The 72,089-nt window shown below is 38.8% G+C and overlaps 1 protein-coding gene and 1 non-coding gene across 2 annotated transcripts; both read right to left on the reverse strand.

Moving 5' to 3' along the window:
• Positions 1 to 11,646: 11,646 nt before the first annotated feature.
• Positions 11,647 to 11,753, reverse strand: LOC136165691 (U6 spliceosomal RNA). The gene has a single exon (XR_010662693.1). It is a non-coding gene; the product is annotated as a U6 spliceosomal RNA (small nuclear RNA).
• Positions 11,754 to 17,684: 5,931 nt separating this feature from the next.
• On the reverse strand, positions 17,685 to 50,864 carry FRZB (frizzled related protein). Its single transcript, XM_065931889.1, has 6 exons — positions 49,729 to 50,864; positions 42,167 to 42,214; positions 26,290 to 26,355; positions 22,388 to 22,592; positions 21,913 to 21,976; positions 17,685 to 18,933 (listed from the first exon to the last, which is right to left on the reverse strand). The coding sequence occupies exons 1-6, from the start codon at positions 50,204 to 50,206 to the stop codon at positions 18,817 to 18,819; spliced, it is 978 nt and encodes a 325-aa protein (XP_065787961.1). The 5' UTR covers positions 50,207 to 50,864; the 3' UTR covers positions 17,685 to 18,816.
• Between the last annotated feature and the right edge of the window lie 21,225 nt (positions 50,865 to 72,089).

The raw sequence follows: 72,089 nt of genomic DNA on the forward strand, positions 1-72,089 counted from the left end.
TAGTATTTTCATTTTGGTTGCATGAATTACCCTGATTAGAACATCAAATACAACACATCCCAAAATCCTGTGTGTTATCTGGTAACCCCACAAAAAAATGATCAAGCTGCAGTTCAGGGAGAATCACTGAAAGCACATGTTATTTATAGGGAACTTGAGTGCCAACCTGTCTCCATGCCCAATGACAATAAAACGTTTACAATATCTATTCTGTGCTTGCAGGAGGCTCAATGAGCATAAAGGAAACATAAGAGGAGCACTGTGGTTATCCTCCGAGGGAAAGCACATCTGTTATTTTGCTCACGATATTCTAAACAGTTCTGGGAATGGATACTCACTGCAAAAACTACCTGCTGAGAATTCCATAAAGTCTTGGACCTTGTCTTTGAAATCATTTGCAAAACTCAGGGAAAACAAAAGTTGGAAGAAATGCTGTAGGGAGATAGAACTTGAACTCTGAGCTCACCCTCCTGACCATGACGCGATTATACTGCCTTATCGTTATGACCTCCTCCAGAGATAACCAGTGTATTAAGATCCCCAAGGATGTTTATCACCAAAACACATGTAGTACGAGAATGAATTTCTTGGTACAAGTTGTAAAAGTGAAAGGTGAGAGGTGCTGGGCTTTCAGATCCCTCTTTTTTTCACTATTTTCTGGGTACTTTACAATTTTTGATGCTTTAAATGTATTTTTTCCCCCTCTGCATCTTTCTCAAATCATATGCAGACTGCCAACTATACTTTCTAAATCAGTTGTCATTCACTTGCTAAGTCGTATCTGACTCTTAAAGACCCCAGGGACTGCAGCATGCCAGGCCTCCCTGTCCTTCACTACCTCCTGGAATTTACTCAAACTCATGTTTTGAATCATTACATTTGGCTTAATACAAATGGGAACAGAAAAAAAGATATTTTGATGTTCTAACATTTTTTTAACCTCAGGTTTTTTTTAGGCAATTATAATCATCTATGGCAACTCTGAGTCCTGCTTTACTCATTTAAATTATATCATAAGAATTTATTGCATTATTAAACACTCTTCCAAAAATGTTTGAATAATTGGTAGTATTCTCTCAGGCAAGTAAATCTTTTAACCAATCCCCTGTCATGTGACAGACATAAAGCTAAATTAAAGTTACCATAACTCTTACCTTAGCTCTAGACATCTAGAAACTAATCAGCAGGTACTGGTCTCAGAGTTGGTACCTAAAAGGCTATTGCAATCAGTAAATTACATAGCCTGTCACACTTGATCAATTTTTACCATATTAACAGTGATTACACGTTTCTCGTCTTTCACTGGGAAATCAAATAATTGACCACAGCTGGCAGTATTTTATTTTACATGGAACACGCGGCTGGAGGAATGCCAGGCTGGCCTTGAACAGGACTTTAATTGATGCAAACATTTAGGGGCAATGTCTTGTGTTGGCTGAATTTTTTTTTCTTTGGTAACCTTCTACACTGGTGTCTGAATATTTTCAAAAGTGCACATTGGAGTTACATAGCCTTCACCGAGGCCTAAGGAGAACCCAGGAGCCCAAAAAGCTTTACCCCCAAAATGCAAAACAGCCCTCTGACCATTCAAGATATGTCATAGGTACTTCTAAATAGTAGTGTTTGGAAACTCATGTGATCCCCTCAGGTTTTACAGCTGCTTCATGTTGGTAAGTAAGAGTAGTAACTTCAGAGGCTATATTTTGGATACCAGTGATTCTTGCCACAGAATTTTTATATGCAAGAATGAAATAAAAGTGAGAAGGGCAAAAGAAAAATAAAAACTTTCCCTACAATTTAGGTTTATAAACTCTTCCTGATATACACCACGTTTTACCCGAAACGATTCATTAAACAAAGAAAGGTTCTATGAGTGAGAAGGGGAGAGAGATGCAGATTATCAGTATCATATTTATTCATTCAGCAGAATATTAGCATGTAGTTGCAGTCATTTTGTTATTAGAAAGAAATACCAAATCTATTCTGCCCGCATAATCCACAGAATTTGGATTAACATGTTATACAATTTAGACTTTAATTTTCCTAAAGTTGATTCACTGGACACCGTAAGAAAAAAAAGATCATAGGGAACATTCTCTAGGACATATCCTTGATTTACTAAAAATAGAGACAGAAGCAAAGAACCCAATCTTATTACAGCTGTTTTTTACTTCACAGAACAAAGAATGCTGGTGTCTACAGTAAAGGCACAGTTGAAGAAACAAAAATAACCCTTAAAAAATTAAATTACTATAATATGTCATCCTCGAATCTTTAAAACATAATTAAGGATAAGTTTGAATGAGTCGATGAAACTATTTTTACGTCTAATAAATAGCTATACACACACACACACACATCTACACTCCCACAGACTCTAGCCTTCTACATTAATTTTAAAACTTTGATAAGTCAGCGTTTTAAAGCTTGTATATACTTTCATTATGTGCACATTAACATAAGAATGATTGTTAATTATTTACTTTTAATTTTAAATGCAGGGTTAAAATGTTTTTTTTGTGGGGTAACACTTTTTAAGCTTGCCTACTTTTAGCAGCTTTCAAGTTTTTACTTCAGTAGTTTCAAAATCTTACATTTAAGAAAATTGTTGACTGGTATCTTTAAATATTTCTCCAGGTCCTGTGGGCCAGTTTTCATGGCCTCTCCTGGGTTAACATGGTTATGTGGTTATCCCTCACTGTAACACACACTATACCACCTGGGAACAGCTTTAGAGGCAAAATATTAGTCTTATAGGTGTTCTGTTCCAGGGATTATATCAATAACACCTCAAACCGAGATGCCTTAGGAGTTTAGAACAGTTTATAAATACCTTTCAGTGATAAAACACATGTCACAATTGTAACCGGTTAGTAACAAGAGAATGACTTCACAAGATTTTAGAAACTGGTAACTTAAATTTACATTACCATGGCACATCTACTTGCCAACAAATGTAAACTTTATTTTATTTTATGTTTATCTCGGCCTAGGCCTCTGCAGTCGCTGCTTCCACGGGTGTCAGATGGAGCTGTTGTGTTCAGACAGTGTCTTTTGTATCATCACATGTGGGAACTTAGTAACCTTTTCACCACCACAGTTAGAAATAACAAAGAAGCTTCTTTCAGTATCAATTCTGAGCAGTAATCCTTGGCCCAGGACTGGTAGAGTTATTAGACTGGTTCATGTCCGTTCACTGTGTTTCCATCTTGGTAAAATAAGCATTCAGCGAGGGTTCCCCTGCTTGAGGCTAGACACCAGTTTATGGGGCAAAAGGCAAGGGGATAATTTAACTTTTAGTTCAGTGTTTTCCCATTAATTGGGCCACACATTCTTACAAGCACCGTTGCACACAGTTTGGTTCTGAGAAGATTTGCAGGCGTTTTGTGTGTCTTTTGTTAGTTCCAGCATACAGTTTATCCTTGATTTAGCAGACTACAGTTACACAAGACTTTTCTTAATTGCCTTTCATGCACAGTTGGGAGAAACAGCAGGCAGCCTCTAAGTGAAGGTTTTGTGGCCCCGAAATGGCAGCTTGAAGGGCCTCCTTTCCTGTGTTTATTATTGACAATTCAATTAGCATGCCAAAGCAGCTGCAGGCTGCAGAAGGCAGGGTCAACTGAACTGCACAACAACTAATTTTATTAATACACGAAGTGGAGGGGCAAACGTGGCTGCCATATATTTTTGTCATGTACCTACTGAAGAACACAACAGACAGGGGCAAATCTAGCTAGTTTTCCCAAATTTTAATCTTATGGAAAGTCACATATTTAAGCTTATTTTTCCCCATTAGTGGCTGATTAAAGTCATCCATTTTCTTACTCTTCAAGCTTTAACAAAAACCATACCATACTGGGCAACAATGAGATAAAGACCTCATATTCACTCAGGGTTTTCTTTTAATAAAAACTGATTTTTTTTTTTTCTTTAACCAAAGGCAAACAAAATAAGTATCATATAAGGGCTTCCCAGGTGGCTCAGTGGTAAGGAATCTGCCTGCAATGCAGAAGTGGGAGACACGGGTTCAGTTCCTGGGTAGGGAAGATCTTCTGGAGAAGGAAATGGCAACCCACTCCAGTTTTCTTCCCTGCAAAACCCCATGGACAGAGGAGCCTGGGGGACTACAGTCCTTGGGGTCGCAAAAGAGTCGGACATGACATAGCGACAAAACAAGGTTATTTTATGAGCGACACATCCAGCGATGATATTTTGGGGTAGCCAGTGAAAGTGAAAGTTGCTCAGTTGTATCCTACTCTTTGCAACCCCGTGGACTGTAGCCTGCCAGGCTCCTCTGTCCATGGAATTCTCCAGGCCAGAATACTGGACTGGGTAGCCATCCCCTTCTCCAAGGGATCTTCCCAACCCAGGGACCAAACCAGGTCTCCCACATTGCAGGTGGGTTCTTTATCATCTGAGCCACCAGGGAAGCCCAAGAATACTGGAGTGCGTAGCCTATCCCTTCTCCAGCAGATCTTCACAACCCAGGGGGAGCCATAAGCATACTGAATTGTTTAGTTGTAGCAATAGTCCAGTGTAACTGGTGAAACAACCCAAACAGTGCCAACAACTACATGTAGGTAGGTCAGCTGAGGGGACTCCAGGGGCAGAGTGGGAGATGCTCCTGGGTGGAATCTGGCTCTGGGGGTGGATCTGGGGCAGTTTCCAGACAGATGCTTCATGTTCTACTGGTGCAGCCACTCTCCAGAAGCCATGTAACATTGGTTCCCCAGGATGCCTGGTAGGGCTCGGAGGTGACAGCTGCAAATCCAGGAGTCGGCACTGAGATTGGCTCCAGCAGCAGGAATGACTCCCAGGTCCTCGACATGTCACAGCCAGAAGGTGGGAAGGGTTACTTTTCAGAGTTCACACTTGGTGGCTTTAGCTTTCCACATACTAACACTCATGTTTTTTAAGCTAACACCAGTTATTTTTTTATTTTTTGACTGTGGTACACAGCTTGTAGGATCTTAGTTCCCCAACTAGAGACTGAACCTGTGCCCCTGCAATGGAAGTGTGGAATCCTACCCACGGGACTGCCAGGGAATTCCTAACACTTAATTCTGATGCCTTAGTTTGATTTGCACATAACTCTTGGCTGACGGCTAACAGAGACCTCGCAAGGAAACAGCGTAGGGTGGCTGTTCTACTTGCTCTTTAGTTTACATACCAAAGATTCTGCAATGGGCAGAATTTCAGATTGCATTACTTTTCTTTCCAGCACCATCAGCAAGGCCTCCTGAATCATTCCATTCTAATTTGCATCGTTTTGCCTCTTTTCCTACCTTAATCGAAAATGTTTTTATCATACCTACTTTGCACTTCTTCAGGGTTTAACACTCCAGTGTAAGCAATCCCAAAACTATTAATTCCACCCCTCCTGGTCTTACACTGGCTTTCCTGTTGGGCTCATTTGTCTTCTGTTACCTTCTCATGCCTACCTTTTTCCCCCCGCTAGATTAAACGTCTTGTCAAATACACTAGGCTTCAAAATAAGTATTTCAGAAATTGTGTGTGAGGATAGTGAAGGGCAGAAGTTCCATAATGACAAGATATAAAAACTCCTAGATCACCAACTCTCATCAAAAAACAGAGAAGAATCTAAAGAAAAGGGCTCTGAAATAAGATAGAAACTCATTTATACAAAATCCACTCTTGGAAGATTTCATATAGAGTTAAATGCTAAGTTGACTGTCATTCTTCACATTACATAGTTAAAGATGTCAGTCCTTAAGAAACTTATTTTGCAGTCTAATGATCTCCTTCCTGAATTCCAAGTTTATTTCAATACCTCTATTTTGTAAAAACCTAATTAATGAATATAATCATTTAAGAATAATATGACTTTTATTGCATTTGCAACTACCAGTTATGTTTATTGCTTTATATTCCCTAAGGAAAGGGTAAGAATTTTCTTAAGACCAGCATAGCAATTACTCTCTCCTTACAGTTTTTTTTCTTCACAGCTCTTTGGAATTGTCTCTCATGCTGTATATACCACACACAAATATGGATTTTTTAGGATCCTAAACTCTCAGATTGTGTTTAATTATAGTTAACCTTAGAACTTTCAGTTATACTTGGAAGAAAGTAGAGAGTCAGATTAGGCAATACTTCTCTTCACTGCTTTTTTTGCAAAAATGTGTTTCTAACTCTAGGAAAACATCTCCTAATGAAACCTCCTAAAGTCAAGGTCTTAAGCCACAGGCAAACACAATGTTGGCCACATTTCACGTGAGCTTTCAAAGGCTGGTCTGTTCAATGATTGGAATGATTCAGTAGTGGTCATGTAATTGTTTCCCACAGGCCACTAAGAAATGTAAACGAACTCTGATAACAAAGTTAAAGTCTGATTTATGAAGATGGTATACATGTTTCACATACCTAATTCATTCCTAGGCACTCGAGTGGGATTAAGTAACACAGAATAATGTCTAACTATGTAATCCTGCTTTTACATCACCTTCAAAGAGATGTCAGCATTGACATATTCACATATATAAAGCCCTAGCCATGACATTAATAAGTGCCTTCCTAGATTTTCCTAACACAACTTGTGATTATTGCAACCTCCTGGCAATATTTCTGCCCCACCTCCAATATCTATTTATTAGTTTATCTTTTCTCTTTTATTTTCCCAGCTCCCTACAATCCAACCCATCAGCTATGATTTCAAAATCTGATATGTATCCTAAATCTTTCCACCTCCCTCCATAACCACTACAATCACCACTCAAATCTAAACCAACGTCTCTCACCTGGAATATTGCCACAGTCTCCTTTCTTTAATCATGCTCCCAACCTTGTATCAATTCTTATAGCCTGAGAAATCTTTTACAAACATAAATCTGATCGTGTCATTTGCCTGCCCAGAACACTCCAGTGGTTTTCCGTATCACTTTGACATAAACCAGACTCCCTCCTGTGACCCCCATGACCCCCCAAGGTTTGTCCCTGCTACTTTCTCCAAATTTGCCTCCTCCCTCTCTCTCTCCATTCTCCTCCCTCCACACTTCCTCCAAGGGGTTGGGCAATTTCCAGCTTCAGGATTTTCAAATGGCCCTTCAACCCAGCAGGACTACCACCCTCCCATCAAGCATGGCAGTCTCCTTATCTTAGTGGAATCAACCAAAATGTCTGTTCTTCAGAGAAACCTTCCCTGACCACCAGGCATGAATTCAGATATTGCAAACTCTGAAGCTTATGTAATTTGGGAGAAGTTTTTCTAAAGAAAATTTGTAAATCTTAAACTTGTAAATCTTATTAAAAAACACACGATCATGGGGCTCCATGGCTGGAACAAGTGAAGGACTCTAAAGCTTAGGATCATTACCTTCACCATGATTCTTACTCCATGACTACCCTTGTTAAGTAGGTCCTCTCCACCTACCCTCACCTCCAGCCCATGGCCTCTATTAGCAAATCCTCTTTACCCTTTTTACCACTTCTCACAATTTGTCAGCTGTCTTGTCTGTCTCCAACAGCAGACTGTGCATTCCAGCAGGGTGGGTACCTTGCAAAAACTCCTACCACCAAACGTCGCATCAATGTGCCATTGAATGAGTGGGTGACGAAATGTCCTTTAACAATTAACAATGCTAGCTAAATGTAAAGAACTAATTTAAATCTGTACCTGATCAAAGCAGGCTTGTTTTCTGTCCCTCTCTCCCATAATAAGAACCTTACAATATGTCATGATTCCTGGTATGGAGGAAGCAATTTCTATGTCCTCTCTATCTACTTCAAGCCTCAATAATTTTTTTTAAATGGTTTAATATTCTTTTTTTTAAATTTTTTTTTTATTGAAGGATAATTGTTTTACAGAATTTTGTTGTTTTCTGTCAAACCTCAACATGAATCAGCCATAGGTATATATATATCCCCTCTTTTTGAACCTCCTTCCCATCTTCTACCCCATCCCAACCCTCTAGATTGCTACAGAGCCTGTTTGAGTTTCCTGAGCCATACAGCAAATTCCCATTGGCTATCTATTTTACATATAGTAATGTAAGTTTCCATGTTACTCTTTCCATACATCTCACCCTCTCCTCCCCTCTCCCCATGTCCATAAGTCTATTCGCTATGTCTTTTTCTCCCTTGTTGCCCTGTAAATAAATTCTTTGGTACCATTTTTCTAGATTATCCGTATATATGCATTAGAATACGATATTTAGCTTTCTCACTTCACTCTGTATAATAGGTTCTCATCAGAACTGACTCAAATGTGTTCCTTTTTATGGCTGAGTAATATTCCACTGTGTATATGTACCACAACTTTATCCATTCATCTGTTAATGGACATCTAGGTTGCTTCCATGTTCTAGGTGTTATAAATAGTGCTGTAATGAACAATGGGATACATGTGCCTTTTTCAACCCTGGTTTATGCAGATATATGCCTAGGAGTGGTAATGCTGATCATATGGTGGTTTTATTCCTAGCTTTTTAAGGCATTTTCATCTTAAAAAACTGTCTTCCATAATGACTGTGTCAATTTACATTCCTGCCAACAGTGCAAGAGCATTCCCTTTTCTCCACATCCTCTCCAGCATTTATTGTTTGTAGACTTTTTGGTGCTGGCCATTCTGACCGGTGTAAAGTGATATCTCATTGTAGTTTTGACTTGCATTTCTCTAATAATGAGGGATGTTGAGCATCTTTTCACGTGTTTGTTAGCCATCTGTATGTCTTCTTTGGAGAAATGTCTGTTTAGGTCTTTTTTCCACTTTTTAACTGAGTGTTTTTCTGGTGTTGAGTTGTATGAGTTGCTTATATATTTTGGAAAATAATTCTTTGTCAGTTGTTTCATTTGCTATTATTTTCTCCCATACTGAGGGTTTTCTTTTAACCTTGCTTCTAGTTTCCTTTGCTGTGCAAAAACTTTTAAGTTTAATCAGTTCCCACTTGTTTACTTTTGTTTTTATTTCTGTTACCCTAGGAAATGGGTCATAGAGGATCTTGCTTTGATTTATGTCATCGAGTGTTCACCTGTTTTCCTCTAAGAGTTTTATAGTTTCTGGTCTTACGTTTAAGTCTTTAATCCATTTTGAGTTTATTTTTTGTGTACAGTGTTAGAAAGTGTTCTAATTTCATTCTTTTACTGTCCAGTTTTCCCAGAACCATTTATTGAAGAGTTTCTCTTTGCCCCATTGTATATTCTTGCCTCCTTTGTCAAAAATAAGGTACCTATAGGTCCATGCATTTATTTCTGGACTTTCTATCTTGTTTCACTGGTCTATATTTCTGTTTTTGTGCTAGTACCGTACTGTCTTGATGACTGTAGCTTTGTAGTATAATCTGAAGTCAGGAAGGTTGTTTCCTCCAGCTCCATTCTTCTTTCTCTTCTGCTTTGGTTATTCAGGGTATTTTGTATTTCCATATAAATTGTGAAATTTTTTGTTCTAGTTCTATGAAAAATGCAATTGGTAATTTGATAGGGATTGTAGTGAATCTGTAGATTGCATTTGGTAGTATAGTCATTCTCACAATATTGATTCTTCTTACTCAGGAACATGGAATATCTCTCCATCTCTTTATGTTGTCTTTGATTTCTTTCGTTAGTGTCATAACTTTCTGTGTATAGTTCTTTTTGTCTCCTTAGTTAAGTTTATTCCTAGATATTTAGTTCTTTTTCTTGCAATGGTGAGTGGAATTGATTCATTAATTTCTCTGATATTTTATTGTTAGTATATAGAAATGCAAGTGATTGATTCAGTTTTATTGATTTTGTATCCCACAACTTTGCTAAATTCATGGATTAGCTCTAGTAGTTTTCTGATACTACCTTTAGGGTTTTCTATGTACAGGGTCATGTCATCTGCAAACAGTGAGAGCTTTATTTCTTTTCCAATCTGGATTCCTTTTATTTCTTTTTCTTCTCTGATTCCTGTAGCTAGGACTTCCAGAACTATGTTCAATAATAGTGGTGAAAGTGGGCACCCTTGTCTTGTTCCTGATCTTAATCTTTCGGTTTTTCACCATTGAGAATAATGTTTGCTGTAGGCTTATCATATACGGCCTTTACTAGGTTGTGGTAGGTTCCTCCTGTGCCCATTTTTTGAAGAGTTTTAATCATAAATGGCTGCTAAATTTTGCCAAAGACTTTTTCTGCATTTATTGAGATGATCATATGGTTTTTATCTTTCAGTTTGTTAATATGGTGTATCACATTGATTGATTTTCATATACAGAAGAATCCCTGCATTCCTAGAATAAACCCAACTTGATCATGGTGTATGAGGTTTTTGATGTGTTGCTGAATTCTGTTTGCTAAAATTTTGTTGAGGAGTTTTGCATCTATGTTCATCAGTGACACTGGCCTGTAGTTTTCTTTTTTGTGTCATCTTTGGTTTTGGTATCAGGGTGATAGTGGCCTTGTAGAATGAGTTTGGAAGTGGTCCTTTCTCTGCAATTTTTTGAAAGAGTTTTAGAAGGATGGGCATTAGCTCTTCTCTAAATGTTTGATAGAATTCTCCTGCGAAGCCATCTGGTCCTGGGCTTTTGTTTTTTGGGAGATTTTTTAATCACAGCTTCAATTACAATGCTTGTAATTGGGTTGTTCATAATTTCTAATTCTTCCTGGATCAGTCTTGGAAGATTGAATTTTTCTAAGAATCTGTCCATTTCTTCCAGGTTATCAATTTTATTGCCATATAGTTGCTCATAATAGTCTCATAATTCTTTGTATTTCTGCATTGTCTGTTGTAACATGTCCTTTTTCACTTCTAATTTTGTTGACTTGATTCTTCCCTCTTTTTTTCTTGATGAGTCTGGCTAAAGGCTTGTCAATTTTGTTTATCTTCTCAAAGAACCAGCTTTTAGATTTATTAATCTTTACTATTGTTCCTTTCATTTTTCTCCCATTTATTTCTGCTTGGATTTTTATGATTTCTTTCCTTCTCCTAATCTGGGGGTGTTTTGTTCTTCTTTTCCCAGTTGTTTTAGGTATAAAGTTAGGTTGTCTATTCAATATTTCTCTTGTTTCTTGAGGTAGGATTGTATTGCTACAAACTTCACTCTTAGAACTGCTTTTGCTGCATCCCATAGGTTTTGAGTTGTCATTTTCTCATTGTCATTTGTTTCTAGAAATTTTTTTATTTCCCTTTTGATTTCTTTAGTCACCTGTTGGTTATTTAGAAACGGTTGTTTAATCTCCATGTGTTTGTGTTTCTTACAGGTTTTTTTTTTCTTGTAATTGATATCTAGTCTCAGCACTGTGGTCGGAGAAGATGCTTTATATGATTTCAATTTTCTTAAATTTACTGAGGTTTGATTTGTGACCCAAGATGGGGTCTATCCTGGAGAATATACCATGTACACTTGAGAAGAAAGTGTATTCTTCTGCATTTGGATGGAATGTCTTGAAGATATGAATGAAATCCATCTCATCTAATGTATCATTTAACATTTGTGTTTCCTTATGAATTTTCTGTTTTGATGATCTGTCCATTCGTGTGAGTGGGGCGGTAAAGTTTCCTACTACTATTGTGTTACTGTCAATTTCTCCTTTTATGTCTGTTAGTGTTTGTCTTATATATTGAGGTGCTCCTATGTTGGGTGCATAGATATTTACAATTGTTATGTCTTCCTCTTGGATTGATCCCTTGATCATTACGTAGTGTCCTTCCTTATCTTCGTAATATTCTTTAAATATATGGAATGCTTCAGGAATTTGCATGTCATCCTTGCACAGAGGCCATGCTAATCTTCTCTGTATTGTTCAATTTTCAGTATATATGCTGCCAATCCAAGCACAAGCCTGAGGAATTTTTAAGGCCACCTAATTTCTGGAGATAAAAAATCAATTGTCCAAGAGGGTGGGCCTGTTTACATGGATCAGAATCACCATCCTCTGTGCTTTAGGGGGAGGATCTGAATCAACATGGCTGTGGTGATGCTAGTCAGGGGCCAGGGCTGCATCCTCTGTGGAGCCCTCAGCTCTCAGCAGGCTCAGACCTCTCCTCTCTGGACATTTTGTGCACCCATTGCCTCATTATATTCCCATTTTTGTTTGCAAGCTTGTCCATATCACTGGAAGAATCATTAAATGACTTCCAGCATACTCTTTTTGAATAGGAGAAATGATAAACCAGTTTTTTAAAATGGTTTAAGTTTGGTTTTATCTGGACTAGACAAGGATGATTGCTCTCAAGTTCAGAATGATACAAAAATCTTGTCTGCCTTTTATTGAAAATTCTTCAAAAAAGCATAAGTTACACAAATCCAGAAATGAACTTGAGGTTCTTCTGTATTTATATGAACAAACTGTATTTCACTTGTCAAGTGGCTCAGGATCTTTGCTATTCATTTATTTGTGGCAGATTAAACAGTCACCAGAGTATATATTCTATGGTTAAATTAACCTGAACTAGGTTAATTATGGTAGCTATTGAACCTCCATCAGATACCTTGCAGATTGGACCTCAGTGTGACCATATTCCACTGTAAGCTACGGCTTACCAAACAAACTTCTAACTGGGAGCAGTTTCAGAATCAATTTAAATTCAAATAAAAAGGCACTCCAGTGAGAGGCACATTAAGATGTTTAAATTATGGGGCATGTGGGATTCATCAAGCAAGGGAAGCTGTTGTAAATCAAGCTTATGGTGAATGGGTTAAACACACAAGGGGGTTTTAATGCATGAGCAACACTTCCTAGTATCTTTTTCTAGTTTGAGCAACTTAAATGGAAATGTTAAGGAAATAGCAAGGAGTAAGTAAGGTTTTACCAACTACCAACCACCATATTTATAGTTTTTCACTATTATTGTCACGCCAGCTTTAAAAATAAGTAATAATTAGGCCTAGGAACACATTTCAATACATGAAACTAGAATGAACTGGGGGCAGGGGGAGCAGAGAGAAATGAGACCGGCGGTTTGAGGGACTTATAAAAAGAATTACCCTTTGTTCTTGCTTCCTTTGTAGATTCTGCCATTTTGTATTATATGTGGATTTTCCCTGCTGGATTATCCTATTCCACTTCTTACCTTCATTTCCTAGCCCTGAGCCTTGCAACTAAATCTGTGTTTGTGCAGAATGGGTGTGCAGTGAACAAAGTGGCACCCTCGGTCTAGATATCTGAGCACTTATTCATGCAGGACTTTATTCCTAAAGAATGTGCCTTTGCAGGAACAACAACAAAAAAATATTACTGGATGGTCAAATGGATCCTATGGATAATTGTTTAAAGCCAGGAGACAGACACATCTGTTTCATGGCTCTCCCCTTTCAATCCCCTTTTCTTTACGCTAGGTACTGTATATTCTCTGGCAGCTTCTAGGGCCTCTTTCAGACCTAGCTACTTAATTAATACTAAGGATATATTAGTTAGTACTTAATTAACTTTAGTTAGTTAATACTAATTAATATATTAGTTAGTACTTAATTAATACTAAGGATACATTTCCTAAGCCCTTGCATTTTAAGCAGATTCCTAAAGAGAACAATGTTCAACACATAAATTGAACTTCTAATGATAAAATTTTAAGCAAAGTACTCCTTTAAGCACAAATCTAAATTTTCTTAGTAGTTAATTTCTCTATGCTACCAAAACCATCTATTTCATTAAATCCAACAAATGATGAAATAATTCAAACTAGGTGGGGAGCATTTGATTAGATCCATGAAGACAGGCAAACTATAGCCCAAAGGCTAAATCCAGCCTTCCTCCTGTCTTTGTAAATAAAGTTTTATTGGAACAGTGCTCACTCATGTATGTAATGTTAGTGTTTGCTTTTCAACCTCAGTAGCAGAGCTTGCAACAGAGACTATATGACCCACAAAGTCTTAAGAATTTACCATGAAACTCCTGGGTTAAGTTCTTCCCTTTTTAGCTGGCTCTTGGGTTATCTTCTATTTTTCCAGTATGTACTAGTCCAAGTCCTTGTGAGTTATCCTTATTTCCAAGTTTCAGTAAAAGCTGGCTCTGTTTTGAGAACCCTCAGTGTGTAGCCTGGAATGCAGAGCCTGCACTTTTGAAACATAAACACTTTGTCTCGATATAATTTTAGTACTTCTGGAACTAACTCCCCAGGAAACGAAAAACACCAAGAAGCTCCTCTGATAGAATTCAGCTCATATTGAGAACAGGTATCTTTGCCAGAGGTCTCTCCTTGCTCACCTAAACCATGAACAATAACTTTTTTGGAGAGCCAAACTTTTACCAATAATTGCGAGAAAACTGTTTGACCTGCTTTGTCCTTTGATGTGAAGTAATTTCTTACTTCATGCTTATAATGGAAAATAGCAAAGTATAAATCCCAATTCCACTTTAGCATTGAGAGATTAAGTGAATTCATTTAGAAGCTGACATCTCCATTGAGATAACCAGCACAGAGATAGGAAGTTTTCTATAGGTTTACCATCCTCTGTATTTAAAAGTGAATGAAAAAGTATTTTGGTTGGTTTCCAAAATTAATCATGTTTGAAATACCAGTGATACATTTGTAGAATTGAGTACTATGTTATTTATACAAAATCCTATCTTCTAAAAAACTGAGTAAGTATTCATCTTGTCTCCTGATCATGTTACTTTCTAAGCACATCTGCCTGGCTGGAGGAGGAAAAAGAAAAGCATTTCAATCCTCTTCAACTTGAGGATGAGTTGCAGGGGTGGGGGCAAGGTTTGAGTCTGGCACCTTAAAGATGGAGGCGAGAGCAGGGCAGGGGATAGGCGCTCTTGGGAGCCACGTTTCCTCTCCGGTTAAGCACTCGTGAGAGCCCTGTTTGAGAACTGAGTACCTCACAGAAATTATTCATAAGTAAAAGGTGAAACAGTTCTGACACCTCCCATGTTCTAGGCACTGCCCAACGAGCTCCAGCCAGCTCAGCTCCCCTGATGTTAGAACTTCGCACGGGCACTAGACAGCCAGCAAGTCACAGAGGATTTGCCTCCAGGTGCTCTAGCAAACCTCTTTTCAAGGTATGATAAGGGGCCCATTTTGAATGACAAAATGTCTCTACGGAGAAAAAGAAGTGTGGGCAGCTCTAGCTCCAGGCTGATGGCACTGGGTGTTTACAGGAAGCGCATTTCTTTTTATTTTTAGTTGGAGGATAATTGCTTTACAACATTGTATTAGTTTCTTCCATGTGTGCGTGCTAAGCCACTTCAGTCGTGTCCAACTCTTTGTGACCCTATGGACCACCGTCTGCCAGGCTCTTCTGTCCATGGGATTCTCCAGGCTAGAAGACTGTCCTCCTCCAGGGGATCTTTGTGACCTGGGGATCAAACCTGCGTATCTCATGTCTCCTTCATTAGCAGGTGGGTTCTTTACCGGTAGGCCACCTGGGAAGCCCCAGTTTCTACCATACACCAACATAAATCAGCCATAGGTATACACGGGTCCCCTCCCATCCCACCTACCTAGGTTGTCACAGAGCACCGGATTTGAGCTCCCTGTATCACACAGCTAATTCCCACTGGCTATCTGTTTTACACATGGTAATGATATGTTTCAGTGTTACTCTTTATTTTTTTTTATTAGCAATTGCAATAGTGAAAAACATATAACTGGGGAATAAGAATAAGATGGTCTGAGGCCCAACTCTGCTACTTACATAACTCTGAAGTTCTAAACTCTTGATTTCTTTCTCTGTAAAATGGAAATGACAACTCCTCCTTCACAGATTTGCAAGGATTACATGAGCTAATATACACGCCAGTGTTGTATAGCGTGCTTGAGCCACTATCAGACATTATTACCCTTTATAAAGAGAACATTATAAAAGACATTATAAAGAGGAAAATTATCCAACGTAAAACTACACTGTTTTTGGTAATATCAGTATAGCTGGCAACCATATTTTAAAATCCTATTGGTTGGATTTCAACAACAGTATCACAAACCTCTGCTTTACCTCATTTTCACCCAGGTTCTTGAAATTTTGTATGATTAAAATATTAAAATTCTGTCTAAATAAATACCACTCTTGAAATACTTTTCAGTCATTTTACTTGTTGAAAGATAATAGCAAATAATGTCTTGCAGAAGACAGTAAGTAGTGCTATTTACTCACAGTGATTATAATTTTTGTATTTGCTTTCTTAATCTATAGCAGATGTGGAATGACATGGCTTTGTCCCACCCCACCCCCAAAAGCTGAGTGCAACATATGGCACTGAATCAGATTACACTCTGGTTGAGACACAGTGAAATACTCACATATCCGTGAAGAGAATCCAAGTTTGCTGTTATCTTAATTTTTGCTAGTTTATTCAGCCTGCATCTAAAACATGATTTTGATGTTGTTATTTGGCTAGGAAAATTAAAATCCTAAAGGTGAACAAAATTTTCCAAAGAAATATTATATTAAATTTGTAAATCTCAAGGTTACTGACAAGGAAGCATGTGTATTAAAATTTTAGTGGCTTTGAAAGTTAATACCTGTCAGAAAAGCCCATGGAGGGGCATTAATTAAATGTATTTCTGATATGGCGATTACAGAGTAGAAATGATTTTGCAATCTGATTAGAAATGTTAAGATAAAATTTAAAGATTAAATTTAAAATTTAAAAATAAAAAATTAAGATAAAAAATCATGACAGCCTTAAAAGAGGCCTATCCACAATTTATTAATGGAGATATTGCAACTACCAAACTGCAAAAGCAAATGTGTTTTATTCATGGACCTTATACCATTAAAAACTGTAACTGACAAAGCCTAACACTGACGAGCCAAATGGAAAGCGGAAAAAAAAAACACTGCTGAATCTTAAATTCTGGTCCTCTTTTGCTTATAAATATCATAAGTGTATATGTATTGAGCATAAATTGTATCAAATCTCTACACAAATATTATTTCCTTCCCCCCAGAAAAAGAAAACTTGAGGAGCTGGAAACATCTGTGGCTTTCATTGAACATCAAAAGATCTTGCTACTTAAATTCCTCTTACTAAGGTTTGGAAGAGCTGATGGCATTCTGTGGTTCTGAGAAACCAATTCCTTTGAATCTCCTGCAGTGATTTCTTGCCCTTCTCCCCATCGGTAACATGAAAAAGGCAGGAGACCAACAGGAGAATGCAGAAGTATTGTTTCCCAGCCCTCAGTCCTTGACGCTCAAGTTGAAGTCAGGATGAACACTGAGGTGCAGCAGTTCCTCTGCAGGACTTCACTACCACCCCACGACACCCAGACACCCCTTTTTGGGCTGCAACATCAGCATCCGGGAACAGATGACCTGTCTTAGACCCGAGAATAAAGCCCAACAGGCAGGCGGAGACAGTACCTGAAAGCAACCATGTGGCAGCTCAAAGAGTAAGTGGTCCTGACGCAGCAAAGGTGAGAACTTCTTCTGGGATCACAGAGAGCATTGGGGTTTGGGGGTGAGTCAGAAGACAGGGGCGTTCTCTTCCTTCCCAAAGACAGAATTTGGATGCATTGTTATCTACTATTTTAGGAAACTTGTTCAGGAATGAATTGCATTCTTGCAGGTTTGTCTTTACAGAAGGAAACAAAACCATTTGCTTCATAAGTGTTTCCAGCACACCACAACTTAGAAATTTGGTTCTACTAATATCAACTATGTAAATTTAAGAGAATGAGACTTTCAGTATTGGGCACAGGCTCTAAGGAACCCTGCTGGAGGAAGAAGTAAGAGCATCGTTTGTTCCCCATGGTCCCTGCGGGATCCCACTGCACCTTGGGTAATGAGCATTTGTTTCAAAAGTCAGAATCACCTCTCTCCTGACAACCATAATTCCTTTTATTAAGCATATTTTACTGAGCATTAAACAGCACAAATCCAAGTGATAAAGTGCAGGCCAGTGCACAGGCCTGTCTTTCAGTTCAGCTTGAGTGTGAGTGTATAGGGACACACACACACTCTGATACACACACCCAGAATCTTGCACATTTTACCATCTTTTGACTATAGCATTTTAGAGAGCTACATATCTTAAAAATAACAGTCTGGTGCACATGCATATATGCTTTCTTTTCCTGGTCAAATGCAGCAAGGGAGATTTATTTTAAAAGAAGAAAAAAAAGACACCAGTAGGTTCATCTAAAAGGAAGCAAATTAAACAGAGCTATGCTGATAACAGCCGATGTCTGGTTACAATCCATTGCTCTAATGCTGATTAATATATTCACAAACAAATCAAATGTATTGCCAAAAGAAAAATGCTGCTGCTAACACCCCAACAGCTACTAGTTTCAGTTGTGCTTCTCAGTCAGGCAAAATGCTCTATCCCCAGCTCCTAAAGCTATTTATTTTGCTTCCTGCCAATCTTGCAAATAATTCATCTCATGTGTCATTTCCTCATAAATGCTTCCTGGTGCTTGATTGCTTTGCCTGTTGGCATTTGATTTCAAACTGCCGTTTTACCTTTATAAACATTTAGAACTTTCTAAGCGTGATGAGATTGCCAAAAAGCATGGAAAAATGAGGCTGTGATTAGATCAGCAAAGTATGCTTTACAGCCTATCTATCTTTCTCTGTATACCAGAAATCTCTCTTTGCATCCAATATTGCATTCCCAATCTGGGTGCAGAACAGCAAATTAACATTTACTCCAGCAAAGAGGCCCTGGTATCAACATGTTTAATTTATTATTATTGCAAAGAACAGTTTTCCCATGATTAGTGAAATAGAATACATATAATATATTTAAGGATCTGTACTCAGACCACATAAAAGGGGATGGGGGAAGGAGAAAAGCAGAAAACAAAAGAAAAAATAGAAGTAATATCAGTTACCACCTGATTTTTGTGGTTAAAAAATAGACTATGACGTGCAATAGTGCAATTTTCCTTTGCTAGTCCAGCAATGCAAGTCTTAATAGGAAGTCCACTGAGGATTTTCTGCACTTCAGGATTTAGGTGCGCGCTTGCCGGGAGTTAGAGTTCCTGCCAGGCTTCTGACTCTGAGTGGAATCACTATGGCTAGAATCACTTTTATTCAGTCCAAGATGACGGAGCTTCATATCCCAGCGCTGTGAAATTTAAAACAGAAAACAGTCACAAGCATATATTACCGGGGCTATCATTTCCATTATTCTAACAACTAGGACTGCAAAATCAGATCTCAAAAGCATTTTTTACTACTTTTCCAAAAGTATAATCTATATCCCGGGGGTAGCAATGAGATCGATGCTATGTAAATGTAATACTTTAATTTGAAAAAGCACAAAACTGGACACCTATAATATATCAGTAATGGTTTCATGTCAAATTTTAAACTTAAAATCTCCATGTCAGTAAATGGTGACACAAATAAACATTGATATCTGTGGGTATTTCCTGAGGTAATATACACAAATCTGGTACTTCATGGGTGATCAACAAATATAAGATTTCCATAGAGAATTTGAAGAAAGTGCTATTTTTAATTTTCTTCTCTTGTGACACATAAGGGCACAGCCTTTTAAACCTAAGTGATTTGAGCAGTAAAAAAAATGAAAGTGGGAAGAGAGGACAGGGTACTTTAAAAATATCTTTCTAAGTTATATCTACCAAGTACAACAAAACAGAGCAAATTTCTGCCCTCATTCTAAGTTTTATAAAGGACCACATCACAAATGGTTTTAAAAAACTACAATCAAGTTTACTAATGCTTCATATTGACAACTTCAATAATGCTCACATGTAATATAACAAATTAAAAGGAAGTTGTATTATGGATATTATAGGTAGTAAATAAGAATAAGAGTTACATATAAAATTCCTAGTCCATAACAAATTCTCAATTTTCAATTAATTTCAGTAATTCTTCATTTCAGCACATTTTTACTCCACAATTTTATTGGGTTTCCATATTTTAAAAAACAGTCTGATTTTCTACTCCCCAAGGTAAGTCAAATATCTTGATTTGAACAACATCTTATAACAGAGACTTAAGTTAAAATTTTTTTTTGCATGGCAAGACCATAAAAAACAAGTTTTTATTGCTCTTGATCTACCCAGAGAGAAAAAAACAAATCAGCTGAGTACAACTCTTATTTGAAAAAAAAAACCAATATCCTCCATAAAACTCTTTCTTTACATCCTCAAAATTGACTGGAAAATCACAGAAAGAATTAAAAATTACTCAAGTTATTTCTTCCCATCAGCAACCAGATGAAAATATAAGTGATTTCACAATAACTGAGAGCTCCCTGTAGAAAGCAATGAAAAAAAAAAATGCTTTCCTAACTAAGGAATAGGACCAACAAGCCATGATGTCCTGTATCTTTACATGATGATAATTGTTTTGGTACCAAAAGAGAAGCAGCAAGCCATGTTACATGCTTTACAGCAATGATGCTGAAAGCTTTTCCAACTGGTACAGGAATTTAGGACAAATTCCTGCTCTGCATTAGCAAGCAGAAGACTGAATTAAAAGGACAGTAAGAGATTCCCACATACTAAAGAAGAGCCACTTTTTAACAGACACCAAACTACTTCAAAAGAGATACAAATAGAGAATTCTGTAAGTAAACTTGAAATACATCACACTTTTGACCTAATACTGAGGGGAATAAAAGAGCGTTTTGGAGGGTATTTTCTCCCTGCAAAATAATGCCCTCTATATTTTTGTAGGTCACTTAAACTGAAATGTGTCTGCTGTGTCAAGTCCCAGATGTATAAGATAAACTGCCCAGGGGTGTTTAACTTACCCCATAAATGTTTCCCAAGCCTTCAAACTCCCAGAAGGAAGAGGATGTATTATGTCTAGTACAATTCCCACTCTCCCCTCCCCATCCGGCTACTGCATATGTGCATGCACACGTACACACACACACACACTCACACACACACACCCTTTTTGATTCTTTGTCCCTCTGAATGCTACCCCCACACTCCTTTTGTTGAAATAGATTTACTTAGTAAAAGGAAACGATACCTTTCATAATAAGCTGGTTTCCTGTATTTTTCTTAAAATGCATCACTTGCAGAATCTAAGAGTCATTGGTTTTAAAATAAAGCTACGTTACTGCTCTAAGAACCCAATTTGGTCAGATCTCTTATATACAGATGATTGTGGCTGCACTTTGTACATAGGAACTGGTGTCTGTACATTGGGACAATGTATATCCACAGTTTTCTACCCATGCTTTATTTTTCCCATCTTCTCTGACTCACAGAACTGCAATTGTTCAAGGAATCAACAAATCCAGCTAAAAAACAAAACAAAACTCTAATTTTCCAGCTTCTCTTGCAGCTAGGGATGGACCCAGTCCTAAGTAACATATGGTTGGGCAGGACGCTTGGAATCTCCTTTTACCTCCTTTTCTTTTCCCCTGAAATGTAGGTGTGATGCAGAGGTGGGGCAGCCATGCTATGACCTCCAGCTAAACTTGATTATGGAAGCAGTATCTTTAAAAATGACAATATCTCTAGCTTATTTAAAAATAAGCTAGAAGGAGCCTGGAGCTCTACTGAGACTATGAAGCCACAGGAACAAGGCTGGACTAACTACAGTTAGATTTCCCACAGTGAGAAGTCAGGTATCTGTAGCTAGATCTCTGATACACATACAGAGAATTTGCTCCTTAAATGAAACAGACATTACAGACAAAGTTGGGTTTTGAAACAAAAAAATATATATATATTTAATATTCCAAAACCTGACTTTGTAATGTCTGTAACACACACACACACACACACACACACACACACACACACACACACACACACACACACACAAATATATCAGGTTTTAATATTTTTCATGTAGTTGAAGGTAGTTATTTTGTTTAAATGACAAATGGCTGGCTTTCTGCTTTAATTTTCTGGGTATCACTTTCAATATAAAATTCAGGTTGAGACTTCCCTGGTGATCCAGTGGATCCACCTTCCAACGCAGGTTTGATCCCTACTCAAGCAACTAAGATCCCACAGGCTGTGGGGCAGCTCAGACCCAATGCAGCCAAATAAATAAATAAATAATTTACAATTAAATAAATAAATAGTAAAATGAAATTTAGGTTTACCTTAACTTTTTTACCAAGTCGATCCTTCCATTTCTCAGCAATAGAACCTTCCACCAACAGTAATCTGTATTTTAAAGAAGCAGCCATTTTTGAAAAATTAAAACATATTACTGAAAAATACAAGGAATCACTGTCAAGAAGCACATACTGTTTATACATGTTTTAGAACAGTATATGTTCTAAAATGGACAGCCATGTTTTAGAACAGTAATTCTCAACTACTTGGGAGTCATGGACCCCTTTAAGAACAAACAAAGTTATGATCCCTCTCCCCAGAAAAATGCACACCTAGAAATTTCCCACATATACTTTCCTATCTAATACATGGATTGAAGGATCCAACTAAAACTGATCTTTAATTCCCCAGAAGGTAGACAGATCCCAAAGAACAACCCCCAGAGTCAGCTCTCTAAAGAAATGCAATACGCATAGGATGTGCATAGAAATTAGTCTGAATCCTCAAGGAGTGAATTACCTGGAGCGCTCTTCATCTTCATAGCCCATGATGAGATACTCCTCATTAACGTTAAGTGGAGGACACAGGCAGCCAGAGCTGGTATAAAGGTTCACAGTTTCCCTTGGAATGTTTACCAGAGACGCCTTTAAAATCTCCTTCACCTCCACGACTGCAGTCACATCATGGCACTTGGTCTTTACTTCTTTAACTTTAGCCCGAATGACTGGATAAAAGACAATAAAGCTGATATGGCAATATGATACACAATAGGTGCCCCATTCAAAAAAGACAAGTAGACTTCTTTCTAGCCAATTCATATCCACTTGATGCTCAATGAATGGAAAGAAAAAGTCAGGCAGATATTTTCTCCTTAGACAGTAGTGAGTAACACACTATACAGCACACCTGCCCCTTAATATCCACCCCTGATCCCCTGCAAATTTGCATGTGCATTTATATTTGTGTGTATATATGCATATGTGTGCATGTATTTCATGATGAGAACTGTTTAGATATGTACAGTTTCAATTGTGCCAAGAGGAGTTTAACCCATATTAGTTTCACTATGTACAAAGACCTACCACCTAAATATGCTTTGTTTCACGCTCAGCATTTTTTCCATCAGGTCTATTAATAGATTTTCTAACCACTTAGGGTTTTCTTTAGTGTCGTAAAGTGGTCCTGTTCCACGAAGTTCTCGGGCTAGTTCTGCAATCTTTCCACCCTTTTCACCTTAGCTCACTGCTCAGACATCAGCCCCTTTCTTCCTCTGTTTCACTACAGACTATCTTTCACACTCCCCTTTAGGTACACTGCATTTTCTGCTTGAATAAAAACCGTCCCCACTCATGTGCTATGAAACAAGGTCTAACAGGTCAATTGCATTAATCTACCGTCTCAGTGGGTATTCTGGCACCCAGTTTATCTCATAAGGTTGGGCATGACTTCTCAAAATAAAGACAAAACTGCTTTAAAAAGAATAAATTCAGTTGCAAATTCAAAACATTTGACCCAGAATCTAGAAAGTACTGTTCTGCTTCTTTTCTGTATTTCTCTCCCTTGGAAGAGCCAAATTCTTTAGATTCCTACTTCGGGTAAATGAGCTTTTTACTTTTTTTTTCCTAAGGGGATTTTGAAAAGGCCTAAGAAGAAGCAAAAAAAATGTCAATTAGTAAGAAGCCAACAGCTTTTGCCCAGGCAGCCTCATTGCTCTAGTTCAATATCCGTGGACTTTATACAGAAGAAAACACAACATATACAAATGAATGTACTTTTTAAAAGCCTCTTAGGCACATATCTGCCAACCACTTTCATCTGAGTTCCTTCCCACATATTTTAGGGGTTTTGGACTACAAAGGAAAAAGTAATCCATGAAAATATAAAGCCAGCTAATAAACCACTGCCCCCCATCAATGCCCCAATTCCATACAGAAATTTATTCAATAACATTCCACCAGTACAAGACACATACAAAAAGATTTAAGCTACTAATTCTAAAAACTTTAGAACAAAACCTCAATTTTGCTTCACAGGTATTTCAATCTTCAGAGAATTAGTTGTCTCAAGTATGAGAGCTTATAGCAAACAAAATGTAACTGCCCAGCCTCTCTGCTTGGTGTGATTTCTGAGTGAAGGGGTCTTTTTTCATTAGTGTTCTATTCTTATTTTAACAAAAGATAAGGTTGCCCTTTTTGAAATGTCATTTGGGAGAACCAGATGATAGATTCACAGCCCCAGCTAGCACACATTTTTGTGTGTCCTGGCTTATGTGAATGTGCTTCATAGCATTCATCAACTATTAGAGATTAGTGAACTGTGCAAACGTTCTCAAACTAATGATTTATTTACCCAGTGTGTCTACTATTTTCGTTAGAAATTTTTAGCACATGTACCCACTCCAAAGTAAATACCTCTCTACAAGACTTACTTTATTATTCAAGTAATTTTGTTAAAGCTCAAGAGCTTTTAACTGAATTAATCTGAATGAAGCAGAGGTTTCATCTGAATTATCAATTTGCTCCCACCTCCACTTTGTTTTCTCAACAGACACACACAGATATTTAAGAAAGATAAAAATCAACATATTCTTAAATTTAAAATATATTTTCTTTTTAGAAGTTTTCCTTCTCTTTTATAATTTCAGTGCCTGTCTTTCTCAAAGAAGCTCTGAGTAAGACTTAGATAAGTGAAAATTCTTAAACTATGGGAAATCTAGTTATTGTTTAACCATGAGAAAAAAATTATCTTTTTTCCACTAACTGTGATCTGTATCCTATTTTCTGCTATAATATTCACTCAGCTACCTTGTTGGAAGATTTTCTCTTCCTATGACTTGTAACCATTTTATCTTTTAACAAAAATAGTCACACTAACCATTGCAGCACTGAGGCTGGATAAAGTAAAAATTAGTAATAAGTAAAACAAATACAAACTAAGTAAAATTTCCCAATATAAAATTTTTCATGTTTTTGTCTTTAATACAACTCATTAACTTAAAAGTTCATATAGCATTTTTCAATCTTACAAGGTTAATCTCCTAAAAATTAAAAGTTTCCTTTCCTTGTGAAATTTCACATCAATTTATAGAGGATAGTCCTCAGATGAGCAGCCAGGCATCTGATTTCTTACATTTCCACCTTAGAAAGTATGTCTACCATTGGCTAAGAGAAACTATAGATTCCTCTAAAGATAATTAGTAAACAAAAAAATAAAAATTGAATCCATTGAAGAAAAATTTGAGAAACTAGCTATATTTATTTTAAAGAGATTTAACTACACTGAATTTTTTACTTTTTATCTTTCAATATACAGTATTTTCAAAGATATCAAAGGTTACTCTTACAGAGATTATCCATTTCTCTCCTTCCAATTCCCAAATAATAGAAAAGGAGGAATAATTCTGTTGTATGTGTGCTATATTCTCTAAAGTAAACTCAATAATAAAGCCTTCATTTCAGTAATGAAGGCACTTTATAAATCCATTTAATTGCCATGTTTATTCATTTACTCAGCATTGACAGTCTTCGGCAGAGATAGTAACATGAACTTTATTAATCTCATAAATGCTAGAGTGGAAGAATCATAATAAAATACCAATAGAATACAGCAAATACTGATTTGTTGCTTATTTTATCAACTAGCAAACTCTATTAACTGACCCTTCTAAGTATAACGGTGATTGATATTTGTGACTCTGAAGCATTCCAATACCCAAGAGTACATTCTGAATAATTAAAGGAAGGATAACTTAGGTTCAATAATCGCTGATAAAATAGGGATAATAGAACGTTTCACGGTGCAGTTGAGAAAATCACCTAAGACTGTGTATGAAAACGACCTAACACATCACCTGGCACAGAGACAGAAGGTTTTTCCTCCCCCGGTTAAATTTGTCAGCTTTGCTTATCAGACAGCACGTATCTAGGTCAGGCTAGATAACAAAACATTTCTTTGAATACTAACGACCTCTGTGTTACGTTCCAACTCTGTCAATGTTTTCCAAGAGATAGAATGTTTGGAAAAATCCAGTTTGACTCTTTTAAGCACTCCTTATGCATTGAAGTGCTCCTCTGTTTACCCCACTGACTGTTCACCCCAGTGAATCACAACTGATGACCCGCTGCAGCTCCATACCCTTGCCGGCCTATCAGAGAGGGAAGAGCATCTCTCAACTGCCTGTATGTGTCACTGCATGGCCCTAAGATGCCAGCAGTGCTGCCTGAAATGCATTACAAAATCAAGCATTTGTTAGGAATAGTGCCCATATGAGACATTTTAATTGTTTAGAACAGAGAGATTATACTCTTAAAAGTTGTCCTTGCTTATTCGTTTTTAAGCCTTATTCGTAAGTTGTTCTATCAATCTACACATACACACACAAACCCCTTTCTGAACCTAGCAGTTCATAGAGTTATCCTTACCGTAGTTGTAATTGTTTCGGAAATAGGTCTTCTGTGTAGCTCTGACTGGTTTACATTTGCAGCGTTCTAAAAAACATAACATTTTATCTATTATGAGCAAAAGTTCAACGTTAGCTTTCTTTTGTTTATGCACATTTTTTGGTAAGATCAGACCCAAATGTAGTAGCAAGGAAGCTCATATTCTCTGTGTCTGGTCCTTTTTTCCTGCAACTACATTCACATTTATTCTGTCTACAGAGCTGCCTATTCAGGGTCAAAGTTCCCAATCCTGAGGAAGCACTGTTCACCACCATGCATGAAGAGACCAAGAATCCTGCAAGAGACATGCTCAGTGCTTAAGGCAGTTGAATGAATGCCAACTGAGAGGCAAATGATGCTTAAGCTCAAGTAACTAGTTACCCCTGTTCAAGGCCCCCTGCGCTCATAGACATTTTACAGACTACACAACGCACCTCCAAATAGTTTTTGGATCTAAAATCAACACAATAAGATAAGCACATATTATTATAACCCAGTGAGTTTTTTGAAGTTCTTAAGGGGCATAACCTCCTTCTTTTTTGGATCTAATTTTTTAAAATTTTAACTGAAGTATACATGATTTACATTACCCTAACAGTTTCAGGTGTACCACACAGTGATTCTCACGAGCACTATCTATAGGCAGAATAACTGGTATTTAACTCAATGGTAGTTCTGTGTTTATTGGAGGAAGTTACTATATACATATTTTGAAATAAGATGTTCTGTGTTTTTTTAAATATCTGGTGAGTAGTGACCAGAACATTTTCTATGTAATATAAAACAAGCATATGTAATAAAAGTTTTAATTATCTCAAAGTGTTTCATATATAGGATAAATCATTTAGCATCTTAGAGAGTAGATTACTACATTGTTTATGATAGATTACTTGGCTAAGAAATACACCTCATGCATACATCATAACCATAATAAAATCTTAGTCATTAAAGTCAACCTAAAAATTGGAAATAATACACAATTACCTGAGAAAGCATTCATTTATGTAAAGATTTCTTGGCACACGAATCACAGAAAACAAGCCAACAAAATTTTTTTGTTTAAAAAGTGGTTTATGTTAGCATGGAGACCAGTAAAAAGCAGAAGTTTTTGTTGACAATTTGACATTATGTTTTCTAAGTGTGTGTGTGTGTGTGAGTCACTCAGTCACGTCCAGCTTTTTGTGACCCTAGGATGGCAGCCCCACCAGGCTCCTCTGTCCATGGGATTCTCTAGGGAAGAATACTGGAGTAGGTGGCCATCCCCTTCTCCAGGGGATCTTCCTGATTAAGGGATTGGACCCAGGTCTCCTACACTGCGGGCAGATCCTTTACCATCTGAGCCACCAGGGAAGCCCTTCCTTATCATAATAAATGTTATTTCCAGCTGAACTCACGGATAAGGTGCTTTGAAGTAGCAGTCCTTTGGAGAACAGCACCTCCCTACCCTCTTTTCGGTTCTAGAGACAAGCATCTCTCCTCCCCAGGAGAGAGGTGAGGGTGGCCTCAGCGCTACACACAGCAGTGCTCTTATTCTGCAGATAATTTTTAACACTGTTTCTGTGGAATAACGATCTCAATAGACAATAGGTCGTATCAGTGCTGGTTGCTATTTGAAGAAGATTCCTCGAAAAATGACGTTTTTATTAGCAAAGCATTTGTCTTCCCATTTAAAACAGACTGAAAAGTTATCTAGTTCTACCGTACGGTTGCCTTCTTTTGTACCAAATGTAACACGCTTTTAAAAGAGCGATTCTTGAGATGAGACTATTTCCGAAGAAATAAATGCTACGGTCTTTGACTTACAAATTATCCTCACCTACATATAGATATGGATTTGTGGTTTTCTCTTTAAAAATAGATACTACTCGTTAAAAATAACACATGAAGATAAATTATCTACATATTTGTAATTCTTCAGAAATCTGCACATGTTCTAATAAAAAATTCTTGGCAAAAATACACCAACTGCCAATTAAATAGATTTAGAAAAATACAGCAGTTATTACTGGATTGATTCTAACATGATTACTTGAAGCATAAACAAAGGATTTCACAAAACTTCCAAGCGGAGATTTTTTCCAAAATATTATATTGTAAAATAATTTAGGAACTTTTCAAGTAGGTATTTCCACAACCATATGTACAACTACATATATTAGCTAGATCCCTAATAGCTAATGAACTAATATATCCATTATATTCTTTGGACTGAATTCTGTTCCTCCCCAATGCACTTGTTTCTCCTGCTGGCCTCAGAGGTAGAAATGCCATACTATGTACTTAAGGCCTTTCCTGTGGGCCAATCCCTAGCTCTTGCTAGAAGCAAATATCTGTCTAGTTGAAGTACCTAGTAGCTCAATAAAATAGCTGAGTAAAAAGGAGGATGGAATTTTATATCCACAAGGCTCAAATACAGAAGAACTTTCTTTCACTTCTTTCTGCTGACTCAACCCAAACATATTCATATCTGAGGGTATTCATGAAAAGTATATCTTAGATCAACAGCTCTGGAGGAATATCTTTATTGTAAAGTATGTCTACTCACATCTACATATATATCCCTGAAAGCCCAAGAATTGGGAAATGGCAAAAAAAAAAAAAAAAAAAAATTCATGGAGGCATATGCTGCATGTATTAGCCACCCTAGAGCAGACTGCAAGGTTTTTTTTGTTTACTACCAATAGCTGATTTCTGATTTGTACGTGGCCAGCAGCATTACCATCATATCTACTTTAATTCACCAATGATCTTGCGAGTAGTCTTCCTCCCCCAGCTTCCAAATGGCACAGCGTCTAGGATTTGTTCCACTATCGTGGCAAAGTAAAATCTATTCTTTTGCTGAGCTTTGTACAAAGACCAATAGGAATCGATCTGCTTGCATTCCACTGCTGAGAAGAAAAACATGTAAAGGAACTGCTTTGGTGCTCTTATCTAAGGAAAAATACAGAAAATTTAAAGAGGCTGGCTTTGACAAAATAAAGTGAGAGGAGTTCTTCAAATGCGGGGAAGGTTTTAATATTAGCAATTCATTGCCTCCAGTCTAGGATTAAATACAACTCTCTTGAGTCGCATAACAGCATGTGGTCCTGTATCCCACAGCATCCTTGGAGCAGGACCAGGAAGCTCTCTTGGGCAGCTCTCCCTCGGTCCTCTAGCTGGGTTCTCTCAGCTGCTCTTCTAGAATCAATGATCTCCTACTTCTCTGCTAGTGAAACTGAAAACTGTTCATTATCCTAATATGAACATGAGTCTACCCCACTAGAATGAATGTGAGTCTGTAACATTTATATGCCCAGTGCTGCATACAATCTGGTCTGCAATTCAGGGGAGCTGCCCTACTGTGCACTGCAGTGATTGAGCTGGGAACAGCCTCACTCTCTCAACACTGGGGCTTCTTAGAAACAGTTCTGAGTGGACATCATCACATCCTTCTTTATTCATTTGTTTACACATAAAAATCAGCTCATTTATTGAAAACACACAAGGGCAACAGTCTTTTTTAAAGGGCTCTATAATTTTTACAAGATCTAAATGTTATAAGCATCTGACAGTTTTGAAATTTGATGCTCACTGGACCTCCACTGTTTAGGGCAACCTTGTTTGAGTTCAAGCTTAAGTGTGATACAACTTTCTAACGAATCCTGACCTTTGTTTGAAACTGACTTCTCTTGGGTCTCCTCCAGAGCTGTAAGACTATAATTAACTTTGGCAGATTCCAAAACCCCTATAACTTTTCACATCCCATGACTTTGGAATACTACTGTTAGTGAATATTTTTCTGCTTTTTTTGGAAAAGGTCTTAGATCTGTGCTCAAGATTTATTTTCAAAAAGTAGGGAAAAAAATAAAATATAATTCTATTGGTGTTACAATTTCTATAATAACTCTTAATATTGGCTCTTTCTAATTGGGTCAGAGTTTAAATAATTTTAATTTGTACCAAATGAAATATATGTTTTGCATTTGATCCTGGAAACCCACTTCGCTCCATTTTAAGACACATAGGAGCAGACCACAGCAATTTTTTTTAACAGTTTTTAAAAACAGATATAAAAATGAATTATGATCATTAACTCTGACTTCGTTACTGAAGAAAGAAGTAGTCTTCTTTTTATCTTTGTGAGAAGACTATCTAAGAAGTCTTCTACACTTTCCATTGCCTATAAATGAGCATGGCTTAAATAACTTAAACATATGTCAATATCTATCACATCATAGAACTGCCTTTCTTCTACAGAAAGAGTGTTTTCTGACTTTACAAACCTGGGATAATTATGTTTCTCTAAATATGAGATGCGAAAGGAAAAGAGAACTAACATTTGTTGAACATCTTGAGTCACTTATGTCATTCATTCACTCTACAAATATTTATTGAATGTCTCTTACATGCCAAGCCCTGTGCCAGGCATGTAGAACACCTGATGAGTAACACAGACAATTCAGAACAGGATACAGACATTGAACAAATAATTACACACAAAATAATTTATGTTCATGTATAATACATGTAATGAAAGCAAAGTACAATGTGCCATCAGAATATACAACTTGAGGACCTACACTAGTCTGGTCTTCAAAGTCCTCTAAGGAAACGACATTAAAGCTTGAAACCTGAAAGATCAGCTGTTATCTAGGTAGGAACTCCATCTTTATGTATAAGATAGTGAAGAAGTCATAAAACCGACTGGGAAGGAGCACCCAAAAATGAGGAAGAAACACAGGAGAGTGCAGTCAAAAACCTAAAGGATGGTGTTGCAAGAAAACAGGTGAGCTCTCTTTGAGGAGAACACCCTCAAAGTTCAAATGACTGAAAAGAAAAGGAGGTCTATCAGATTCGGTTGGCAAGGGACCTTCCCTTACAGTCCTGTGGTTAAGACTGTACTTTCACTGCAGGAGGCATGGGTTTGATCCTTGGTCAAGGAACTAGGATCATTTAGCATGACATGGGCAAAAAAAAAAAAAAAAGAAAATTAGTTGGCAAGGAAAAAATGGGTGAAAATCAGGGGAACACTCGATCCACTGCATAAGAAGAAAAAGGAGAAAGGGGTACTGATGTTGACAGCTTATACAACTGTTGGTAGGGTGATAAGATTTCCTTCTGATAGCTTTTACTTTCTCATTAAAGGATGAGGTTATTAGCTGCAGGAGATGAGGGGCTAAAAGAGCAGGGTATGGAAGAGTAAGGAGAGAAGTGAAAGTGTAAAACAGTTACTGAGTGGAAAGGCAAATAGAGATACAAGGTAGTTTGCTAGGCAATGCTGATCACGTATTCGAATTTTATCTTGAATTTAAAGTAAAACCAGTCACCCCAGCTAAGTAATTTTGTCCAGCAACAAGAGTTGAGAATACATCAGGTGACTATGGCAGAAGAAAAGATAGGCAAATGAATTGAAGGTATTTTCAACGGAATGTGTATTACAATAGTTCATGAAATCTCAGGTAGGCAAGGAGGTTAGGGTTGAACGATAATAGTAAGTGGTATATGATGAATAGGCAGTCCCAGCGGAGTAAAATTACAGCAATGATGATACTAGAGCAAATCTGCTCGGATGAAAAAAGTTGGTAGGCAAAGAAGGGTATACTTGAAATTAGGATTACAGAGCTGGCACTATTGCTAGATGGCAAGGTACAGAATGTGCCCCTGGAAAATAGATGGCTGGGGCAGAACAAACAGGTTAGCGAAGTAAAGAAGTCAGTGCACTAAATGAATGATCTTTATCATCAAAGTCATCAAAATGGCAACAGAGATGGGTGTCATTATAGAACATGCACAGATAGAGCTTAATGGAAGGTAGGCAATTTATCTATTTATCTATAGACCTTCCAGAAATCAGTTTCACTACCCTTCTAGAAACAAAGAGATGGTGAAACATGCCTGGATTCCAGCCCTAGGACCACATTCTGTCTTCCCAAAATTATAAGTCATGAAATGGACACTTTATTGAAAATCTAGAGGATATTATTACTCCTGGGGCATTAAAAAAAAAAAAAAAAAAAAAAACAGACAAGAAAACAGAACTGTGGTGTCCTGATTTCAATGATGAAAGAACACTTTTATTTTTTAATATTTGTTTACTTTATTTATTTATTTGGTTGCACCAGGTCTTAGTTGTGGAACAAGGGGTCTTCAGTCTTTGTGGAAGCATACAGGATTTTTAGTTGTGGTATGTGAACTCTTGGTTGGTGCATGTGGGATTCAGTTCCCTGATCATGGATCGAACCCAGGGCCCACACTGGGAGTGCGGAGTCTCAGCCACTGGACCACCAAGGAAGTCCAGAAAATTTTTTAAAAGAACAACAATGCATCTCTTACAGAATCAGGAACCATGCTGATCTGTACCACTAAGGAGGTCTATACTATTGAGGCAGAGTACAGAAAATGCTATGATTAAAGGATGGACTTTTATGATCAGACACAGATGGATGTGAATAGTAGGCTCCATGCCTTACTATTTATGTAACTTTTAGTATCTAAAAAGTGGTATCTTGCAGAATTACTGAGAGAATTAAGTAATAAACATAAAATACCTTTCACAGTACCTAGCACACAATGGCCCATAAATGTCGGATTTAATTTTGCATAAGATTCACTGAGAATCCCAATCGTTCATTTGTAAAGATCATTTAATGAGTAAGGGAAGCAATATTTTCCCAAGGCTGCCTGCTACCTGAGAGAACTGTGGTACCTACCATAAGTAAGCAAAGTAACAGGATTTTTTCAATAGTGCCTGAGTCTTCTATTTTGCTTCAAGTTCACAAAGCTAATTTCTGCCCTGATGTAGGAAGTCCGTTTGAACTATCATGTACACTTCCAAAATTTGAAGAATGGAAGTTAGCAAGCCAGAATGATCATATTATGTGGCCATTATATTAATAATAAGCATTAGCGCGAGAGAGTATGGCAAATTGATTAAGGACACATGCGTTTAAATCCCAGCTTTGTCCCTCTTTGCTTATGTTGCCTTGGGCAAGTTACAATACCCATTCCTAAACTAACACTGGCTACCCCATCAGGTTATTATAAGAATTTAAACAGTAATTCACATAAAGAATTTGGCACAGAGCCTGGTATTTAATCACTCATTGAATGCTAGCTAGTAGTACTAGTTATATATAAACAAACAAAAGGATCAGAAAATACTTTATGCAAATTTAAGAGCAGTTTATAAAACAGAAGAGAAAATTTTACAACAAAAAAATCATCTATAAGTTTGAGGATAAAAATCTGGCAAATTTTTCCTGGAGATAGAAAGCTAATTTAGATTATTACATTTAGTTTGGGAGGAACTGCATAAAAAATAGAATTTAGAAATCATATTGGTATTATGCTCACACAAAGGCAAACTATTCCACAATAAAATGATACACATAACTAAATGGGTAAATCTCAAAAGCATTATACAAAAACAAGAGCAGCCAGCCACAAAAGAGTATGTGCTGCATGATTCCACCTGTATGAAGCTGAAGAACAAACAACATTAATCCATGGTAATAAAAATCACACCTGTGCTCAACTCATGGTGGGGTGGGTGATTGAGTTGACACAAGGGAATTCTCAAGGGAGATGGAAATGTTCTTTATCTTGATCTGGGTGATAGCTACACAGGTATATATATTTGTGAAAGTTCAATATGCCATACACTTAAGAATTGTGCATTTTACTATAAGTAAATTAACATATGAATTCATAATTATATGAATTCCTTTCATTTTTCCATAAAGCGTCATGACTTAGTGGCTGTTCATTACATGTTTAAAATTTATTTCCTAAACATATACATTAGGCAAAAAATATCATATTAGATTTTATTCTGGATTAGAGTTGTATATGGAAAATGCAATTAAGTCAATTGGTGAACTCAGGTAATATAATAAAGCTTTAAAAAGCAAAACTAACATTTGCTCAATTTAGCTGAAAAAACAAACCTCAAATGTTGCAATAAAGGTCTCAATTCATAGTAATTTGCACTTTGTAAAAGGGAATTACTTAAGATTGAGGGAACTAATGTTATATTTAAAAAAAAGAAATTTAGTTCTATTTCTTTAGGATTTGTATCTTTGGAAAATTTTAAATAAACTACCTTTCAGAAGGTTTCTGGATCCAAAAGTCATTCGGGATATACAAAATGTAGAGAACCAAGGCAGTATGCCTGTTTTCTCTCGTGAGACCTGAAATGCTAGCTTTGTGCGGTACAGGTCCTCTAAAGGAGTCAATTAAGAAGAAATTCCCTCGTGGTCCAGTGGTTAGGGCATCAAGTTTTCACTACTGAGGCCCAGGTTCAATCTCTGGTCAGGGAACGAAGATTCCTCAAGTCACGCGGCATGGCCAAAAACAACAAAGGTCAATTAAGAGAAAAGCAAAGTAGGTCTTTCAGGACATCATGCATCTACCTGATGCCAACCACACAGAAAAGGGGTGGGAGAAAAGTGCAATCAACTCCTTCACTCCCTCCCTGTTCCTGGCATCGAGTATGCCAGGACAAGGGGTGGTCATCACGTTTCTGATGAATGGTTGGGGTGGATGGACTAAAGAGTTTATTGGTAGATGGATGATGACGGTTAAGTGTTGAGGATCTGGGAAAACAATGGTGCCACTAAAACAAAAGTTGCAAGGGGTAAAATTTTAATGAAAAGAAAATTATTGAATATATACCCTTTGAAGTACAAACAGATTGCCCACGTAGAAATGTTTATTGGAGGTGAAATATGTAGCATCCAGCCTATGTAACTAGATGACTTCCAACAGGAAGAACTCATTGTAAGGAGGAGCAGAGGCCAAGCACAGAACCTTGGGGAATGCCCACAGCTGGGGGACAGGAAGAGAAGAACTAGGACAATTTGGGTAATAGCCCAGGGAGAAGAATTCTCAGAAATGAGTATTCATCCAAAGTGTCCAATACTGAAAACAGTGAAAAAAGCATATATTTGTTAAGTAAGTGTTAGTCGCTCAGTTGTGCCCGACTCTTTCAGACCCCATGGACTGCATCCCACCAGGCTCCTCTCCCCATGAGATTTTCCAGGCAAGGATACTGAAGTGGGTTGCCATTTCCTTCTCCAGGGGATCTTCCCAACCCAGGGATTGAACCCGGGTCTCCTGCACAGCAGGCAGATTCTTTACCGACTGAGCTACAGATAAGCTACTATATAATTACAAAATATTATTTTTATCTATCTTAATTTTATTTTCAAATAAAGAGTCGAAGTTACCACAAATTAATTCAGACTTTATAGTGAACAAACATTGCACCAAAGGAAAAAAAAATTGGAATCCTTCCCCAGATTAGTAGGAAATAAATTGGAAAATACCCTGATGCTGGGAAAGACAGGGTAGGAGGAGAAGCGGGCAACAGAGGATGAGATGGTTGGATGGCATCACTGACTCAATAAACATGGGTTTGCGCACACTCAGGGAGATAGTGAAGGACAGGGAAGTCTGGCGTGCTGCAGTCCATGGAGTCACAAAGAGTCAGACACTTAGCAACTGAACAACAACAGATTTGGAGAAGGAAAGAGAGAGAATGGGTCCATACTACCCAAGCTAGGCATTGGTTATCTCAGTAAGAGGAGGCTGGCTGTTGCAGGGCAGAGGGTGGGGATGGTGGGGGGATGGCCAGGGCAGACCTAGCAGGTCCAGGCAGTCAGGAATCGCTAGTTACTCAGCTGCCCAGAGGGGTTTCTCTGAAGCACTTCTGAAAAAGGACCAGAAAGGCGTTAGCTAAAACTGCAAGAGTATCCAACTCGTGTGAAAGTGTGTGTGTGTGTTAGTCACTCAGTCGTGTCCAACTCTTTACGACCCCACGCACTGTACCCCGCCAGGATCCTCTGTCCACGGAATTCTCTCGGCAAGAATACTGGAGTGAGTTTTCATTCCCTTCTCCAGAGGATCTTCCCAAACCGGGGATCGAATCTAGGTCTCCTGCATTGTAGGAAGATTCTTTACTGTCTGAGCCACTAGGAAAGCCCAGCAGATATTACTCGTGTTTCCCTAATTTGAAAATATACCAGAAATAAATATCAGAACTCAGCAATCAGTATTATCTGATTTTATATTTATACACAGACCCAGAATAACAGGTTAAGTAATTTGGTCATGCTCATACACTTAATTAATGTCAGAATTTACTAATTATTATCACCTCATTGGGAAAATGTATTTTTCAAATACAGAAGTCCATAAATTGGTCACCATCACCAAGTAGAAAACTGGGGCAAGGGAGGGGGATTCTTTTTCAGAATTGTTTTAATAAACAATTTAGCTTTTCACTGCACCATTTGAATACCTGCCTTAATTTTCTGGGTTGATTTGACCAGACCAAGTGACTCAGCAGAACAGAACTAAAATTGTTTTTCTCCAAATTCCATGTGATGAAAACTAGAGAGAATGTACCTCTTATTATGATAGTGGATTTACAACAGCAAAATACACTCACAAATTGGAAGCTGCTCTGATAGTCATTATCTCCAAAAAAAAGAAGGCTGCTAGGCTTTGAGGCAAAGGATAAATTAACTGGAGTGAAAGAATTTCTTTTCCAAATTTCAGACATAAACAGCTTGACACTTTTGAAAGAGTGGTTATGAGGGTTACAATGCTTTTGTGTCTTCCTCATTTCTTTTATCATAATCAACTTCAGCTGTTATATTCCTCCAAAGTATGACATTTTGAGTGTAAACAAATTTTATTTTCTTCTTGAAACATGTGACCATGTCAATGTGTTTCTCCACAACCAAGTCAGCGTGGTTTTACCTGTCTGTTTTTATCACTCCCATTACACTAGGGGACAGAAAAACATTCCTCTTTTATAAAGAGGAGCAGTAAACGCTGAACACAGGAACAACATATTCACTCCAGCTTTTACACATTGAACTGTTTTTGTATTTATAGTGTCATTAATGTCTTCTCTCTTTCACACGTTGAAGTGCTGTATTATTCTAACCATAAGTTCTAGACAAATTGATAGAACATGCATGTACTTGGTCTGAAATTTTGACTCACTAAGTGTACTATATACAATACAAATGAGCTTTCCAGTTTGTTTTGAGCAACCATAACAGGAGTAATCCTTAAAATAGCACTACTATTGGACACCAGTGATTTCCAGCTGATTTTACAACACTATAAACACTCAGTTGCATTCAAAAGCAACATAATTCTAAATAAATCATTTTAATTCACTTGTGTTTTTAAAAGTTAACTGTTTGAGGTACCTTTGATGCACATTGCCTTATGTCAAATACTTGTCACTCTGGTAAGATTCAGTGGAAATCAACAGTAAAACTGTTCTAGTCTAATGAAAATTGATGCTTCAAACTTATTTACAACTTAATAAAGATTCCACTTCCACATATGACAACTTACAGACCAAATCAGTACAAATTACTATTTCAAGAAAGTAAAAAAGAACTAGTTGCAGAAACAAACGCAACATTAGTCATACTTTAAAAAAAAAAAAAAGAGAGAGGGAAAAAACCTAGAAATAATGCAAATTTTCAGGGCCATTAGAATGAATAAATGAAGAGTGGTATATTCATATGATAGAATACTACACAGCAATTAGAATTTAAAACTTCTGCTATAGACAGTATAATGAAGAACAGAGGAAGGCACACACATAGACACACTGTCTATCTATACATACATATAAAATGATGCCTCTCATAAAAGTTGAAATCAGACAAAATTATTCTGTACTGCTAGAACTTCTGCCAGAGGCTACCTCTGGGAAGAAAGGTGGAATCAGGGACTTGGAGGTGGCACAAGGAAGTGTTTCAGGAGAGCTGGCAATGGTTCCCATCCTGATCTGGGCAGTGGTTACATAAGCGTGTTTACTTGGTGAAAATGCGCTGGGCTGCATGTTTACGATGTGTTCCTTTTCTGCACATACGCTATACCTCATTTAAGTGCTTATTTTACGGAAAGATGGAATAAGTAGCCTCCATCACCTCTCCCCCACTGAACGCAGTTATGAAACAGAATCCGAGAAGCAGCGCCTCAAGGACTCTGAAAAGGAAACTAGTAGGAAGTTTGCGAAAGAAGCCCAGCACCATCAAACCGAAGGTGCATCTGTCATCCTTTCCACTTCTAGTACCCTCCCGCCTGGTTTCAGCACAGCCTGGAAGCAGATATCATGCAGACAGTCCTCCAGAAAAAGCCCTCCAGTTCTAACTCAGGAAGTGGGAAGGGGTCTGCCGACACCCAGCCCTTCCACCCCCCCTGCAGCGATCCTGGGACAGTGGTGGCAGCAACGGCTGCTGCAAGGGAAGTCGCCAGACGCCTAGACCGCTGGCGCGGAGAACCTTCCTTTCCGACGGGACACCGCGTGGTGTGGAGACTGGGGCGAGCCCCGCGGCTCTGTCCTCACCACCGGCCCTGATATACAAGGAGTCACAGGAAGTACGTCACAGGGCGGGATAAATAAAGCCCCGGCTTTCTGGCCAAAGAACCAAAAGGGGGAGCCCCCCAAAAGTGAAGGGTACTGAGGCAGTTATGGAGAGGGAGGAGCTTGGGAAATGATCCCATGGAAATACTAATGAACTGCTGGGCTCACTCCTGGGCATGTGTGACTCTGACACTAAAAAGTATACAATCAATCGACTTTGAAAACTGGACTATGGTATAAATCACTGCCCTCATCTCACGCTGGTCACTAAATGGCACACACATGGGACAGACCTGAAAGCCACCACAAATGCCTTCGGAAACCAACCTTCAGAAGACTAGTCAGAATTTGCAGCCTAAATCAAGTTAGGTTGACTGCTGCTAGAACAAAAAAATATCATCACTCTCCATATGATCTTAAAGACCCAAAGTCTTCGGACATAATATTCAAAATATCCAGGATATAAGAAAAAACTATTCTGCATATGAAGAACCAGGAAAATCTCAGGTTGTATGGGAAAAGAAAAATCAGATGACACAAATGATGAAATTATCCAACAATGACTTTAGGCAGTTTTCTAAAAATTCTCCAAAAAGTAAATGGTGAACACCCTTGAAATGAAGCAGATGATAGAAAGACTCAAAGAAACTCAAGATATAATAAAGAATAAAAAAAATAGTCAAGAGAAAAATCTTAATTTTAAAAATTATAACTGAAAATTGAAAATACATTGGATGAGTTCAACAGCAGAATGGAGATAACAAGGAAGAAGTCAATAAACCTGAAGGAATACAAACAGAAATTATCCAATCTAAAGAAGACTGGAGGAAAATGAACAGAGCCTCTGGAACCTATGGGAAATACCAAAAGATCTAAAATTCATATAACCATATACTCACAAGTAGAAGAGAATGTGTTATAAAAGTAAATATTTGAAAAAATAACTGCTGAAAGTTCCCCAAATTTGAGAAAAAGCATAAACTTATAGATACAAGAAGTTAGGTTAACCCTGAATAGTATAAACCCAAAGAAATCAATGTCTAAATATACTGTAATCAAACTGCTAAAAACTAAAGACAAAGAAAAAATTATTGAAAGCAGCGAGAGAAATCTGATGCATTACTTACAGGAGAACAATGATTTCAATGACAACCAATTTCCCATGAGAAACACTGAGGACAGAAATAAATGAAATAGTATAAATGAATTCTATATCCAGTGAAAATATCCTTCAGGAATGAATATGAGATAAAGACATTTTTATATGAAAGCAACTGATAGAATTGGCTGCCAGCAGCCAAGTATAAAGGAAGTTCTTCAGACACAAGGAAAATGATACCAGAAGGAAGCCTAGAACATCAGGAAAGAAGGTGGAACAATAGAAATTATAAACATCTGTATAAATACAGTAGGCCATTTTTCTCCTCTTGAGCTATTTAGACATATTTAATGTTTGAAACAGACACTAATGGTTGAAAGAGAAAACATAACATTGTCTTATGGAAGGATACATATATATATATCACACAGACACATACATGGATGTGTCTGTGTGTGTATACACACGCGTTCACAAGGGTGAGGGAGAAAGAGGGAGAGATACATTTCAATAACCCAAGAGAAAGCTAGCAAATAGGAAACAGGAATGAAAAAGAGAGGGAGCAAACATAAAACAAATTTTAAAAAGGTGCTAAATGCAAACATATTAATAATTACAACAGATGTAAATAATCTAAACATACTAATCAAAAGACAAAGATTGACAGAATGGATAGAAAACCAACACCAACCTAAAAACCAATTATATTATGTCTAGAGGAAATTTATTTAAAAGATAATGATACAGATATGTTAGAAGAAAAAGAATAGAAAAAGATACACCTTGCAAACACTGACCAAAAGAAAACAGGAGTAGCTATATTAACATAAAACAAAATAGACTTAAAAAGAGAAAAATTACCAACGATAAAGAGGAACATTACATCACTGGGTCAATTCACCAGTAAGACATAAAAATATTAAATGTATACACACCAAATAGTATCACATTTGACTTCATGGAATAAAACTGACAGACTGAAAAGAGAAATAGAAAAATCTACAATATGTGGAAACTTAAACACTTCTCTCAGAGTGATCAATAGATGCAGTAGACAAAAAACTAACAAGAATCAATTCATCTACTTGACATTTAAAGAACATTCCATCCAACAGTGCCAGAATACATATTTCCCAAGGACACATGAAACATTCACCAAGACAGATCATATCCTGGGTCATATGATAAATCTTAACAAATAAAAAAAACTAAAATCATACAAATTATATTCTTTGACCATAAGGGAATTTAGAATAAAAATTAATAACATAAGAGGAACAGAAAAAACCTCCAAACAGCACCAAATTTAACAACACAGTCCTAAATAATGCATAAGTCACAGAGGTAGTCTAAATGGAAATTATAAAACATTTTGAACTGAAGAAAAATCAAAACAAAACCTTTCAAAATTAGTGAAATGCAACTAGAGTCATTCTTAGATGCAGAGCAACTGGAACTCTTAAGTATTGCTAGTGTAACAGTGAACACTCATTTGGAAACAGTTTGGCAGTTTTTTTTATAAAGTTCAACATACCCTTACCATTTAACCCAATAATTTACCCTAAATGAAAAATGAAAACTTATACTTACACAAAAACCTATACACAAATGTTTATAATAGCTCTATCTATGATTGCCAAAAACTAGAAACAACCCAAATATCCTTTAAGACATAAATGGACAAGGAAATGGTAATGCATCCAAGTAAGAAAACATTTAGCAGCAAAATGGAATGGACTACTGATACATGCAAAAACTTAGATAAATCTCAGACATTTTGTTGTGTGAAAGAGGCCAGTGTCCAAAAGTTACATACTGTATCATTCCATGCACGCTACAATCTCAAAAAGACAAAAGCATAGCAATGAAAAACAGATTAGTGATCGCCAGAGGTTAAGGGTGGGAGAAGCTTGTAATCATAAAGGAATAGGATGAGCTGAACTGAGTTTTTTGTTTGTTTTGAGGTTATGGAACTGTTCTGTATCCTGATTGTGTTGGTGGTTACACAAATTCAAATATGTGTTAAAATTCAAAGAACTGTATATGGAAATAAAAGATCAAATTTTATCATTAATTTAAAACAAAATTAATACAAACAAAGGAACATTTTTATAAGTTTCCATTTAATATGTAAGGCACTAGACAGTCCATGGAATTCTCTGGGCCAGAATACTGGAGTGGGTATCCTTTCCCTTCTCCAGCAGATCTTCCCAACCCAGGAATAGAACCAGGGTCTCCTGCATCGCAGGCGGATTCTTTACCAACTGAGCTATCGGGGAAGCCCATGCAGGGCACAAACTCCCCCAAATAAGATTTCAGCATCTAGGTAACATCAAGACTAGTCTGACCACAAGTGAAAACCAGAAAGATAGTGGTATACTCACCACTGCTTGCTCCTCTACAGTTTCCATTACTAGAATCCATAGGAAAATCTGAAAGGAGATGATAGAGTACAGTAAGTCATAACATTCATTATTATTTCAAGAATTCTCACATTGAAATCTAATTCAGTCACAAGCTGATTTGGATAAGAACCCAGGTGCCTCAAGGAAATGGATTCTTATTTGCGTCATGAGGTTGACACTATCATTTGTAAGTCAAATAAGGACAAGATGCATTCCTTCATGTGATTTTCATGTGACTGAAAGTTGATATACTCTTTTGAATCCTCATCAGCTATGGATACATTTCTGGATTTAATAAAAAAGTTTTTGAGTTTCATGAAAATTTCCAACAGTAAAGCATATACTAGGTACTCACCCAACACTTTTCGTGATGGCGACAATAACTAAATATACCTTTTCAATAATAGATGTATCACACTTTGCTGGCATACATTTTAATTCTTAGTGCTTAAGGAAAACACGCAGAAACCATTTCTGTGCTCCCAGTTAAGTGCACACCAAACAGGTGTTTAGCAGAAAGGAAGTCTACCATCAAGGGACTCAATTGCACTCAAGCCAGTGCAATTAATAGACATAATAATAATTGGAAATTGCCACTGACTCTTTTTAAGATCCTCAAATCCCAGAAAATGGTAACATGGTTAATGCTAATGAAAATGGTGATTATGTTAAGTTCTTCTTTGTTCTAGTTAAGAAAGCAGCCTCTAATGAATAATACTGACTGCCCCAACAAAGCATCATGCTGTACATAATTATATGTTCTTACTGACACTTCAGCTCAGTACACTTACACCAGCATTTTACATTTGCATTAATACTTTATGTTAAATGAGTTTAATGCCTCTGTTTATCCTAACAGAAAATAATGCTCTTCCTCTGTCCTTTTACTTCATAGGTCATATCATAAATAAGTGAAACAAGAAGGTATAACACCATTTTAGAACAATAACACTCAAAACTACAATTAATGGATTACTTTCCCAGGCTTAGTAATCATCAACTGGTATTTTAAAATCTATATCCTAGGGAGTTTCCTGGTGACCTAGTGGTTAGGATTCTGGGCTTTCATTCCCGTGGACAGGGTTCAACCGCTGGTGGGAGAACTGATATCCTGCAAGCTGTGCAGTGTGGTCGAAAACGAAAAAGAAAAAATATGAAAAGGACATCCCTGGTGGTCCAGTGGTTGAGAGTCCACCTGCCAATGCAGAGGACAAGGGTTCAATCCCTGGTCCAGAAAGATTCCACACCCTGTGGGGCTACTAAGCCTGTGCACCCATGCTCAAGAGTCCACGCGCCGCACCTGCTGGGCTGGTGCACCTACAGCCCATGTTCCAAAATAAAAGAAACCACTGCAATGACAGGCCCACGCACCGCAACGAGAGAGTAGCCTCCCTGGACACAACTAGAGAAAGCCCACGTGCAGCAACAGAGACCCAGTACAGCCAAAAGTTAAAAATAAATAAAAAATAAGAAAAAAGCTGTAGCCTAGGAAAATATGCACAAGAATTATACAAAGATGATCTCTCTCTAAATTAAAAAAGTATACTGACCCACATTTAAAGTAATTGTTTAATGTCAACAGGTTGAAATAAAACTGAAAAAATTCTTCTCTTGGAAAATGAAAACCCCTTTAAAGCAGGGAGTTTGGTTTTCTTCTTTTATTCTTATTCATAGGAAAATGTTTCTACACTTTTTTAAAGTGCTTAGACATCAGCTGTTAGAATTATGAGAGAAAACCAAAGTTTTCTGATTATAAATAATCCCAAAAAAGCCTGTTTTCAGAAAGTTAAACTTAGGAATGCTAACAAATTATCCTAAATTAAAATAGTGGGCATTACTAGCAGGTTTTAATGCCCCAAGGATTTGAAGTAGGTGTCATAGAGGTTTCCAGAAGAAGAGTTCTAAGAAGGAGTTGGGAAAAGAAGAGAGGGTCTTCCAAATAGAAAATGGCACATGCCAGAGTCTGGGGTGAGAAACCAAAGCCCTCATGGGGTGGAGGGACCTACAAGCCTTCCAGCAGAGCTAACGGAGTAGGGTAAGTAGGCAGAAAGGAAACCAGAGGGGCAAGAAGGCATGAGATCATGAAGGCTAGCGGCACACACCAGAAGATTTTAAACGACAGCTTTGTATTTCAGAATGATCACCCTACTGGAACATGGAGGGGCCAAACTGGAGGTCAGCAAGCCAATTATTATTCTAGCTCCACAATCCATGGAAGAAATGGTGAGGTCCGAGCAAAGAAAGCAGCATTAGAGAAGAAGGGGAGGGAACTGTATTCAGAGTTGACCTAAAGCACCTGATACCGACTGAATGTGGGGGATAAAGAAAAGGCGGAAGCAAGGCTGCCTTCAGACCTGGAATATGGGTGGGTGTGCCCCTTAACAATATAGAAAATACTAGGAGAGAACAGACCTGTGAAGGTAAGGACATGAGGAGTTCACTCTGGGGCCTGCAGAGACCGAGGCACTCAGGAATAGACAGGAGAGAACAGAACGTATGTTCTCTCCTGTCTCGGAAGTGCAGAGAAGTACTTATCTCTCATCCCTTGGAATTCATTGTCCAGAGCGGCCTTCTATTCTCTAAAGCCATATATAAATCAAAATACAATGAAAAAAAGGTGCTACTGTAACTGAAATCTGATGGTCAAAGTGAAAGTCGCTCAGTTGTGTCCGCCTCTTTGCAACCTCACGGACTATACAATCCATGGAATTATCCAGGTCGAAATACTGGAGTGGGTAGGCTTTCCCTTTTCTAGGGGATCTTCCCAACCCAGGGATTGAACTCAGGTCTCCCACATTGCAGGCAGATTCTTTACCAGCTGAGCCACAAGGGAAGCCCAAGAATACTGGAGTGGGTAGCCTATCCCTTCTCCAGGGGATCTTCCTGACCCAGGAATCGAACCAGGGTCTCCTGCTTCGCAGGCAGATTCTTTACCAACTGAGCTATCATGAAAGCCCTTCTGATGGTCAAAAGACACCGATTCTCTGTACAGTTAACGTCACCTGTTTCTTCATAAGAGAGCAAGTATAACTTAGAACAGGTCCTGGTTTGAAACTTCTAATAATAGTTTTATGGACTTGGTTCACTTAGCTTCTCTATGGGCCTCAGCTTCCCTCTCTGCAGATAGGAGTAATAGTACCTACCATGTAGTTATTACGAAAATTAAAGAAATTAATATGCATCACCCACGTAGAACAGCACATGCCAAATACTAAGCGTTGTTAGTTCTTATTCTAACGGTGGCCAGTAATGACTCCTGGTCTGAGAATGATATCTTCCCAATCACACTGCTGTTGTTTCACCCTTTTTCATTCACTTCATATCGCTATTTCTTTTGCTCTTCACAGTCTCTATGTTAATGCCGCAAGACTTGCTCAAGGTATAACTTTTTTTTTTTTGGCTGCAACATGCAGCTCCCTGACCAGGGATCGAACCCACGCCCTCTGCAGTGGAAGCACATAGTCTTAACCACTGGACCATCAGAGAAGTCCCTCAAAGTATAACATTAATGGCAAATCTGGGATTCCAACCAAGGGCCAAAACTCTAAAACTGGTTTTCTTTAAACTGAAGACATACAGCCAATTTTTAATCATTCAAAACTCTCTATCTGTATGGTGCTAATTGGTCTCCTCTTTCCATACACCTAGTAGGAGGAGAAAGGACAAATATAACTTAGTCAATTTTGCTATGTGTAGCAAACAACTATTTAGAATTTTGTGGAAACAAGATAGAAAAGAATTCTTAATATACAATTTGGAGACTACCTAAGATCCCATTACCACTGATAACTGTGTTAGCTATAAACATAATTTAATATCATTGTGTTCTAAGGTACTCCTTCCTACTCCCATCCAGAGTGCCTTTCAAAATTTCACACAATGAAGTCTTACCCTAAAATTTCCATTTCTCCTTTTCATTCCATTTTCCTCCTCGTATCACACTAAATAATTCTCCCTTCTGGCTGTTTGGCCCCTCAAATATTTGTAGACCAGGGCTAAAGAAAAGGCTGCCTGTTCCCCAGAAAGTGGAGAAATGATTAAACAGCAGTGCATGCATGTGAAAGTTGGCGCAGCTCTGCCAGGCGAGAGAGGGCTGGGAGAAATGTGCTGCTCAAGAGCTGGGTGACAGCAAAAAGCAGCAATAACTGAGGAGCGATTATAAAGCCCTTGGCATGGTAACCCAGGGGGCAGCATAAACGGCTGTGAAATATCATACCATACATTTTCTTAAACACTCAATGTCTACATTTCTGAGATAAACTGTTTGTAATTAACAGACATCCGTCAAGCTCATTCTTTATTCCTATTGCTCCCAAAGGGATTTGTTCTTGAGCCCGAGGTCCAGGTCAATTTGTGTAAAATGAAATACTAAGTTTATATTCAGAAGAAATAAGATTGGCCTACCCAGTGAGTTCTCAATGTGAAGTTTGTTTCCCAGAGTTGAACTGACAAAAGCTCTAAGCTCTATCTGCATTTACCAACAGACTACGTTTGTCCAAATAAAACAAACAAAAAAATAAATTTTAATAGCAATGATAATAACGGTAAAATAGCAATAGCAACAGCAGCAATTTGTTGAGGACTAACTATGCATGAGACACTACAGATGCTGTTTAACTTCATCTTCACCATCTCCGTGGGATGTAGACAGTATGTCCCCATGTCACAGAATAGAAAACTCTGCATTGGAGGGGCTATACATCTGTCCTATAGAAATAGCTGATATGAGGCAGAGTCAAGATTCAACATCTGGTCTTCCCCACTCCATGCCCATACCCTCTATTCATCATACAATATTAAATATTTGACTATTAACTGGCTGAATGAATAAATTGAACTGAATTCACAGATAAAGCAGGTGTACATGCAGTCACAGGTCTACAATAAATACAAAATGTAGAAAAAGAATAAACTTAATGTGAATTTATTAGTAATCATCAAAAGAATATATTTTCTGTATAAAAATATACTTGTCCTTAATACTTCAAAACAAAAAGTAGACTGAAGCAATATTCCATTCAATAAAATTCTGCTTTGTAAAATGTCCTTGAACTTGTTGGTGGAGTCATAATATCCTACAAGGGAACAGATTTATGTAAATGGTAGGATTTGAAAATCCTCTTGACATTGAAGGTATGTAATAGGTGGTTCTATTTTATTCTGGGAGACCTCATTTTTATATTCTGCTAGGTTCTAGGCATAAGACATAGGAACTCTGTTTATACTTAGAGGAAGGAAAAAAAAAACAACCCTGCTTCATGAACTATCATATCCCACTGAAGCAAGGCGCATATTGCATCGTAAATTAAACTGGTCACATGTGGTAGTTCTTAAGTAATTCCAGGTGCCTGATAGTTTGACCTAGCATAGGGAATGTAATTTTCAGCAAGCTGCAGTCTTGGAAGCCAGGGGACCCTTCAGGCTAGAATCCACCACTCCCTTCCCTCCCCCCTCCCCTTCAGCTCCCTCCTGCCCCCACCGTCTCTGATTCACACTGAGGGATACGGTAAGGGGAAGGGAGAACATCACTAACAAACGGCTCCAACTGCCACCTACCCCTACTTTTTTTTCTAGCAAGGGCAACTGTCGGCAAAGCACATTATGGCCTTTTAAAGCAGCTTAGTAATCAGGTCCCAAGGACTGACAAATTGTTTCCATGCGTGTCTTATTTGAGTGCGTCAATGAGGCAATTGTTCTACATTTGGTCCAGACGATAGGTAACTCAGGGACACTTGAGGAAACTGCTTCCTATCCATACTGACCATGGCTTTTGAGAGCCACTAACCTTGCCAAACCTCTCTCAGTTGAGGTCCATCTCTAGGAGAGGTTTCAGAGCAGGAGGAGGAATGCGTTTCAGAGTGAACCGTGGCCACCGCATTCCTAGCCCTTGGCCTGAGAGGGGTGTCTGCATTTAACTGATCTAAGTGCCTGACAGACCAGGGCAGCTCTCTCCCGGCATCTGTACAGCCTGTAACATTAATGGGTATAAAAGCTCAAGTGCTTTTTTAGCCCAAAGATAAATAAGAAATACATTTTTTGTGATTATTTTAAACAATCAGTTGTTGGTTGATTATTAAAACCAAGACGACAATAGGTGTAGTCAAAGGTGATAAACTGAGGTGACCATCAAAAAACTCTGGAAATCTTCCTCTTCAGTTTGGTTTTGCAGCTATTTGTACAAGTACTTTTCCCCTCCCTAGTCCTCTGTGTTAAGTGGGCCACTGTGCACAGAAAGCATTTTTTCCAAATCAATTCCTTGACCAAGAACTGTTCACCTAGGAATGGACGAAGGACATGAGCTTAGGCTGAGCAAGTTGAGAGGCAAAAGAAAAAGTTAATGCCCAAGAAATGAATAGAGAAGGAGGTATAAAGTCATCACACCTATGGGCAGAGTTGATCTGGGGAGGGTGTGAAAGGGGGCCAGTCATAAAAGCTTGGGTTTATATTTAAAGTATATGAAGGGTGAAATTTTCCAGTTTTGGGTAATCGGTAGGAATGACATGGAGTTAGAATTAAATGGACCGTAATGAACTAGGTTTAGTTGGAGTCTTAAGAGTTATGACTGTCCTAATTAGACCAAACACTAGTGAGAAAACAACTCGTGATTGATTCCATTTAACACAGAACTGTAATAAAGTTTTACAGTAGGGAAAGATTGAAATGAATCTCTGGTTGATGCACACAGAGAAAGGTACTGAAGACAAATTATTTGCAAAGCATAAGAGTGGGATAAGGGGTGAGATTAAAAATAACATTACATGAGTGTATGATGATAACATGCCTTAAATATAACTCCTTTCATCCATATGTCATTTACAAAATGACTTGAAGGCATGTGGGAATGTGAAAAGAGCCCAGCAATTTCACTTCACCCAGCTCTGTGGCTGGAGCAAGTCTCAGAAGCTAATTAGCAGTGCATAGCAATGTTTCACAGCTATTTCAGTCTGGAATGGAAGAACAATTTATCTCATTGAAAGGAGAGGGAAATTTAAGGTGAAGGTAATTGCTCAAATTGGATGTTGAGCAAACGCATAGCACTAACGTCTGTGGGTTGGGGTAAGGTTACTGAAACTATCTTGGCATTTTTAATGATAAGAAGAAAACGGTGCTTCAGTCTTCTATTTTCACCATACAGTCTTTACAAGTAGCTAAACACGAGGGATACAGAAAACTGATGGCTGAGAACGCAAAAAAGTTCAGTGATTATAAACAAATTAAGGTAGGAAAAGAGCACCCCTATATGTGGTTACTAGGACATGTAAACAGTGGAAGTGAAGGGGCAGTGTTGAGCAGAAGTGTGATGGGAGTGGAATGAACTTGAGTGTTTTAGAAAGACAGATCGCCTATAAGAATAGAATAGGTTTAGAAGGGAGGTGAAAAGAGAGAAAAAAGGCACGGTGTTCGATAGAGGCGTAATTAACAGAGATGAAGCGAAGTGATTCGAATCCACAAAACCAGAGTAGAGGGGAGTAACAAGGACTCCGAGAAGCGAGCGGTTGGAAGCAGGGGCGAGGGGGCAGGCTGGGCAGCGTCGGACTCACCGGCTCCGTCGGCAGTGACGATGGCCTCCGGAGAGATGCATACGCCGCGGTCATAAACGGGCAGCTCCTCGCAGGCCAGGCTTTCCGGCCACGAGTGGCGGTACTTGATGAGGATGGGCTCGCAGCCCTGCCGGGCCCGCTCGCACACAGACTTGCAGGGCTTGATGGGCTCGTGCTGGAAGTCAATGGTGCAGATGGGCGCGTACATAGCACAGAGGAAGAAGAGCAGATCCGGGCTGCAGTGGGTGCCCAGCAGACCCTCGAACTGCTCGATGGCCAGGATGGCGTTGGCCTGGGTGCTGTGGTGCAGGTGGTTGGGCATCTTAGTCATGTTCCAGGGCAAGGACTTGCACAGGGGGATGCGGACGGGCTCACAGGCCGCCGCCCGAGCTCCGGGCGCGCGGAGCAGGCAGAGCGCAGCCAGGGCGAGCAGCCCGGCCGGCAGCGGCAGCATCCCGCCCCGGCTGCCGCAGACCATGATCTCGGCAGGATGGGACAGGGTGCAGCAGTGCGGAGAACGCCGAGAGGCCCGCTCCGCCGTCTCCTCCTCCCCCCCTGGAAGTGGACACAATGATATGAGAGCTTCTCCTCCCCCGGCAATCTCACAGCTTCCTTGGATCAAATTCCCCCAATGGGGTCCCAAAAGCTGCGCCGAGCGCCAGCCGCCGCCGCCCCTGCCGCTCCTGCCTCTCCGGCTGCTCTTTCCCGACGTCTAAGCCTTCTGGGGCCGCGGCATCTATTTAATTCCTCGCTCCCTCTGGCAGAAGCGTCCGACTTCGCAGATGAGACGAAAACAAGAGGAACCGAGGGAGGAATAAAAACAAAAGTAGAATTCAGCTAAGGTACTTGGAGCTCTGGGGAGTCACGTCCCCTGGATTACAAAAAGGTGCTAAAAGAAGCATTAAAGTCTCCCAAGTGAGGAGGAGGACGGGGGGTGGAGGAGGGGGGACGAGAGGGCAAAGACTCCTAAGGCAGGACTAGGGTGCAGGAAGAGTTTGCAAGTCTGATAGGCTGAGCAAAAAGACCCAGCTGCGGGTCTTTGGTGTGAGCTGCGGCTGCTGCAGCGACCGCCGCTGGCTGGAGGGGACCCGTCCGGGGAGCCGCGACGGGAGGTCTGCGCCTCGGTCCCGCGGCTCTTCGCTTTCCTGCCTCCGGGAGCGAGAGGCAGCCCCGCCCCCAGCGCCAGCTCCCCTTCCCGGGAAGGGGTCTGTGGTTTGGAGGCGGAGGAAGAAGCCAGCAAAAGCAGAGAGGATGCGATAACCCGAGACAGAGCGGACTTGAGACGACCCACACCGCAACCCCCTACCTCCCGCTCCAAAGGAGAGCCCCCAGCCTCTCACGGAAGAGCCCACCCCAGATCTCCACGAAGGAGTGCCCCCAGTTCCCTACTTGGGAACCCACCCGAGCCCCACGCTCCCTGGAGGTATTTTCTTTAAGCAACTTCGAGCCTCGCCTCTGTGATTATCGGCTCTGCAGGAAGACCTGAGGGGGAAGATTTAAGCAACGTCCCTTGAAAAATGTCCAAGGATCAGAAAACAGGGACCCCTGCAGCGATGATGGAGCCTTATCAATCTAGAACTCCTGGCTGCAGAGGTCTGCATTTTTAATAACTAGGTGGTAGCGGGGTGTGGGGGACCCGGGTAGGGGGATGTGGGGGTCTGGGCGGAAATCGCCTTTCATAAAAAGAGAAGAAACGCTGTACATAATTACTAATAGGCCACGAGAAGCAAGCAACAGGTCTTTTTTTCTTTTAATTTTTTCTTCTGCACTGCAGAATTAAAACTTTTGAGTTTTGCATTTTAAGCTTTAAAGTGAAAACTGCTTTAAAGTACTTGGGCTTCCCTCACCCACCCACCCCTGATTTTACTAAAATAAAATGGCACTTATTAACTCTTCTACCAATAAATTCACCTCACACTTGAGACAAACGTGTAGGAAAATTACACCACACTGGTAATGATAATGATGATAAGGATAACAATAAAATCCTTTCCATCCAAATGAGCTCAATCCAGAAAAGAAAATGGAAAACAGATCCCCTCCTGCTCTGCTCCTTCCACTAATGAGCTTCCTCCTTCCCTCCCTCTCCCCCTTCCTCCCTTTTCAGGGCATATTGTAAATGGAATGACCTGCAGAGGCCCTCCTACCCTGCCCTTTCAATGGGAAATCACTGAGCAAAAAGATTGCAGAATGTCAGAAAACACAGCCTTCATTGAGAAGAGAAGGAAACAAACCCTAAACCAAAACAGGAAGTCACCTTTGCTCTGCATCACTGAAACATTTGGAGGCTTTAATCCGGCCATTTCTCACAGTCAGTAATAAGCAGACAAAAGATGCTTCCACTTTAGAGAACCCAGTGAGATGGTTTCCATTCCCCAGTCTTGACATGACAGCACTTATAAAATGTCAGTGCTAACTTGAATTTATAGAATTTTATCTCTAAAATGACCATAAACAGCCATTTGGGACTGCAGTAAATTATTTCAGAAGGAAGTTTCTTCCACTTAGGAGGAGAAGAAGAAGAAAAAAAAAAAAGCACAGATGTTAGATAGGGAGCAAACTTTGCCTGGTCTAGGATTATTTTGTATCATTTAACAAAAGTAACCCCAAAATTATATAAATAAATTAGATTAAAAAAGATTTAGCAAGTAACATCTAGGGGAAGAAACAAAAGCAGTCAATATTAGAGCATTTGTGGGCTCTGTAAAGAAAATGAAGGTGGGATTGTCAATAGTTTAGAAGTGAGGAGTAGATACAATAGATTGTTTGATAAATATATTTTTCTATTCATCTTATATCTTAACAGCATGAGAAAAAGAATGAGCCAGTTGTTTTAACGGTTCTACAGTTATCTGAAATAAAGTGTTTTCCTTCTCTTGCACAAAAGTAAAATATCTCCTTTGTCTAACATGTACCCTCACAACATTTTTCTAATCCAAATTTGTCTTTGTCAAAATCTAAAATAAATTTCAGTGCTTCCCAGAAGCCTTTTTTAAATTTTTTTAAAATAGAGTTGATTTACAATGTTGTGTTCCTTTCTGCTATACAGCAGAGATTCATATATATGTATGTATTCTTTTTCCTATCCTTTTTCATTATGATTTGTCACAGGATATTGAATGTGGCTCCTTGTGCTATTCAGTAGGGCCTTGTTGTTTATACATTCTATATACAATAGTTTGCATCTGCTAATCCCAATCCATTCCTCCCCCAACTCCCGTTCCCTTGACAACTACAAGTCTGTTCTCTATGTTTTTGAGTCTGTTTTTGTTTTATAAGTAAATTCATTTGTGTCATATTTTAGGTTCTACATATAAGTGATATCATGTAGTATTTGTCTTTCTGATTTACTTCACTTAGCATGATAGTCTCTCAGTCCATCCTTGTTGCTGCAAATGGCAATATTTCAGGCAATATTGCATTATTTTTTATGGCTAAGTAGTATTCCATTATATATGAATATATATATAATATGTATATAAACACATCTTTTTAATTTATTCATCTGCCTGTGGACATTTAGGTTGCTTTCATGTCTTGGCTACTGTAAATAGTGCATGTATCTTTTTGAAGATCAGTTTTTAGTTGTTGCTGTTTTTAGCTTTTTTCTGGATTTTCTGGATTTAGTTTTTTCCCTCAAGAGTGGGATTGCTGGATCATATGGTGGTTCTATTTTTAGTTTTTTAAGTTACTTTCATACTGTTTTCCTAGTGCTTGCACCAACTTATGCTTTAACCAACAGTGCAGGAAGGTTCCTTTTTCTCCGCACCTTCTGCAGCATTTTTTATTTTCAGACTTCTTAATGATGGCCATTTTGACCTGTATGAGATGGTACCTAATAGTAGTTTTGATTTGCATTTCTCTAATAATTAGCAATGTTGAGCATCTTTTCATACACCTACTGGCCTTCAGAAGCTTTTTTGAGTACTCTGCCTGGTTCTGTTCATTTTTCTAGTTAGTTCCCCTTGAACATCATTTTTTTTTTTTTTTTTTTGCAAATTATTCTTTAGCACTTGCCAATTTATTGGTTCAAAAAATTTTCTTCATTATTCCATCTGGGTGTGCTCTGTCTTTCTAAATAGTAGGTATTTCTTTTTTAGAAGAGATTTCATCTTCTATTTCTTTTGAAATAGTCATTTAAGAAATGTTGGCTGATGGAACTTGGAATGCAGTATTTTAAATATTAACATATACATATCTTATAGAGAAGTACAATACAAACTGAGTAAATTACAATAGCCAAGTTTGAAAAGTAGGCTGTGGGAACATGAAAGAAACAAATGAGACATGGCATAATTTCCACTAGTGGATGACCTGATCCCCCCAAAACAGTGCCTTCAAATTGGCCCACACTAGAGCCAACTCATTGGAAAAGACCCTGATGCTGGAAAAGACTGAGGGTAGGAGGAGAAGGGGGTGACAGAGGATGAGGTGGTTGGATGGCATCATCGACTCAATGGACATGAGTTTGAGCAAATTCTGGGAGATAGTGAAGGACAGGGAGGCCTGGCGTGCTGCACTCCATGGGGTCACAAAGAGAAAATCAAAGGAAGGCTGAAACCTGGTGCCCCAGAGGAAATAAGTCTTAGATTCCATTTTACACTGTTTTATTTAACCAGCGTTTAACTGAGAGAACACTGTGTGTAAAACTGCTCCTGGGCTTGTACTTGAAAGACATCTTGAGGCATTTCTCCCTATCTGGTGAAGAAATCTCAAGGTAGATAATCTGTGGGCCACACAGAAGGGGCTGGAGAATTGTAACTTTTAAATGATATTTTGATGGGCATAGCTATAGGGATCTTTAACAACTCACATTTTAAAACTAAGGGTGAAAATCAAGAGTTTTATGCAGTGGATTTTATATTTGAGGAAGTCATTAAGATGGTAAATGCAACTTTTTGATACCAATACCTTGCTGAAAAAGATCTTATGAAAACCAGATTCCAGGACTTCGAAGGGCTCCCCAAGGCTCATCCAGGTGTCTCTTCCAGGGATGAGGGCACTTCAGAGTAACCTCGTGGCACCCGGCTCTCGCAGCCCCCTCGAACCGAGTTCAGCCTGTGGATCAATTCAGGGCTCGATAACTGCTTAGAAACTACATCCATACATAGTTACAGCCAATCAGTCCTCTTAAAATGCCTCTGGCACCACGGTAAGTGCCATTCCATTTAACTTCCTGACAAGGGTTCCTGTGGAGACATCAGAAAAAGATCTTGTTAGAGGTTATCACTGTGAAATAGTCATTTTTTGAAAATTTAAGTTTGACCAATTAAAACAATTTTTGCAATATCTTGTTTTGTCAATCATTTAAATTTTAACGTTATTTTCATCTGTTAAATACTCTTTAAACTTATCCCAGGAGCAGGCTGTAAGGCTGTCCACATCTGTCCTGCTAAGGAAATGTGCGGGGCTGACATGTGGAGTAACTAACAGACATTGAGCAGTCGGAAAGACTGCAGCTATTCATTCTGGATGAGCTGAGCAAGGGAACCCGGTGCCCGGGAGCAAGGGGACAAGTCTTTATTAAGCACTTACTACGAGTGAGGCAGGTAAACCACACCATGCTTTGCAGGAGATACAGGTTCCATAGATGAAGAAACTGAGGCTCAGAGCAAGGAAGGGATTTCCCAAAGCTTCCACAGCTGGCTAAGGGCCTGTCAGAAGCAGGACTTGAGTCCATGCTCTTCACGAATTCAACAATCCCGCTTCTTCCTGGGCAGAAAGGAGCTGGGAAATGGGAAAGACAGACAGGACTCTCTGTGAGCCTGGGTCTCTGTCTGAACCCAGCCATACTAGTTGTCAGCCTCCGGCTCTGCTGCCCAGGAATAGAATGCAAAGCCTTGAGCTCCAAACAGGGAGAACTTCCTGCTTTGTGGCCTCTACCTGAGCTATTCTGCAGACCTCGTAATTCCTTTTTGTGAAGATCTGACCTTTCCAGTCTCCAAGCAACCCAATAAACCCCCCCCCTCCCCCCCACCTGTTAGCTATATCAGCCTCGGGGCAGAGACTCTCAAACTGTAATGTAATCCCCTCCAGGGCTTCTGAACACACAGACTGCTGAGCCCCATTCAGAGTTTCTTACCTGGTAGTTCTGGGGTAAAGTTTGAGAATTTGCATTTCTAATGAGTTCCCAAGTGATGCCGATACTGCTGTCTAGGAACAGTGAATATCACTGTTTTTAATTAGGTATTAGCTCTGATTTACCTTTAGCAAACTTTACATGCTAAAGGGATTCCATGACTTTTATCTCCTGGTTGTCTTCTGTTACAAAGAATTTGAAACAAAATTTCAATAAAGCAGCCTAACAGCTAATGACACTCTGAAGAGAGGTAGGAAGGTAGAGAGGACTAGATACCTCAGTTAGTTATTCAAAGGCTGTCCTCAGAGCCCCAGTGAGGCCCAACAATGAAATCAGCAGGCATTCTGACCCCAATGTACTTTTCTAAAGGAAAATAGCACCACTCCACTCCGATTGCAACAAAAGAACAATAGATCCAGCCTCAAAGAAGCTCCAGAAGGAACCATAGTATCTCAGTAAATGAATGAAGCTCAGCCATATAACCCACCCACCTGTTCCTCCTCCTTCACTTCCCATCCCTTCCTATCTTAACTTGAAGAGAAAACTCAGAGATAAAATCATTTATGTAAAGTCATGAACTCAGTTACTAGTGGTTAAATGTGCCTGGCTCAATATTCTTTCTCTTTACACCATCCTCTTTTCTGTTGAAAGTGTGTGTGTTTTTCATTCATTTAACACCAAGTGCCTGTATAAAGTATATCCGTTTACACAATCCCTTAAAATCTTACAAACCTTCCAAACAGCTTAAAAGGATTTGGGAATCCAGAAGAGAAGGTATGGGACACTTCCTCCTCGCCCTCCCTGTGCCTACTGTCAGTTGAAACCCAAAAGATCCTGGATTTCTTTCCAATCTCCCTTCAACAAAATTTAACTGCAGATGATTTCCAGAATACCTTTTCTATCATTTTACTCTTGAATAGACATACATGTTCTGCTACATCTTTCATCTTGTTCTATCTGTGAGTGAGTGAGTGAGTGAAGTCGCTCAGTCGTGTCCGACTCTTTGTGACCCCATGGACTGTAGCCTACCAGGCTCCTCCCTCCACGGGATTCTCCAGGCAAGAGTACTGGAGTGGGTTGCCATTTCCTTCTCCAGTATTCTATCCATAGAAGATTTGAATTACTCCTCAGTTCTCTCCCTTACGGTCAGTGATGGAGAAGTCAAGTAGCACACACGTCATTGCAACCTTACTTATAAACAACTGGGCAACTGACTGTAACCATCAAGGCCACATTAGAAAATGGCATTAAAATGACCCCTGCAAGATTAGAAATCCTTCAAAAATAATCAATAAGAAGCAATAACCCAGGAATTCCTTCACAGTCCGGTGGTTAGGACTCCACACTTTCACTGCTGAGAGTACAGGTTCAGTTCCTGGTCAGATAATCCCGCTAGTCCTCTGTCATCTGTGATTTGTTAAATGTGAGCTGTACATATCATATTTAAGTTGGAAGATGACTCAGTCTCTTCCATAGTTATATAAATAATGAGAACATTATTCTGCCAGCTTGGCAACTATATCAATTACGAAAGCCAGAGAACTTAAAAAATATATATTTTTTTAGTTTTGAAGAATAAATGTTCATCAGAACTTCAGAAATAGGTGTTGAAAGATTTCTACAGATAAAGGGACAGAAAATCAGCCATTCTTTCCCTTGGCCTGATAAAGGTAAAAACCTGATGATCGATTCAGATCATCCAGATACTTTTAAGCTGAGACATTTTGTAAATCCTTCATCTCTCTTGATAGACATTCAGAGTTTGACTAGTTTTTACTCGTAATTGTCAAACAAAAACAAATTAATTCTTTAAATATTTTGTAAGAGTGAGAAATAGCGTCCCTTTTCTTAGATTTCCTTTCTTCTCAATTTTGAAACTAAAACCATTTAAATTTGTAAGCTTTGAATGAAAACAAATTCTAGGGGTTTAAGAGGATCTTGTAGTAGAGTGCCCACTGGAGTCTATTTATACTGTTTTATAAACAACATAAATGTTCTAATGTTTTTGACTATGATGATAGTGATGGTGATTAACACAATGACAGCATAGCTATCAAGGTCTAGAATATTGTGTCTAATTGGACCAAAGTAAACAGGATACAGAGGAAACAATGAAACTTCTTTTTGGCAGTGGTGAGGAGGTAGAATATAATCTCTGAAGTTTAAAAGAATACTGTTATCCTGGAAAATGTCATTCATCCATTCATTCATTGAACACGTATTGCTGCCTTCTAAGTGCTGGTTTTAAGCTGTGGAGATGACACAATAAGCTTGGGCCATCATAAAACATACAGTGTTATAAGTTTTCTCTGCAAAATGGAAAGAACTGTATAATGGTTGGTCCTATATCATAACTGAGGAAAGACTAATTTAAAACATGATGTTATAGCAAAGAAGATTTACACTAGATCTGAAGGATATTCTAGGTTGAGGTTGATAAAGTGCTGAAATTGGTCCCTTAGTGTAGAAAGAGAGAACAGCTTTGTCTTCCAGGGGTTTAGATGACACCACCTTATAAGCTGGGCTGAATGAAGCACAAGCTGGAATCAATTGCCGGTAGAAATATCAATAACCTCAGATAGGCAGATGACACCACCCTTATGGCAGAAAGTGAAGAGGAACTAAAAAGCCTCTTGATGAAAGTGAAAGAGGAGAGTGAAAAAGTTGGCTTAAAGCTCAACATTCAGAAGACTAAGATCATGGCATCTGGTCCCATCACTTCATGGCAAATAGATGGGGAAACAGTGTCAGACTTTATTTTGGGGGGGCTCCAAAATCACTGCAGATGGTGATTGCAGCCATGAAATTAAAAGACGTTTACTGCTTGGAAGGAAAGTTATGACCAACCTAAGTAGCGTATTAAAAAGCAGAGACATTATTTTGCCAACAACAGTCTGTCTAGTCAAGGGTATGGTTTTTCCAGTGGTCATGTATGGATGTGAGAGTTGGACTGTGAAGAAAGCTGAGCACCAAAGAATTGATGCTTTTGAACTGTGGTGTTGGAGAAGACTCTTGAGAGTCCCTTGGACTGCAGGGAGATCCAACCAATCCATCCTAAAGGAGATCAGTCCTGGGTGCTCACTGGAAGGACTGATGCTGAAACTGAAACTCCAATACTCTGGCCACCTCTTGCGAAGAGTTGATTCATTGGAAAGACTCTGATGCTGGAAAGATTGAGGGCAGGAGGAGAAGGGGATGACAGAGGATGAGATGTTTGGATGGCATCACTGACTCAATGGACATGGGTTTGAGTAAACTCCGGGAGTTGGTGATGGACAGGGAGGCCTGGCATGCTGCGATTCATGGGGTCACAAAGAGTCAGACACGACTGAGCGACTGAACTGACTGACTGACTGACCTTATAAGCACAACCACAAACATCACTGTTTTCTTCAGATGGGCCCCAAACTTGAAGAGGAAGGAGGAGGCCTGGGAGGTGATGCTTTAATAGAAATGGCAGGTGGAAAATAAGTTAAGTTGGCATTTTTTATAGTACCTGTAAACTTCTCGTGAAAAACTACTTACATTTCCCTAACATATTTTCTGCTTGGTACATGATCATGGGTGACCTCGGCCTGCAATGGCTTGGAGCGGTGCTTGGGTTCCCAGTCAAAGACTGAAGCTGAGTGGTGTTGGTGAGGGCACCAGATCCTAGCCCCTAGACCAGTGGTCCATGACAAGGGCTCTGGCCCTTTGGCTTTGCAGAAAAGAATTCCCATAAGATGGAAAGTACTGAAACAAGTATTTATTAAGAGGAAAAAGAGTACAATATGTGTGGATAGACAGGCAGACTCAGAGGGAGAGTCCCCAAGTTCCACCCTCGTGGAAGTCTGAATTACTTTTACGAGGTATTTCTTCCAAGTTTCCTTTAGACAATCATTTTGATTTGCCTGTTTTATAGTCCATAGTTGCTACATCTCAGGGTCTTCCCATGTATGCGCACACAACTCTTAGTCAACATCGACTTTACTGAAAAGGTTTATGGGTAGAACATCCCTGACATCAACCCCCTTTGGCCTCCAAGGAGCCTTTCTGTGCATGTGTGGTCGGGAAGGTCTCCCGACTTGGAGAATGAGAAATACATGGTCTAGGCAGGGCCCAGCCTCCTCTCTTAATTGTCCTGCTATTCTTGTCTTCTAGTTTCAGTCCACAGGGAATATCTAATCACTTTATCCTGGAGGGGGCGGGGCATCTACCTCCCACCTCAGTATGTATTTATTTAGTCACTTTTTATATAATAAGAGCCTAAGTGTGTACATTTGAAATAATTCTTGGTTATGTAGGTAACATGTTTCATTTTACCAAATTACAGGTCCCTGTTGTCTTCCCTTCTTTTCCGACATCATTCATGGATATTCTTTTTGCAGAAGATTGCATTTCCTCTTCTTGGTATAAAAAATTTTAACTAGAAGTATCTGTCAGACCATAATTGCCAGGGTGGTACACGCCTCAGGGGACTCTGTCACGCAGCACCACGTCAGTCACTCAGTGGGAGCTGCTTAGTGTTAAAAATATCATTTATGGTGAAAGGTTAGGTGGGGAACTTTGCATGCTTTACATCTGCTACGCATTTTGTTTGAGAGCTCATTTTTTCTCTGAAGAATGTGGTCAAGCCAACAACAGGCTAAGATTTTCCCTAAAGTATTTAAGAAGAACCAAAGAAAACCATAAAATTGTAACACTTGATTTATAGTAAGACTATGACTAAGGCAATCAAAAAACTACTTTACATAGAAAAGTTCAATCACATTTAGAAAGAGAGAAGTATCCAAATAGACAGTCAGTCCATTGTTTCTATCTAGCTACTGCTGCCTCCAGGGAAATACAATTTGTAGGTTTTCTTTATGAATGAACTTATTCTACATTTTAGGATGTAGGTATTCACACATTCCATGTTTTCAACTTCAGTACAAATTTACATTTTCTTTCCTAACTATAGAGAACTAAGATTTGTGTCATTTCAATATGGATCTCAAAATATACAAAGTATATGTTGCATTTATAAATGGGGCTTTCCTGGTGGCTTGGTGGTAAGGAATCTACCTGCCAATGCAGGAGACGTGGGTGGGGAAGATTCCCTGGAGAAGGAAATGACAACCCACTCCAGCCTGGGAAATCCCATGGACAGAGGAGCCTGGAGGGGTTCAGTTCAGGGGCCACAAAGAGTTGGCCATAACTTAGGGACTAAACAACAACATAACAAATAATAGTATATATCCCTAAGGCCAGGCTACGTGATTGAAACAAATTATTAGGCCAAAAAAATATTTGATAGCTGCCCCTGGAGTGCCCCCCTCCATCCCAGGCAGGGAAGAAGAACAAAGGAAATGAAAAGAGGTGCAGCAAAGACAGGCTGGAAGGACACTAGGGATCCGCTTCATGCTAGTGGGGAAACAAGAAGATAATTCCTCAGAGAGGAGGAACTGTCCCCCTCCCCAGGACCAAAAACACAGGAAGAACCTGACCGGAAGAGCCACTTTCCTGGTGACCTTGAGTGCAGAAAACTTCTGGGCTTTTCCTTCTCCTTTGGAAATCTTCAAACCCTCTGATGACCAATCTGGTCACTTCTAGAGTCATACAACCACTGCAGGGAAGGCCTACAATGGCCGAGCACTCCTATGACTGGGGATTTAATTCTTTTTAGTCCTGCGATCAAAAGTTATAAATAAAGTCATGTTCTCCAATCACCTTTGTCGGTAATCACATCCATCAGTTTCTCTTCTGATGCTCTATAAGGTTTTTTTTTTTTTCTAATTGAAATCCCAATTTGGATTGGTAAGAGAGGGCTTTCTGTATTAAACCCCTTCAAGATTTCCCGGGTGTCTAATTTCATCCCACTAGTTCCTCTATAATAGGGACAGTAATGACACCTCTGTGCAGTGCCTCAGCAGTACATCCCCATGAAGGATACAAACCCAAAAAGATCACTCCATGTCAAAGTCCTACTCTTATTAACAACATTGTTTATTTTTATAAAAATGATTACAAAGAACAAATAGGTCACAGATGATGAGTATAAAGCACTATTTACCAGAACTTCAACTCTCACCATTCTAATTTTTCTCATGTGTGCCATGACCCCCAACCAATCTTCCTCTTCTATTGCCTGTTCTTTGCCTATCTATAAACAAAAACGCCCTGGAGATTAAGTACTACAGAAATATAAGATGGAACAGATGGTGTGCTGAGTAACCCTTTCCCTACCCCTGGAAAAAGCATAGGACTAAAAGTGCTTTTGACATACTGTATGTTTTTATAAGGCCAAAATTGTGTTACACCTTTTTTATGATATGAGGACTATTCAGGAATCCGATCTATACTGTGGCTAAAGCCATAAAATATTATAAGATTCTGGGGTAAGATCCATGAAAACCGCTGAGCTTCTGTGTAAATCTGCTTGTAATTCAGCATATATCCCACCAGGTTTATCATTTACTGTCACTAAGACTCTCCTGCTTCTTTTATTTGCAACTCCCCACTGATAAAAGTGATGAATTCCAAGCATGATCATATGGGCCTGTGAACTAAGGCTCAACTCAAGACATAATGGTTACAAGATATTAATGCCTGAGGGGTAACAGTTCCTATACATTTTCACTGTAAGTTAGTTTATAAATTGCTTATAAAAAATGCACATCTGTTGAATCCTTAGCTCCCCAAAATCTTTTTTTTAGAGAATGTCCACCCATAGATACTTATTTACTAGTTAACAATAGAGTATAATTCCAAAAGAAATGGTAAGCCCTGCTAAGATATTCCAAAACCCTTTATCATGTGGACTGATACTTTGGTTTTTTAATCATTAATATTAGACTGTGTTAGGTTAAATGCATCCTCTAAAAAAATTTCAGGTGACCACTACAAAAACAGCAAAAGAACATATAACTTACAAACTAAGGAAGGAGAAAACACAAGAGAAGCAGAGATGAAAAGGAAGCTAAAAACTTCAAAATGTATCTCTGTACTTCAAAGCAGACATGGTCTGAAATTATTTACACTTGCAAATATTCCAGAGGACACATAATTCTTCCACATTGTGACCCTCAAGCCCCACTTTCTTGCCAGACCCAGGGTTCTCTCTCTCTCCTTCTCTTTCTTCTCTCACCAAGTGTATGTAAGGAAACACACACAAATATAGGCATATCTTTCTATTTCTTTTTATGTTCTCTATTTATTTTAGATCAATTTTATGTATACATTTTAAGCCCTTAGATGGAATCTACATGTTAATAAACAAATTTGACTAATTAAGATAAAAAATAATGTAATTGAATTTCTACTTATCTGGCTGTCCGGGGGGGTAGTGTTAGGGCTTTTTAAATCTATTTTTTCAATGATAAACCAACTCTCAACTAAATTTATATAGCTTAAATCGTTCCAGTAGCTCCAAAGTATACATTAATTGTTTCAATGACAATGATAATTTAGAGGAGAAGGAAGAAGTGGAAAAAACAGGTCATTGAGACCTACAGAGAAACTATCCAGGGTTGCAATCAGTTGCACTAACAGAGTGTAAGAACCTTCCACGCCAACTTCATCAGCCATTTATCAACACCACCTCTTTCCCTCTTTCTAGTCCTGATGAGATGTCTCTGATTTGACAAGTGAAGCACCATAAATTTAGAAGTAGATTTCGTGCCTCATTATTGTGGCCTCTAGAGATGAGACAGTGTCTACTTGTGAATAATGCCATCAACTGTGGCTAAGAGCTGCCTATAAACTTTATCTTGGTAGCAAGACAGGAGGCTTGCAATTGGGTTAAATATGAACAAAATACAACTCTTGAGAAAGGCATTCCATTCTATTTTTAAAAACAGGATTTTTAACATGTAATCTATACAGCTTTTCAAATCAACAACAAATTTTAAGTCCATTTGGTTTAAAGTAAACTAATTAGAAAAATTTTAAAGAGTTAGGCTTTCTATTACAATTTGAATAATATGCCAACCTAAAATTAAAGCCTTTAAAATAGCTTATTCACATTAAACATTTTACAGAAACCCATAAAATGTTACATTGATGTGAGAATTCTCCTGGACTGGCATTTTGCTTTAAGATGGAATAATGAACTACAAATTTAAGTTACTTTGTGTATTTGATGATATTTGGTAGATCCATATTAGGGAGTCTTTCTCAGACAAACATGAACTATCAAATGACTAAGCTTAAAAAAAACACTTTTATTGCTACCATTTAAAGGTTCCTTAGTGTAATGTTTTGAAAATGACCCAGAAATCTCAATTTGAAAAAAAAGAAAGAATGAGCTTTTGCTAAAGTCAGTGTGGCTGCCCTTACCTAGTCCTAAATGGACAACACAGGAGTTTAGAAAGTTTTAGTGTTTAGAAAGTGTTTCTAAGTGTTTAGAAAGCGAACAAAAAACATTTTAGATGAAATATGCTGAAAGTTCTAGAGCTCATTTATTTCCTTTTGGCTTTGTTGGGTGGCAAAGAAATAATGTGAACACTGAAACTTATGAAATGGTCACAGTATTTATCTTTTTTTATTAGAACAATTGTAGCACTTAAAATACATTCTGAAGTTCAACATGCTTTTCCCAAAATAAGGCTTTCAGAAGAAAATCTGATGTTGTTAATCACGGAATCAAAATGCTTTGACCAGACCGCCTATCCCACCAAATAAATGTCTTATGCCTCTTTCCCACTTAATGGAAAACATCCCTTGTTATGGGAATAAAGTTGTAAAACTAAGCAAGTTTAGCACTAGATTTTTCTGTAGGCCAGTAACTTTCAGCGTGAGCACAAGGGCAGTTTCAGCCCTGAGACTAACTGCAACAAAAAGAATAACTTGGCTTTATTCAACAGAATATCTGGCCATTACTTTCTCCTTTGAGGCACACAGGTGCAGGGAGTGGCTGAATTAAACTGAACCCCTGTTTAAGGTTATGAGAGTGGATGTGATGGGGCACATGCTCAAATGAGGTTCTTTTATACCAGAAAATATTGCAACTATAAGATAAATGATGTGAGCACAAGACAGGGACCTGCAGAGAAGTAAGGGAATTATGCTCCATCCATTGTGTGTCCTCAGCTCGATATCTCCCAGAGTAGATGCTCAATAAATGTAGGTTATGAGGACGAGTACATAAAATAAATAAGTAAAGCAAAGAATATGTGTCATTTTATCCAGTTTAACAACCGTTTTTCTTCAAAACTGTTTCAATATAAAAAAGAAAGCTGTTTGTTTTTTTTTTAAATTAAGAACACATTTTCCTACTGAGGTTAAACTTAACACTAGTAGCAAGTGAGGATGAAATAAAACAGTCCATCACCTTCTGTGCCTCTCATCCTGAACAGAAGGGAGGACCCAGGAGTTCAGTGGTGCTACTCAGCTTCCACATCCTCCATGAGAAGCTTCCCAGAGTCCCAGTGTCCAGTTCTGCCCAAATCCCTCTGTAAAGTGGCATAAGAGGTGGGCTGGAGCTGAGGCTTACCCTTGGAGGTTTTTGTCAAAACGCTTTTAGTCTGGGATAGCCAGACCCTGACATTCTCCCATCAGTCAAGTCGTGCTCCCACCACCAACCACCACCACCCCAAGACTCCCTTGATGCTGGTCTCTTCATGTCCCTTACACAGACCTTTTCCCACTCCTTCATCCAAGCCAACACACAGCTCTTTCTCAATACATATTGTCTGCTCCAGGAAGGCAGTTGGATAAGGATAACCTTCATGAACTTTTCCCCATCTTGGCAATCAATGACCATACTTATTTACGACGCTATCACTTAATCAGATTATCCCTTGTTATAGAGGCATGCAATAATTTCTGATGCCTCAAGGTTGAGGGCCATATAGTAACTCTTCATGTACCCCATTATACTTTGTATTGTGCTGGTCCCATAGTAGATGATTAGTATTCATAATCTAAATAAGAATAGATTTTTTTTCTACTAGCTTCTCTATTTGAGGCATGCTAATCCACAGCAAAGACCCTTTCTGGACCAATGTGTGATAGTAGTACAATCAGAGGTGTTCCTTGTTATGTGAATGTCAGTTAAGAAATTTCTCCACTCAGCAAATTTACCACCCTCCTGGACAGGAGCACTGCTATGGCAGATCCAGTTCACACGATCGACATCACATCATAGAAGAGTTAAGTGGTCACGGAAGTGATGAAAGTGGTTAGGAGTGAGGTGATGGTGACAGACTATCTGGACCCCCAAGAGAGTCTTGGTGTATTTTCTATTTAAGAGATGATCCTTGAAGTCCTCATCTCCTTCATTTCCTAATGTTGGAGGACCTCAGGACTCAGTCCTTGATCCTCGTATTTCCTCCGTATTTACTCCCTTGGCAGTTTCATTCAATCTCACAACTTCTATCTTCCATCTAGAAATTGGTGACTCTCAGATTTATGTCTCTTAGCTCAGATTTTGACCCTGAAATGTACTCAACATTTCTACTTCAATATCTAGTAAACACCTCAAATTTGGCATGCCCCAAATTGTGCTCTGATGTTTTGCTACTACCAAGCCAAAAAAGAAAGGGAAGAATAAAAAGTTTAAAACCTGGCCTAAACTTGCAATCTTTTCAATTTCAGTTAATGATAGCTTCATCCTACCACGGGTTCAGGACAAAATCCTAGGGGTCATTCTACCTTGTGTCTCTACAGTCAAAATAACATATAAAGAACCAGACCACGTCTCATCACCTCAACTGTTAGAACAGTGGAACAAGTCTATTATCACAACAGCCTGGTGACCAGTCCTGTTGCTTCCAATCTGTCCCTTCCGGTCTAATCGCAACACAGCAGTGAGAGTGACCCTTTATAAATATAAGTTGGATTAAGTTACACTTCCTTCATTTTTACTTAAAGTAAACATCACAGTCTTTCCAGCAGTCCACAAGACCAGCTGAATCTACTTTCCCCTTTCCTCTCTGACTCCATCTCCTACTGTTTTTTCTCTCCTTCACTCCACTACACCACATACATTCCCTTGCCGGCTCTTGAACATACTGGGAACGGAAATGCTCCTGACTCATGGGTTTTGCCCTTGCTGATTCCTCGGTCTGGAGTACTCTTTCTCCAGATGTCTATATGACTCAGTCCTGTACCTCCTTCAAGCTTTTTCTTACTTGTGAACTTCTCAAGGAAGACTTCCCTGATGACCCTATTTAAAAAGGTAAAGGCCCAATCTTGTGTCTCTCTTTATCCCCCCTCTTCCACTGCTTTATTCTTCTCCCTAACTCAGCACCTTGTTAATATTCTCTATAATATATGTATTTATATTATTATCTATCTTCTTCCCCTAGCTTAATTAAGCTTAATTAAGCTTCCCTAAGCTTAATGCAGGTAGTGATTTGACCATTTGTTGTAGTGCTTATAATGGGCACGTAGAAGGCACTCAAAAAATATTTGTTGCATGAATTAGTAAATGAGTGACTGTGAAGAAATCTTTATTGGTTGTTATAGAAAGGAATGGCAACACTGAGAAGTTATTCACTATGGTAACCTCACCAAATGTGAAGACTAGCAAGGCACACTGGTTTGAGTCATGGTTCCATCTCATACTAACATAATGACCTTGTGTGAGTCATTCAACTTCTCTAAGCCTGAATATCCTGATCTGTAAAATGGTCATAATAGTTCCTTCTCATCTGACATCAAAAGGCAGTTTTAGGTTAAAATAACATCTACAAAAACATACAAGTCTCTGTAGGAACAAGTTGGAAAAGGATAAAACGAGGATAAAAGGATAAAATGGAAAGGATGAAATATTTTCCCCTGGAGAGCAGAATTAAATGTGTGTGCAAGTAGGAGGAGGAATTTAGCCACTTACCTTATATCATGATGATACAAAGATGGGATAAGAGTGTTTACATTATATTCCCATCATTTTTCAAATAAAATTTTTAATAAGCAAAGTACTTGTTTCTACAGCTCTTTAAGCACTCTTAGCAATGCTTAGCAACTCTTAGACTCAGAAGTGAGTCTAGGGGAAGCAGTCGCCTATGTCTGAGTAGTTGGCGTGGGTGTGGGGACAGACTATTTCAGATGCTGTGGCCAGGACACATGAAACCACATGTCCTTTTCAGTGATAATATAAAAACAGAGCTCTAGGAAATAAGCTCAAGTCTAAACACCTTCAGAAAAGAATATTCCACAACCTCTCTCAAAGATGCCTGAGTCTGCTTCCATGATGTACATAATCTCGTATCCTGGAATTATCTGCTCATCTCCATGGCCTCTTTACATGCCTGTGCCTGTGATTTTCTTTTTCCAACAGACTCCAGGGACCCAGCCACCAAACCTGACCTGTCTCTTGGACCCAAGCTCAATTTTCCTTACTGCTCCTAGGTATAAGCTGTCCAGTTCATTTCACTTAAAATTGTAAAATGAACTTTTGACAGGGACTGAGAGGAATAACAAAGATAGCCAGCATCAGAAGTTACAAAGTTGGCAACTGCTAAGAGTCATGCTCCCAGGTTTATGCTTACCAACTTACTTCAGGAACAGAAGCATAAGCGCCTAGAATCTTAGCCCTTCATTTTAATTTTTCTGGGGTTGGAGCTTACCAAATTGCCTATCTCCCCCATTCATCAATAGAGGAGGCCACCAATACACTGTGTAACCTTGAGTAAGTGTCTCAACCCTTCTCAGCCTCATTCTCCCTCTTATCAACAAGAATGTTAACAGTATTTGGCTTCATGAGGTTGTTGTGAGGTTTAAACGAGATAATATGTGTAAACAATTAGAACAGTGCCTGGTCTGATCAACGTTAGCTATTATGATGATTACTAGTTTTGTCTGAGAAAGTATTTCTCCTCATCCTAAAAATGCCCCGCCCCTTTATTAGGTGGGCACATTACCTGTCCAAGTATCTCTCTTTTAATGATACCTGCTCTTCCCACATATAACATGGACATTTCCCCCACCTATCCCATTCTGAACTCAATACTGGTATTTTCTCATCAAAGGAAATAAGTAATTAATAACTGCCCATTCTTCTCTGTGTAAGAGATAATCTTCATAGAAACGTATGGAACTAAAAACAGATTTTTCTGTGTAATAATAGTTCCAGTGCTTGTCAATGAGGTGATTTCTGGCTTTGAATGAGTCACCTCAGCCAGCGGTACCTTCATGACCAAGGAGACCACCTCCATGGTTCCTACAAAGGGCGTGTGGAGGGATTGGCAAGCTAAATTGGAAATTCTCACTCCGAGAGTTTCTGCTGTTTGTTTCTTCTGGACTAGAAAGGGTAAACGGGTCTGTGATCTGTGCCTCGTCTAGGTGGAGCCCAGGGATTCCTATTATCCTCCCTGGTTTGGGATTCCAGAAAAGGGAGGTCAGCTCAGCCCTTTCTGTGAGTCTTCCAGCCACAAGTTAGCATGCCGGATGAAGAGAACTGTTTATTTTAAATATGGGAAACACAGATAAAGTGATGTCTTTCTGAAAAAAGTGAATGCATTCATTCGACAAATATTCACAAAGTATCTACTCTATTCTAGGCACTGTTCTAGTCCAGGAGTTTACAGTGATGAACAGATCAGACAGGGCAGCTGGATTCTGTGGCCCTTGGAATCCAATGAAGTAATGCCATAATTAGAAAGTGTCCAGCAAAAATACAAACTTTAAGTTACAAAATGAGTAAATCACAGGGCTATAATGTACAACACGGTACTACAGTTGGTGATAATGTATCACATATTTGAAAGTTGCTAGGAGAATGTTCCTCATTACAAGAAAAAGAATCTTGACTATATTTGGTGACAGATGTTAACTACACATTGTGGTGATCACTGTGCAATATATACAAATATCAAATTGCTATGTTGTACACCTGAAACTCATATGTTGTATGTCAATTACATCTCAAAAAACAAAAGAAAGTAACCAGATATCTGATCCCCTTCCATTCCCAGACCCTATTCCCACCACAGTGAATACTGAGTAAATTCATAGCAGGCCCCAGAATCGCCCCCCACAACATACCTCTTTCTCTTCCTTCTTCCTTGTTTCCTTCCTTTTCTTTCTTCCCTTCTTTCCTTCCTTCCATATTTTCTCCTTGACTTTCCTCCTCACCAGTGCCGTTTGTTACTCCATCATACTAAACACCACACTAATAACTCACTCCTCATTCTACATTTTTTTTCCTAGTTCAGTTGCTCAGTCATGTCTGACTCTTTGTGACCCCATGGACTGCAGTACGCCAGGCTTCCCTGTCCATCACCAACTCCCGGAGTTTACTCAAAAACTCATGCCTATTTAGTCGGTGATGCCATTCAACCACCTCATCCTCTGTCCTTCTCCTCCTGCCTTCAATCTTTCCCAGCATCAGGGTCTTTTCCAATGAGTCAGTTCTTCACATCAGGTGGCCAAAGTATTGGAGTTTCAGCTTCAGCATCAGTCCTTCCAATGAATATTCAGGACTGATTTCCTTTAAGATTGACTGGTTTGATCTCATTGCAGTCCAAGGGACTCTCAAGAGTCTTCTCCTATACCACAGTTCAAAAGCATCAATTCTTCAGTACTCAACTTTCTTTCTGATCCAATTCTCACAGCCCTACATGACTACTGGAAAAACCAGTAGTCAAAGTAGTCAGCTTTGACTAGACGGACGTTTGTTGGCAAAGTAATGTTTCTGTTTTTTAATATGCTGTCTAGGTTGAACATAGCTTTTCGTCCAAGGAGCAAATGTCTTTTAATTTCATGGCTAAAGTCACCATCTGCAGTGATTTTGGAGGCCAAGAAAATAAAGTCTGTCACTGTTTCAATTATTTCCCCACCTATTTGCCATGAAGTGATGGGACTGGATGCCATGATCTCAGTTTTTTGAATGCTGAGCTTTAAGCCAGTTTTTCCACTCTCCTCTTTCACCTTCATCAAGAGACTCTTTAGTTCTTCACTTTCTGCCATAAGGGTAGTGTCATCTGCATATCTGAGGTTATTGACATTTATCCTGGAAATCTTGATTCCAGCTTGTGCTTCATCCAGCCGGGCATTTCACATGATGTACTCTGCATATAAATTAAATAAGCAGGGTGACAGCATACAATGTCGACATACTCTTTTCCCAATTTTGAACCAGTCTGTTGTTCCATGTCTAGTTCTAACTATTGCTTCTTGACCTGCATACAGGTTTCTCAGGAGGCAGGTAAGGCAGTGTGGTATTCCCATCTCTTCAAGAATTTTCTACAGTTTGCTGTGATCCACATAGTCAAAGGCTTTAGCGTAGTCAATGAAGCAGATGTTTTTCTGGAATTCTCTTGGTTTTTCAATGATCCAATGAATGTTGGTAATTTGATCTCTGCTTCCTCTGTCTTTTCTAAATCTAGCTTGAACATCTGGAAGTTCTCAGTTCATGTTTCGTTGAAGCCTAGGTTGGAGAATTTTGAGCATTACTTTGCTAGCATGTGAGATGAGTGCAACTGTGTGGTAATTTGAACATTCTTTGGCAATATCTCAGGCAATATCATGGATATCTCAGGAAATATCAGGAAAAGCAGAATATGTGTTAAATCCCTGATTTTTGCAGATGATAAAGATTAATCCTTGAATTCTAAGAATTATGTAAATGTCCTCTTTCAAATAAAATGCTCTAAACTGTATTAGGCCTGAGGTTGGTAGGATACTTACAAGATTTTTAAAAGGCCAAATGCATCCAAAGCCATCTAAAGGAGGCTCAACTAGACACAAGGATGAAAAGAGTACCACCCTCACCCCACCTCCTCAACACCCGCCCCCCCCCGCCGCTGCTGCACATCACATACTCATTCACACAGACCTGCACCACCGGACATGTGTCCACACACTGCAGACCTTGCAGACCACTTGCTCCCACGCAGGTCTCTTCAGCTCCTGTGTGGCTGGGAATTGAGCTGCAGCAAGGCGTCTGCAGAATGCCCTCTGCAGATGGGCTCAGCTGGTGCAGACTGGTGGTCTCTGCATCATCATCATCACCTCTTCCTCTCCTTCTATGAGAGAACCATTAAATTAAAACCTCCATGCTACCTTAAAAAAAAATTACTGGCTCTTCTTAAAACTACTTTTCTTCCTTAGAACTGAATATATTCAATATTGTTCCATCTATTCATATTTTTTAAACAAAAGGTCTCACATATTTATTGCTGAACCAACCTATTAGTGCAGAAGCATACATTAAAAAAACATTTTCCCAATAAAATATGTCCAACCATATTGGTAGTGGCAATTTTTTAGCTTGACAGGGTAAAATGCTAGTGACCTTGATACAGCATAAATGAGTCTTGGATGTGCAATTCCTTACAAATGCAGCCTGGTTCTTCATCAGTTTCTCCTCTTGGAGATA

This window comes from Muntiacus reevesi, chromosome 3 (genome assembly GCF_963930625.1).
Source record: "Muntiacus reevesi chromosome 3, mMunRee1.1, whole genome shotgun sequence".
Lineage (NCBI taxonomy): Eukaryota > Metazoa > Chordata > Mammalia > Artiodactyla > Cervidae > Muntiacus > Muntiacus reevesi.

Bases quoted from the DNA above. Each gene is read 5' to 3' on its own strand.
- FRZB (XM_065931889.1), bottom strand. From the start codon at position 50,206: ATGGTCTGCGGCAGCCGGGGCGGGATGCTGCCGCTGCCGGCCGGGCTG. The intron at 26,356-42,166 runs GTGAGTATACCA...TATGTTTTTTAG, and splicing joins CTGTAGAGGAGCAAGCAGTG to AACGCTGCAAATGTAAACCA. The intron at 21,977-22,387 runs GTAATTCACTCC...TTTAAAATACAG, and splicing joins GAAGATGAAGAGCGCTCCAG to ATTACTGTTGGTGGAAGGTT.